Source organism: Cryptomeria japonica, chromosome 7 (genome assembly GCF_030272615.1).
Source record: "Cryptomeria japonica chromosome 7, Sugi_1.0, whole genome shotgun sequence".
Lineage (NCBI taxonomy): Eukaryota > Viridiplantae > Streptophyta > Pinopsida > Cupressales > Cupressaceae > Cryptomeria > Cryptomeria japonica.
The window spans coordinates 62,884,084-62,956,172 of NC_081411.1; the positions used below are offsets into that span (position 1 = coordinate 62,884,084).

The 72,089-nt window shown below is 36.0% G+C and overlaps 1 protein-coding gene across 1 annotated transcript; it reads right to left on the bottom strand.

Annotated features, from left to right (window-relative positions):
* Positions 1–20,296: 20,296 nt before the first annotated feature.
* LOC131035308 (disease resistance protein Roq1) lies at positions 20,297–24,607 on the bottom strand. The gene is made up of 5 exons (XM_059209437.1): positions 23,807–24,607; positions 22,620–23,709; positions 22,251–22,517; positions 20,874–22,125; positions 20,297–20,688 (listed from the first exon to the last, which is right to left on the bottom strand). Exons 1-4 carry the CDS (start codon positions 24,337–24,339, stop codon positions 20,935–20,937), a joined length of 3,081 nt encoding a protein of 1,026 aa, XP_059065420.1. The 5' UTR covers positions 24,340–24,607; the 3' UTR covers positions 20,297–20,688; positions 20,874–20,934.
* Between the last annotated feature and the right edge of the window lie 47,482 nt (positions 24,608–72,089).

A 72,089-nucleotide genomic window follows, 5' to 3' on the forward strand; every position in this document is an offset into this window, starting at 1 on the left:
TTTAGCATTTTAGATGTGAAGTTGCAGAAAGATTTTTATTACTATTATTTTATAAAGTGACAGAAAATCTCTTAACTAAGTGGACTTAACAGTCTTATTTGTAAAACCCTCTAGCAAGGTGACATTTTAATTGAGTGTTTGAAATCCTTTAACAAGGTCACTTCTAACAAGGTGAAGATCCTAACAGATCTGAGGGAAATCCCTTAACCGGGTCACATCTAGCAATATGTTTGTAATCTTTAATAGGATTTGCTTTTAACCGAGCATACTCTAGAAGAGTATATTTCTTAGTGGGTTTAAAATCCCACAATAGTTTTTCCCTATTTGGGTTTCCATGTTAAATCTGGTGTTATGAGTGTTATGATGTTTATATGCTTATGAGTTTGCATGTTTAACAGTTTTGGTTATATTGTTGAAGTATATGTTACTGAGGTTGAATCTATTGTTTTTATGGAAGATTAAGTTTGTATGATTCACCCCCCCCTCTCATCTTATTAGCTTGGCATCTGTACTTAACATTAAGTATCAGAACTATCAAGAAATAACATTCATACACATTTCACTCCATAACACAAATATTTTGGTTACGCAGAAACTCTTTGTTAGAGAGAAAAACTGCAGTAGGGATGGCACCCACAACTTCACTACTGTAATAATAAAGGTTGCTCAGTTAGAGCTATATGTTTAGCTAGTTCTAATAGCTTACCTTTTTAGGAGTATCAAGATCTTTAGATCTACCTTGCTAAAGGATTTTACAACCACTTTTACAAAATGTTGTACCTGGTTAAAGGCTTTATAATTTATAGACTTTATTAGAGTCTTTTACCTTGTTAAAGGTTTCTATTACAACTCAAATGATTCAATAAAATCTTTACAAATATCTACAACTTTACATTTGAAATGTTATAGCAGACTCTATGTACTCAATATAAAATTACCTTTCTCATAGCATACCTCGGTAATTGATAAATCAACTCGGCAAACCTTTCTGTTTACTCTGTCCCTTAAACTGTTCTCTGAAAACTTTCTCGGTGACCTCTGAATATCTCTATCAGTCTTCACTGTCACAACACAATGTGTTGTCTCATGATTTTCCTTTTAACTCATCTATTACACGTACTTCTCCTCTCTCTCTGTTTTGATCCTCATATCACTCTGTATAAATAGATCTCTGGGATGGTGATCTGTTCATGCATCGATCAAACAAACATGATTTATTGAATGAATAAACATAGGAATTAATTCATTGGATAAACTTCCTCAAATTCATACAAAATCTTGTAGTGCAATTTCCTATGTGATAACGGCTCCCTATTCCTCGATTCTTGTAACACGTTTCCACATATGTGTCCAAGTTCATTGAATCTGGTAACATGTTTCCATTTGGTTCAGATTAGTCGGTATACCTTCTTTGCTGCTCGGTAGACATAGTACTTTACTCGGTAGATAGCTCGATGTATACTTAACTCGGTGACTAGCCTTTCTTCTATAACCGATAGTCTTAGTGCTTACCGACTGAATATTTCGGTAGTACTAATCGACTAGAGTATATAGGATGACTTTGGATATAAAACTAATGACAACTTAGTATATATTAACAAACATGTTCTATATATATCTAAATTCAAATTTATTTATCTTTGTTAGAAAGAAGTCATCAATACCTGGGGCATAGATATTTTTTAGAATTTTTTTGAATTAGTTTCCTATTTTTCGTTGAACAGAGAAGTTCATGTTTTGTGAAAAACCAATATTCTATAAAATTAAAAAAACAATAACATAATAAATTCACAATGTAATAAAATTATACTCATTGAAAATATTTCTATGAGCCCTACCATCTTATATTTTTGGGTTATCAAGATTATTTCATTTGTGCCTTGAACCAAAGGTCCGAAGGCAAAAATTTCTCAGAACTCTAAAAATTTTGAGGAGAGATCTCTAAAAAGGGGGTTCGAACGAACAATGGTTCAAGTGAAGGGGGGTTTGATCGAACCCTAAGGGGACATATAGTGTCGTCAGGGGCATTTGTGGTCTTAAAAGGTCCTAAGGGGTCATGTTGTGTATAAAATAGAATGTGAAAAGGGGTCATAGAGGTTTTATTTTGTCTAATTTGTTTAAATTTGTTATCTAAGTTTTATAATATTTTTTTAAATTTAAATTTATTATTTAATTTTTCTATTGTTTTAATTTATTATATATATATATATAATATATATATATTTAATAAGTAAATAGCTGTAGAGGGGAAGCACCCTTGTATTAATCAAAATAGGAGAATACAAGGGTTGGTTCAATGAGAGTGATAGGGAGAAAGAACTAGAAAGAAAACACCGTACCCAAGCTCTATTCCTTATACAAAAAGAAACCAACAATGGAGGCTGGACAAGTACAAAACATCAATCGACAACCACTAGAAGTAGATAACTAAACCAGCCTTTAAAAAAACACAATAACTAGAAAATAGAGGAACCAGAGAAGGTGACACAATCGGAATCAATGGGAGTCTTTAGAGTCATCAACCACATGAGCACGAGCCACATCCAGGATTAAAGGGCATTCAGTGCCACAGGTCGAGTGAGCCGTTGATTCTGCCTTCTCCCTAGGGATTCGGTAGTCATTTGGGAACCACTCCTCGCCAAGCTCAAACCCCCAAACATTGCCATCAACCAAATCTCCATTCTCTAGAATACTATTACTACATCATTTTATCCTTCATGATAGGAGTAAATCCCCTTATAAATTTTTATTCGAAGTCTTTGTCTTTCTTGGAATGCCTCGGTTTAAGCCCTTAGTCCATTTGTTGGTTGTTTTTAAATTAAAGGTTGAGTTTTTAAGCTCAGTTGAACTCCTTGAACTCATTGAGTCATTTTGAACCAGGTTCATAAGGTTCATTTAGGTTCCGTAGGTTCTTAGGTGTCAAGAGGGTTTTCATACTAACATTCTTTGAAAGTGTTTTTGCAGCAATTCTTTATTTGTCTTGTGTGGTGGTGTGTTATGTCATCTCTCTCCAGGCATTGAACCCTTTGAACCTAGTTCAAAAGGTTTGGACATGTTCAACATGTTCAACACAGTTCAAATGGTCGGCAACACTTGACATAGTTAATCCTTTCATAAGAGATTTTTCCTAGGCACGATGTATGCCTTGAACTACTTGAACCTCAATGAAGTTTGTTTAGAATGTTCATGAGTGTTCAAATTTGGTGGGTCCCATGAGGTAAAATATTTTATGGTACATTTATTGTCAAGTATGAAGAAGGGTGAACCATATCTTGTGTGACGTAAGTTGTTGGAGTTTCTAGGCAAGTAATCATTTCAGGAACTGGTGGTTACTTCAAAAATGCTGCCATGCATTCAATGCATGCATGTAATGTCCAATCCACAAGCTCAACACACTTAAACTGACGATTGGAATTATTACATTTAATAAGTTTGTATCATTACTCTTGCTATAAGGTATGAAAGGACTAATTCTCTGCAAATTTGTTCCTCGCCGCTATGGAGTTATTTTTCTTGGATAGAAGGTTTGTTTGCTGGTAGTAATCTCGTTGCTCTCAACTGTGAAGGTAAGGATAAAAAGTAGCCTCACGTTAGGCACAAGTCTAATCTAGCTTTGGACTTCTCTACTCCTCGACATACCAGGTCACGAAGTGCTGCTCAGAGAAGGATGGATCAGGCTAAGGATACAGAGGTGAAGGATAAGATTCTTGATGCTAAGATTTTTGAAGTTGAAGATTTGGATAGTGACATTGCTAATGTCATGGATTCCCATGTGGTTACCATAGCCATGACACCACCCTCCAAAGCAATCGAAGGAACAACCAGTTCCAGTGCAACCCCTAAGTGGCTGACCACTTCGGTGAACAAAAGATGGAGTTCCATTCTCGTGACTATTCCCATTCAAGATATGGTAGTTAAGTACATAGAAAAGGGCCCCAAGCCAAAAAGGTTCAAAACAACTGCTCGACTAGATAGTGATGAAGGGACTGAAAAGTGGGTTACCAAGATTTCCTCATACAAGCCCAAAGATGAGGACAAGGAAGTCAGTGCAGAATATTTTGAGATCACTAAGGTGGAGCTGGGAAATATGAGTAGAGATTCAGATAACCATTTCTTCCAGGTATCTACAATGAAAATGCTCACTAGGTCAGAGAAAGACAGGTGAGAAAAGAGAGAACTAAAGTGGCATATAAGCATCCTTGCTCAGTTCATTGACAACATCGGTTGCTTCAGAGCACTTCCTATATCTTGTGCTACAGAAAAATTTGATCCTACTTCACCGGAGAATAAAAAGCTAATGAGTCAGGTTCAACAAGTGAAAAGCATTACAGAATCTATAGAAAGATGGATTGAAGGAGTAATTAAAGATGGAGAAAAGTATATCACAAACTCCCAGAAATTATGTGATGAGATGCAGAGCCTCATTGCAGAAATTCAAAACTAGATTTCACCATGGGAGAAAGAGGAACACAAATGGGAAAATGTCTTGCCTACGTTCACCAAAATAGAAGAATATGGAGCTACCATATTTTTAACAGAAAATTCAATCAAGCTGGTTACAGATGAATGTCAACTCTTCATGTTGAAGAAGACCATAATGTGGCAGGTGCTCACCTTCAAATATGTGATCTCTAAGGCCAAGACTTCTATGTATGAACTCCAAGACCTCCAATGCAGTTTAGTTAATGACAACAAGGTGGTTAATCCTGACCACGATTGGCAGTTGGGGATTTGCAGGCTGAACACATAGGATGCAATAAGGGCTTTCAAGATATACATGGAGAAAATTAAAGCCAAGGGCAATTTCACCCTTGAGGATATAACACGAGTTGCTCGGATCGAGTCCATGGCGTTTATCGATAATGATCAGTTACCGAAGCATGCTGAAAAGATGGTGAAGCACAGATGGAACAAAGAAGTGGCAAAGGAAAAACTCAATACTATGAAGGTTCCGAACCAATCAATAATCCAAGAAGTCACAACTACCCATGACGCCCAGGAAAGCAGAGAAGAAGATGATGATGGGAAAGCAACATAATGCGTTGATCAAGGCCCTATTTTTTATGTATTTTTCATGTTTATGCAAATGACTTCAGGACATCTGTCCTAATGAAACTCTGTTGGTTTTCATAACTGATTTAGAGGAGGTCGAGTTTTCAGGGAGACCTCCTCTATTCTAAAAACTATAAATTAGACTAAGATAGATGGAGGGGGGTTAGATTTTGGTTAGAATTATGTTAGTTTTTACTTAGTTTCTTTTTGGTTTGAGAAGTGTCATTTTGTTGAAGGAAGTCATTAGACTTTAAAGATCTGGAATTGAAAAGGGTTTTATACATGTATTGATTGTGTCTTTGTTACATAAGATATATATATATATATATAAAGGATCTTACTATTTTGCGAGAAAGAGAAACCTTTGAGTTTTGAATATGCGTAGTGATATATCTTTCCATATGTTGATCTAATCAAATGACAGTGATCACCTTTCCAATGCAGAATATTATTATTTTTCTGAGATTCCTTCCTATGAGTGTTTAAAAGATTCGTGTTTGAAAAGGAGATTTCTTCTCTCTTATCTATTTTTATGAATTGTAAATTTCTCATGTTGAAGCATTAAAAAAACTCATTTTTCCCAAAAATATGTGTAAATCATTAGCCACTCATCTAAGAATGAAGTTGGTAGCCTTATGTGATTTTAGGTTAAAAGCATACCAATTGAAAATAAAATAGATTATTCCCTGAATAACTAACGAAGGGAGCTACACCTATCAAAAAATTTAGAGGGAAGTAGTATATGTTACACTTACCCAATTGTATAGTGAACTTTTTCCTTTAAAGGAAGGCGACAGAGTGTAAAATTCATTAATTTAAAGAAAGGCAAAATCTATTCACTAACAAATACCAAATCCTTCTACACCCACTAACCCTTCATCACGAAGATATTTTTCCCTCCATTCTAATGTGAAGCCATTTTGAATACCTGCTGCCTTAAGCATAAATTCAATATCCCTAGTAATGGTAGGCCAAGTTTCTTGAAGAGCTTCGAAGTCTAGAGAGTCCACAATCACAAACTTTCTCACCTTCACCCCATTTCCTAAGGACATTTAGTAATTTTGGGGAAGTGGTATCCTCAGGTTGGCATCAATTTCCCCCAGCAAGTGGTGTTTGAACACCATTTGAGTTAAAAGCTTCGCTCTCTACTTGCTAGTCCCCATATATATCACCATTGCAATAAAAAAGGTTGGGATATCGGCATTGGCTGTATACCTATGATAAGCCATAAGGAATTCCTTCCCCAGTATCCTTTCAAGGTTGTGAAGAATAAGAGGGTGTTGAGAGTAGAGGACCTCCTATAGACATTTATCAGTGATTTTGCCCAGGAAAGCCATTTGTTGACAAGTAGCTTCAAGGAGAATTGGGGACTCCATAGCAAGTCACCGAGTAAAGAATGCAAATGTTTGATGGGAAAATGAGGGCATTCCATTGTTAAGTAGCAAGTCATCAAACCATTGGATACAGGTGCTAGGCAAGTAGTGCATGCCAATTGAATACACACATGTGTGAAGTGACAGTGTCCAAACAACTTCTAATCCAAAGCACGTTAACTTAATGTTGACAGTCTTTATCCATCAAGTAATTATATGCATATCCTAATAGGATCTAGTCGTAACTAGATATCAATTAAAAGTGTACACATGTCCAATTTCCATGGGGCACAAATCGACACAGACCAATAATGACGGCAAAGAGCCATGTCTCAGTGGCAAGAAGAAACCTTAACAGGTGAACAAATCAATCGGTTGACCAGTCCATTTGGAGCCACGACCATTAGATTAAGTAAAAAATATAGAGGCAACTAGGGAGGAAATGCACCGGTTTGCACCACAACTGGTAGTTCAATCGGAGAAACATCTCAACCAGAAGGAGAAATGGAGAACACAACTGGCAAGTAACTCAATCGGTGAGCACCACCATCATTGAGATAGTCAGGAGTCCATATCAACCGGTGGAGGCAATACTACCAGTTAGCACCATCACCAACAGGTTAATTGGAGAAACATATCAGTTGGAAGGAAAAGACAATCAGTTGAGACCACAACTGACAAACTCAACCGGAAAGCACCATTACTGGCAAGATAATCAAACCATATCAACCGGTGGAAGCTCATCTGGGATAACAAACCAGTCAAAAAGGCCTAATCAAAGTGCCGAGGGGGGGTTACCATCGGTAATTGCCATTTTAGAGAGTTTGTCAGCCTCTCCATTGCCTTCCCTATAGATGTGGCTAATCCAAAATTCATCAAAGGTGGCTAGCAGCACCAGAATCGGTTGAAGCCACTGGTTAAGGAACCAACTAGGGGTGTTATTACAGTGGACCGCATTAACCACATTTAGTGAGTCTCCCTCTAGATGAATTCTTTACACCCAAAGCTCCATCCCTAGCTGCAGTCCTCTTAAGGCCGCTCTAAATTTAGCTTCGTTGTTGGTGGCAACTCCAATCTTTTCAGATATTTCTTTTATACAAATACCATCGGAGTTCCTCAATATACACCCAATACCACTTTGACCCATGTTTCCTGTAGAAGCACCATCAAAGTTTACCTTAAACCACCCAGGCTTTGGCGCTTCCCATTTAACACCCAATCTTGGATTGACCTGATCCACCAGGGATCCCTTGCCAAAAAGCGGTGGAATGAGTAGATTTGGAAGTGCCAGCTTAATCTTCCAATCCCAGCCCGTATATATTTTTCTTTAATGATTTGGATTGAGCAGCCTCATTCAGGAGCTCAGTCAGATGGTTCTCAATTTTTCCACATAGAGACGTTAAGCTCATCTCTTTACCCTGGAAAATTTTGCGATTCCTTTCTTTCCAAATTTCACAAATCAGAAGAGATGGTAAAATATAAAGTAAATCAGAAAAATATAGCCTTTCCTTCTAGTTTAGGCCATTGCAAAAACCACTCATCCAACCCTGATGGGAAGGGGCCAAAAATTCTCAATTTTCCCATGAAATGCCACCAACAGTGACTGGAGAACTTGCAGTGGAGAAGTAGACGATCCGCAGTCTCTTCTTGCTCTTAACATAAAATGCATCTACTGGGTCCATTGATACCCATTGAATAGAGTCTTTCTTTAGTTAGAATCTTTCTTTGACAAGCCAACCTCACAAATGAACCTACTTTGGGTAGGAGATGTCAGTGCCAAAAGAGATTAATTGGCCAATATTTTTTGTCTATAGCCACTTCTTTCAATTTCTAACCAAAATGTACCTTGTATTCACCATTAGAGGATCCACACCACCTAATAATGTCCTTTTCAAGGGAAGGAAAAATAACCCTTTTGTTGAGAATATCGGCAAACAAATCTTTTTGATGCTAATCCAAGTCTAAGGGATCCAAGGAGTTTCATTTCCACTTAGCAATGTCATTTTCTTGGATAGGATAACCATAATCACAGATATTGTGGCCCCAGAGGTGACAAGTTTCTACCATAATAGGTTGTAGAGAAGGGTTGAGACAGACGACAGCTTCACCAGCCCAAGAATAAATCCAAAAGGAGGCATCCCTTCCATTCCTGACATCCCAGGTAACCTAATCACTTATGATTTCCCTGCTTTCCACAATAAAATTCCAGATGGCTGAACCTCTAGGGGGTTGTTTATTGTGAGAATCCTTTTTGGCTCCAGGGAGTCCAAATATTTATGCTTTAGAATCCTTACCCATTTTTATTTACCACCACTGTAAATTTCCCAAACCAATTTAGCACCCATAGCTAAATTCATAATCGAAATTTGTCAAATGCCAGCACCCCCTGTGTTTTTTGGTTGGCAACTCTTTTTCCAAGCTATAAGAGGAAATTTCCCTTTGTCATCCAAGCCATTCCAAAGGAAATTTCTCATTATAGAGATCAATTCATCTTCAATTGCCATCGGTAATCTTAGACATGCCATGGAAAAAACCGGTAGTGCAGAGAGGACTGATTTTATTATAGTGAGTTTCCCAGCAGAGGATAACCACTTGCCTTTCCAATTTGCAAGCTTGGATTTTCACTTATAAATAATATGCTTCCAATAGCAAGTTCTGTTACTGCCAATGAAGAGGGGGGTTCCAAAAAATTTCCCTAGGAAGTTTGCAACTCTGAGATTAAGAATCCTTGATAAGACACCTTGTAACTTAATCAGAGTGTTGACAAAAAACACTTTAGATTTGTTCCAATTGATATTCTGCCTAGAAGCCATATAGTAATCATCAAGGCATGATTTAATTGTCCTTGCCTCTCTCCTACAAGTGGAGCCAAACAGGACGGTATCATCGACAAATTGCAGGTGAGTCATTTTTTCAACCCCTATTGCCGCATTGACTCCAATACAATGATCATCTTATTGAAGAACACTTATTGATCGACCTAAGGCTTCAACCATTATGATAAACAAAAATGGTGACATTGGATCGCCTTGTCATATTCCTCTTGACATGGAAAAGATGCCATGAGATGATCCATTAACCAAACCAAAGAATTTGGGGGATGATAAACAACTCATGACCCATGTGATCCATTACTTGCAAAAAACAAATTTATTTAAAACATCAATTAAGAAACCCATGTCCAACATATTATAAGCTTTTAGAATATCTAGTTTTAAAATCATGTAGGAATCCTTAGTTTTCCTAGCCGTGTGAAGCGTTTCATGGGCAATGATAATGCCTTCCACAATGGATCTTCTAGGGGAAAATCCACTTTGTTCATTCGATATGATGTGCTTAAGGAGGGGCTTCAATCTATTGGCTATGATCTTTGTTACAATCTTATAGATCGTGTTGCATAAAGCAATGGGCCTAAAATCACTCATCTATTGAGGGTTTTTCGTTTTCGGGATTAAAGCCAAAAATGTGTGATTAATAGCACCTAACATAGTCATTTTCTTTCTTGATTCTTCTACTGCTAGGTGTAGATCTCGAGCGATGATATCCCAGAATTGTTGGAAGAAAGCTGTAGGGAAGCCATCAGGGCTAGGAGTCTTATCAAGATTCAACTGGAAGGTAATTTTCCTTACTTCATCAATTGAAATAGGATTAAAGAGAGCTACATTTTGACTATCAGATATTATGGATGGGATTGAGTTAAGAAGTCTCGCTCTTGCTTCATGATAATTCTGGTGACCACCATTCATTAAAGATTCAAAGAATCTTACAGCTTCCTATGCAATGTCCTCATAGTTCCTGACAATGTATCCATTTGGTCTCTTAATCTCTGATATTTTGTTTCTATTGTGAATGGCAATGGCCGATCTATGGAAGAATTTGGTTTTTATGTCTCCTTCCTTAAGCCATAACTCCCTTGATTTTTGTCACCAATGGATTTTCTCACACCGAAGGATTTCATTTAGATCAGATTTGAGGGATTTTTCTTTGTTAAAGAAATCCTCATTCATTCCTGAAGTGATAACAGAACTAGTTATTTCTTCCAAATCAGCCTTGATTCTTAATTTCTCCATATGAATATTCTTGAATTGGCTCCTATTCCATTCTTTGACCTTAACTTTAATATACTTGAGCTTCTTATTGAGTATGAATAATCTCTAATTATTCCCTAGAACTGGTTCATTCCACCAAACAGATATAAGATCATATAGCTCAGGCACTCTGAACCATATTTTCTCAAACGGAAAGGAGTACCTCCCTCCAATTGTCCCTTGGCGACCTCTAGACAGATCGGGTAGTGATTTGATCCAATAAGCGGGAGAATCGATGACTCTAATACAAGATTTTGTCCCAGCCAATCATCAGCAATAAGAAACTAGTCAAGCCATTCAGCAATATTAGTAAAACCCGATCTCCTATTTGTCCATGTGAAAATTCCATTTTTCAGAACAATGTCTATTAGGTGATTCTTCTTAACAAATTCCAAAAAATCTTTATGGGTCATACCAGTCCTCTGAATACCCCTACTTTTTCATTGCCAAAAAGGATCACATTGAAGTCCCCTGCAACCACACAACTACCTTCGATAATACTACAAATTCTGATGGCTAAAAGATCCCAGAGAGGACGTTTATCACCAGTAGAAGATGGTCTATAAACATTAAAAATATTGAAATTCTCATTCCGTCCTAGGATAGTTACCAGACAATGTTGCCAATACATATCTTCCCCAACAAGAGAGATCCTAACATTCATGGGATTCCAAATGATTCCCAAGCCACTAGAGGCTCCATCTGATTGCCTAAACAGACCATTCCACTGTTTCCAAACTCTCATTTTTGCATCAATCTCAAGCTTACTCCATTTAGTCTCTTGTAGTAGCCAAATATCTCCTTTGGTGTCATCAATCTGGCACTCAATCAAGCACCATTTATTAGGGGCATTGATGCCCCTAACATTCCAAGATAAGAGTTTCATTGCTCCTAGGGAAGGGCGTTTCCCTTCCCTAAATTATGTTTGGTTTGACCACTAGCTGCACTAGCAATTGCTAGCATTATTTTTTTTGACTTGCACCCCCACATTCCTTTTGGCTAGAAGTTTGGTTTGTCAATGGTTGAATCCGACTTCCTAGAACCTTTTTTGGAATCCTCCAATATAAGACCAGAGTCAGGTTCAAAGTCTTCTTCCCACTTCGACGAGGATGACTCAATTTCACCATCTTCCAATTCAATACCTAGCGAAGAGAAAATATTATCTCCCATCTCCCCCGGATTTCTAGTAGCCTCCTTTTCCTAAGTGTGAATTTTGCAATCTTCAAATACCAGCTGACTCCCAGTCTCAAGAGGAGAGGGTGGTAGCGAATCCGCTAGTTTAAATCCAATATCCACCTGTAAGGTTTTAGTCTTTTCCAAAAGCATGAGAAGATCTTGTTGGCTCTCACTTTGATCAGAGGAGGGAGGAGCTATGTTCAAAGGAGTTGCCTCAGTCAATGGAATATTCTCCTTTTCATGAATTTCATTAAAAAATCCTCCTCGATATCAGTGGAGATAGGAGGTTCTGGCTGAAGATTTTCTTCAATAGGAAATTGCATACATGAATAACTTCTATGCATCGTAGCCGAAACATCACAACCTAGGCCAGTGTGATCCAAGGAGAAGCATTTAGGGAAAATATGCAACTGATCTTCCCTATCAATCTTTTGGATCCAGAACTTCCCAGCACCAATAATTTTAACTTCATCAGGGATCTTGGTGATTTGATCTGTGCTAATGCATATTTTGAGGAAGCTTCCCCATATTTTGTGCTCCAAAATGTCATCAACCGATACAAATGTGCCAAGATCTTTGCATATATCCTTAATGACATCAATATGCCAGTAATCTGAGGGACAGTTGTAGAATCTTATCCATACCTTACTGTCTGGTAATACATGAGTCTGAGGATTGAAATTGGGCTACCATTAAATGATGTGAACTTCCATGCCATCCAATATATATGGACCTTTGTTTTTAGCTTTCCATTTCTCCTCATTACTCATAAATTTGATCATATAGAAGTCATTTGGGAGAATATTGATGTTAATATCCTTTCCCCATTGTGCTCTACACTAGGATTCAAAGTTGTCCTTAACTCATTTTCCACCACCCCACTTGATGAAAAAGCAAAACTCAAGCAAATTCAACCTAGCAAAATTAATTTTATTTTCATCAAAAAGATAGTAGGTCTTGAAGTTTTTCTTAATAGTTTAGGATGACAGGGATGGTGAGGGAGAAAGGTCCATCCTCAGACATCAATGTTTCCCCCTCGATCCGACCAAGGGTTCCGATTTTTAGGATGAAAGTTGGATCTCCAAAACATGGCATGGTCCGTCCTAGAGTTATATTGCCCGAATCGCCCATTCCACATTTGGAAATTACCATGAGATTTCATAGGGATCATATTGGGTTCAGAATGTGGAATGCCTCACTTGATTGCCACACCAGGGATGCTAGATTCAGGAGATGGTTGCCATTTTTGGGGGAACTTGGAAGCATGATACTTGGCCTTGCAAAACCAACCTTTGTTATTCCAAATGAAACCATTTTCCTTCCATTTATGTGGGTCAATAGGGCACTGGTTTCCACTTGAATACGGATTTCCATAATTCATCTACAGTCTAGAATATATGTCTTTATGGAACATGTCTTTTCTCCCAAAATTAGTCGGTTTCTGAGAGGGTTGCAACCTACCTGCTTCAATGGGAAAGGCAATATTTGCTTCATTGCTCCATGAACCAATCTTTGGGGTGACTTTGTTTTGATTAGGAATATTTGCGGCCTGAACGCTCAAACATTGCACATCGGCATCCTTGCTCCTGCTGCCTTCAATCGCCGCCATTTCGCCTAGTCTACACTTCAAATGGAGATCTTTTCTTTTATGATTTTGATTTATTATATTTATTTTTGTAAGATTTTTCTAATTTTTTATTTTGCTAATGTTTTTCTTAATGTTTTTCTAAGTTTTAATTTACTACCTTAGTTTTCAAATTTTTTCATAAGATTTTTTTAAAAAGTTGAAAAAAAAATACATATATAGTTATTTAATTTTAAATACGAATTGGAGTTAAATCAAAACATTAAATTAAGTTTTCTAACATTTTTCTAAGTTTTAATTTTGCTAATGTTTTTCTAAAAAATTTCAAAAGTTTTTCTAAAATGTAGAAAAGCAATAAATATATAATTATTTAATTAAAAAAATAAATTAACAAACAAATTATTTATTAATTTTTAGATAAATTTAATAAAAAAAAACATTATTAAACAAAAAAATGTTTATTTTGTGCACCTAAAATAATGTAGGTCAAAAGCTGGAAGGTGAGAAGCGTTGGCTACTGCTCACAGGGTAGGGTGGCGTGGTGCTGATGTCGGGTTCACTCTAATCCCCTCTGGACATAGAAAACTTCAAACTTGAAAATGACATTAAACTATCATTTTCGGTTTTTATAGCAATTTAAAAAAAATTAAAAAAATGGGTTCGATCGAACTCCCAAACCCAACTGGGGTTCTATCGAACCCTACGAGGGGGTTTGCTCGAACACCCCTAGTTTGTTCGAACCCCCTTCAAAAAAAATTCCCCGCCTCCGCTAATTTTCTTCATTGGCAAAAGTGGGAGCCATTATTGTGGGATAACCCAATAATATTCTTATCATTAGGTTTGGGGATTAATTCTCATGTCTTATTCTTTTCTATTTGATCTAATTCTTCTTTCATTGCATTCATCTAATTCTCATCCTTACTTGCTTCAATAAATGATTCCGACTCAATTTGAGAAATTAAACATACATTTTCAATAGCTAATCTTCTTCTAGTCATCACACCTTTCCTTTTATCTCAAATGATCTAATTTTTAGAATGATTTAGTTTCACATACCTGGCAGACTTTGAATTTTCTTGATTTATTGACTCTTTCTACTATTCAATTGTGACTATTGAATTTTTTGATGTTACCGGAGTCACTAGTTCAATGCTCTAAACTGATTCTTGCACTATCGGTTCCAGTTTGATAAATTCATCTTCTGGTCCATAGTCATATGATCTGATCTAATTATTTCCTAGCTCATCCACCTTGCATTTATGCTTTCCAATATCCTATTCTATCTTTTTTTATAACATCTATATGCTTTTCTCTTAGTGGAATAACCAAAAAATATTCCTTCATCACTTCTAGGATCAAACTTTCTTAATGTAACATCTCTTCTAATGTAGCAATTACTTCCAAAAAAATTGAAATATCTAACAATAGGAGTATGACCAAACCATAATTCATAAGGAGTCTTATCGATATCACCTTTTATGTGTACTTTGTTGAAAGTGTATACTACAGTTTTAACAGCCTCTCTTCGATAGATATTAGACAATTTATCTTTAGTCATCATTATCCTTGCAACATCCAATATGGTTATTTTCTTTATTTCCACTAATCCATTCTATTGTGGGGTTCTAGGTGCAGAAAGTTGTCTTCTGATTCCATTCTTTTCACAAAAGTTGTTGAACTCACTGAATGTAAACTCACTGCCTTGATCTGATCTTAAGCACTTTATCTTTAATCTTGTCTCAGTCTGAACCATAGCTTTAAAGACTTTGAATTTCTCAAGAGCTTCTGGTTTTTCTTTCAAAAATGCAACCCACATCATTCTAGAATAGTCATCAATAAGTAACATAAAGTATTTATCACCTTCAAAACTTTTAGTCCTTATCGGTCCACGCAGATCAATATGAATAAGACCAAGAATTTCATTAGATTTATCATGTATACTTCTCAAAGATGTTCTAACTTGCTTACCCATTTGAAGTTATCTACATACTGGATTATGAGGTTTAACAATCTTGGGTAAATCTCTTACAGCCCGTGATGAACTAATCTTCACTATGCAGTCAAAATTTACATGACACATCCTCTTATGCCATAACCAGGTTTCATCAATCTAAGCAATCAAACAATCTTTCTCACCGAAGTTCAAATAAAAAATGTTTCCTTTAGTCTGGGTTCTGAAAGAAATTTCTAATCCAGATTTATTGATGATCTTGCATTTTCCATCCTTGAATTGCAAATGAAATCCTCTATCCACCATCTGACCTATACTTAAAAGATTATCTTTTAATCCTTCAACATAGTAAACATAATCAATATTAGTTTTACCATCTGATGATATTGTTCCTTTGCCTTTGATCATGCATGCCTTGTTGTCTCCAAATCTGTCTAGTTCACCATCAAATTCTTGCAATGTTAGAAATTTTCTCTTGTCACTAGTCATATGATATGAGCAGTCACTATCTATAACCCATTCATCGTTCTATTCAATTTTAGCAGCTAAAGCCTTCTCCTCATATGAGTTGCTTCAATGACAACTTCCGAAGAATCATCCTTGATAGCAATAAAGACCCAATATTTACCAGAGCTTCCATTGCTGGAGCCATTTACAGGTTCATCATCATCATCATCATTAGTAATACCAAAATCATCATCACGGGCATAGTAACATGATTTAACCTTATTCAATCTAAATCTAGATCTGCTTTGATATTTTGGATTAGGCTTATAATTCCTCACAAATCTTTCATGATTCCTAGCATCTCTTTCAACACATCTAGAAGCAAAATGACCAATCTTATTACATAAAAAATATTTAAAAGGGATTTTTCTTTCATACTTACTTCCAGCCGGTCCTTTAGGAATTCTTCTAGCAATTAGGGCTTCTAACTCTTCAAGTTCTTTGTCTTCTCTTTCAATGTCTTCCAAATATTTAGCATACATCTCCTTCCAATCTATCTTCTTCTTACCGAAGGAAGATGCTTTTAAATGTAGTCTCTGTTTTAGTAGCACTTTGATCTCCAAGCTCCTCAAGCTCAAAAGTAGTCAATTTCCCAAGTAACGTATCTCTGGTAAGAGGGGTACTTGACAATGTGCGGAGTTCATTAATTACAGTAGCCTTCATCTTGTAAGCCAAAGGTAGAACTCTTAGAATCTTTGACACAACCTCATCCTCACTAACTGATCTGCCACAACATTTGATTCCCATGACAATCTTATTTACTCTATCCATGAAAGAATTAATCTTCTCATCTTCTTCCATCTTCAAAGTTTCATATCTTACTCGGAAGCCTTCAAGTTTTGCAATTTTTACTGCTTTGTCCCTTCATATAGAGTTTCAAGCTTTATCCAGATCTACTTTGCATTCTCCAACTCTATGACATTCAATAGTTTTGCATCAGATAGGGCACTTAGCAATGCTTCTTTTGATCTAACAACATTTTTAGCTCTCTTTTTTTCATCAGCAGGTGCCAGTTTTTCAGAATTAGGATCATGAGGTATATAGCCTTTCTCCACTATCTCCCAAACTTTAGCTCCAAGACATCTTAGATGAACCTTCATTCACTCCTTCCATATTTTTTAATTTGTACCATAAAATTTGGGACTCTCCTTCCGATAGGGATTGAATGTAGAGTTTCAAGTTGATGCCAATGCCATCGGATCTCCTCAAGTGGTTAAGCTTCTGCGGAGAGGACCTTTCTCTAATACTAATTGTTAGACAATTCAAATCCTGGGAGAAAACTAAGAGGGGGGGTGAATCAGTTTTCTACCAATATTAATAGTTAATGTAGATTATAAACTTTAAATTGGAGCACAAGGAAACTAACACAATGAAAGATAAAGCATGAAAGCACTGTACACACAACATCAATATTTTTGACATGGAAAACTCGGTAAAGGGAAAAACCATGGTGGGAAACTGTACCCACAATCAGATAATACTTTTGCAGTAGTATGTGAAATAATTACAATTGGGATTTCACTTGCAATCAGGCCAACTGCCTAGAGCTCACTGCTCATCATAAAAGAGAAGTCTCATTGACTTACAAAACATGAAACTACAATTCAGAGAAAGATGAACTATGAAAGTAGCATCCACTAATGTTTGATACAGTTCCGGTTAAGAACAAATATCTGCCTTGCTAAATGATCTAACCCTTCGCTAAATGATCTAACCTTTTTCACACATAAATCTCTTTCTGATAATGTAGACTTAAACATCGATTTCCATACCATGCCAATTACATCAATAAGTCACCTATAAATACAAATCATCAACCTTATTGATAAGGTCAGCTAAACCCTCAACCCATAACTATAGAAATTACATCACACGATGTCACCAGACCAAGTTCATGATTTACATTATATAGAATGGACCTAATTCAAGTTTCCAAACAATTACATCCACCAGAAATCTTGCTAAGACCAAAATCCAACACGCTTCACCAACCGGTAGAAACCCTCAGTGTAATAGCACAACAAGTCTAACCGGATCCAATAGGACCATCATAACAGCACAGCAGCCAATGCAAAGCCACCAAACAATTAGGACATGATCAAGAAGCACCTTCAGAATGATAGAAATAGTTCCCATAAGCTGGATCACAATCACCTAATCAAATCATCAAATATCGCTAACCGGTAAAGCTAACCAGTACTAAGAAATATCAACTAGGAATGAAAGTGATAGCTTCCACAACACCAAAACATAAACCAATAGAATATGACAAGCATATAACCATCCAAATCAAAATCATAGCCAAAACCAAGATAAACACCAATTCTAATCGGGATAGATCCAACCGGGATAGAATAATTGTATCCAACCAGGATACAGTGTTGACATCAATGACAACACTTAACCAAATCAAGCATATTGCCACCAAATTTATCATGATAATTAAGGTATTCCTTGGTGATTGTTTCCTGAAAATAGAAGATAGGTACCGCACGAATGTTGACATTGTGAATATGGTTTGAGATGGATAGATGGGACGGGGGATGCAAAAAAGTGTTGAAAGGGTCCCATGGTCTGACATGGACGTGGACAAATTTTGACCATCACGTGACCTTTGATTGGCCACATCACTATCCATGGGTGCTCACATTGCATGGGGTTGTCGTCATGTTATTTTGTATTGCCTCGAAGTCGGTTTATTTAGGGTTCATATGTTACCATTTTGATGTTTAATACAAACTTTAATGTTTTTATCGTGGTCCCTTTATTGAGCATGTGATGTTATATGACCGAACTCTCAAAATTTAATTCGAATCAATATGAATGGTTTAAATGTTTATGTGTGAACATAAACATTTATATTTTGAATGCAAAAGATACACTTTATGGTTAATTCGTGTGATTGTTGAGTGGTATTATTTATTGGTTTAATGTTGAACATGTGGTCGGACACACGTTGACATGTACTAGGTGGTTAGGAGGACACCTGTGGACCCCTAACTGCCTAAGACCTGTCACATGTTTAGGTTCCCACACACGTAATTTTATCATTGTCAAAAATCATGAATATAATTTTGTTATAATTTTGTTTTAATATTTTATTTCTTTTTTTGTCAAATTGACAAATAAAGGGAAAAGGTTTAAGAGGAATAAACAAAATAGAAAACCAATAATAGAAAACTTAATACATATTAACTAATCATCTATATTGGATAAACTTTAATTTTTTAGTCAGTTGTCTATTGATATAGGTAGATGTTAAATCTTTTTTAATCTTTACCTTAATAAATAATATTGACAATTAATTTTTAAACATTATTTCTGAAAGAAATAGACATCATCATAAATTAACTTAAATGAAAGAAAATTAAATTAATATCAATCCATATTTAGTATAATGAAGAGTAACTTTATTTAAAAAATTTAATAAAAAATTATAATTAATTTTCTAATAATTTTAAAAAATACATAATACAAAAAAATCTTATAAAAATATGCTTTCTAATATAAAATTAGTGGAAGTTACAAGTGTGACCATAATTAATACTTAGCATCAATTTCAATTTTTCTATTCTTACTAAACTTCTACTTCAAATTGTCAAATTCTCAAATACCAATGTATTTCTCCCAAATTTTATTTTATTAGTTTAACCAATCACTGTATAGAATTAAAAAATTTGAACAACAATTCTCTAGTTTTAATCAATTTTCTTATTTAATAATTTTTATATCTCTGCACTCTATATCACTTCCTCTCTCGCTCTCTATCTATTAAGCTATCGCTACCTCTCCCTCTCCCCCCTTACATCTTTTTTATACCTTGATCTCTCCATCTCTATATCTCCCCCTCCCTCCTCTATGTCTCTCCATCTTTATCTTTATCTATCTTTCTAACTCTCTATATCTATGTATCTACTTATCTCCCTTTCTTTCTCCCTCTCTCCCTCCATCTTCCTCTCTCCCCCTCTATTTCTAAACATGATTCGCTCTATCTATCAATCCATTGCTCTCTCTCCTACTCACTCTTCCTAGACCTTTATATCTATATATCTCTTTGCCCCTCTATCTCAATCCCTTCATATTTTTTCTTTAATCTCTTCTCGTATCTCTATCTCTGCATCTCTGCATCTCTCTCTATCTATCTCCATGTACTAATTCTCATTTCTATCTTTATATTCCTATCTACTCTTAACTAGCTACATTATTGGGAAGAACTTGACACATTGCATCTCTTGTTTTAAAATTGTCATTTGTTGGCTCATCTTTTAACTAAGATTAATTTTAATAAATAATTTAAGAGGTTACAAAACTTCTCACTATTTAGAAAGTTGTGAGAGTTTAACTTCAAAATGATAAATCGAAGAATCTTTGATTATTAAAAAATAAAAGTGAAATAAATTATAGACACTAATTTCATTATAAAAATAGTTCTATGAAATAATCTACATACCACATCTATGAAAACAAAATATAACAATTTAAAAAAAATGTTCAGAAATTCATTTTAGCTATTTAAAAGAGCACAAGCCTTAAACTGAACAACCAATTTTGACAAAAGCTCCATTCATAAACATTAACTATGAATAATTATACATAATACTCAAACATTTTCCCTCTTCACCTTTCTCCACTTGCACCTGAAACCCTTTCTTCCTTATTCCCTACCTCCGCATCTGAATTTTCCATATAATGACAACAACAGCAAGTCAAATTAGTACATGCTACCATTGTAATTATCCATTTTCCTCCACGCACCTTAAGCCCATAGTTGGGATAAAGTGATGTATTTATATCCTCTACAGAAGTATGGCTTCAACCACTGCTACAAAGCATCCAATAACGAAACTCAAATCCGACCACACCATCCCGTGTTAGCGTCAGAAAAAAGATATTGTTTAAAGTGGATTCCGTTCCATCCACTACTCTTACAATCATGTCTATTCTCCATGGCACACTCTGAAATAAAACACGAAGTATACGATTCATTTACACATCGCTCAAAACATTATTTACAGAAGTATAGAATTTTGTAAGAACGAATAACAAAACAAAGCTGAATATCTATAATGAAATAAATAAAACAGTTCGGTAAAAAATAATATTTCTTATTGCCTGTTAAGGAAGAGTACTGAAATCATCACCTTCAACTTATGAATGGAATTCCATATTGCTGCAGTGCTACAATATCTAAGCTGCATATGTTTAAGTGCATTCAATGCTTGGTATGTTCTGTAGATTTTCACAGGAGTCGATGGCAATTCGCTCTAAGCAGCTCAGTCTGGAAATATTTGGCAACTCCTCAAGCTCAGGACAGTCGCTAATAATCAGCTCTCTAAGCTCCATATGATCACCGATTCCTGCTATACTTTGCAAATTTTTGCAACTTTGAACAGACAGACTAATGAGTGTTTTTGGCAGCGTAATGTTCTGTATCTTCTTAAGATTCTTAACCTCAATTTTCTCCAAGCAGCACATTGTGGCAAGATCTGGCAACTCCTTGAGCTTAGGACAATCGCTGATACACAACCATCTTATCTCAAAGTTCCCTGACACACTTTCCAAATTATGACAACCATTCAATTGGAGGTATTTTAACTTCTCGCATCCATCAATTGAAATCCTCTTGAGGCAGCTTGGACCTATAAAAGCTGGGATCTCCACGAGCTCCGGACAGTCACGGATGATTAATTCTACAAGCTTTTGACAACCAAAGTTTGTTGTTTTTAAATTTTCACAATCAATCAACATAAAACATTTTAGCATTAAATTTCTATCAAATTTTATCTTCTTCAAATACGGCATGCTACTGAGACTCAAGGACTCAAACTCGAGCTTCCCACAATCAGAAATTTCTAATTTTACAAGCTGTGCAAGATTGTGAATTCCTGACACTCTTTCCAAATTTTTACAATTTGTAATCTTAACAGAACTTAATGTCTCTGCCATTGTTAATTCCACTTCCACAAGTTTTTTCATATCGTGAAGTTTGATAGATTCAAGGCTTGGATAATGCATTTCACTAATAAAGATCTTGGATACACATTCTTCGTCGCTGATCTTAAGCTTTTTAAGGCCACTCATAGGGGTCTCAACACTACAAGACAGTCCTTCGTTATTCCAATCCTCCTCATTAAATTTGAAATTAAAGATAACCAGAGATTCACACGGAATCTTCTCGTCTCTTTTAGTGGAAACCTGCTCTCCCTTTAATGTGGAAGACCTGAGACATAAACTAGAAAGATTCATATTGAGAGACTCTAGCAAAGGCAAACCTGTGATTGGGAATCCATTGGAATCTAAGAGCACATTCTCTAAAGTATTTAATATTCCTAGATCTGGGATCTCGTTCAAAAAAGTTTGAGAAATTTGCAGCTCTTTCAATTCGAAGGGCGCCTGAAATTCAAGATAAATTTGTATAAATCTCTCAATGATTAAATAAATAGCCCAGAAACAACCATACCATAATGAATTCCACAGTTCAAGGAGATTCAGTTTTTTGACTAAGAAGATCAAAATACCTGCATGCGATCCTCCCACAACGTTTTGAGTCGTCCACCTTTTATTTTTAAACACTGTAATTTTCTAAGAGGAATCCATGAAGGAATGCTCGATAGTTCTGTGGAATTGCCCTCAAGCTGCAGCCATAGTAAGGAAGCTGACGTCTCAAAGCAAGTATTTGATTGGGCTAAAAAGAATGTAACTTGAGAACCCATTGACTCGTCGAAGATGGATTGGAAACATCTGATATTGGTTTTGGTCAGTATAGTTTTGAGACCCACTTGTTCCTGCATGCACAGAGCGGCTCAAATTTCTGTGTATGTAATAAAAATATAAGATTTCGAATATCGTAATACTTAGGAGAAATTGCGAAAGGATAACAAGCATACCAAAGATTTCAGATCTTGAGGACGCCAGAGGCGTTGAGGAGGGCTGAACTCAGCTGCCATTTCTCTTCCCAAGTCTCTCAGGTGGTCATGCATTCTCAATACAGCTCCCTCATTCGAACTGAAATTTTCTGTTACCATTTGTTCCACAAGACACGTTTCTTTAAGTGTTTGCAATGCACTTTGAGATCCTTCCCATACTCTTTCGGCTATACTTTTGGGTTTCCCTTCAAAAAAGCAAGCAATATCCATGAAAACTTGTTTTTCTTCATCATCTAATGCATCAAAACTTATTGCCAAACTTTGCTTTACTTCCTGTGGCAGCATCTCTCTAACTTTAATCAATTCTGACCTCCAATGTTCATGAGACACTTTATGAAGTTGTCTCCCCAGAATCTGAAGACACAAAGGTAAGCCTCCACACAGGCCTACGAAGTCATCAACCAGTAGCTCATACCCACTACATGGATGGGCTTGGTTGAAGGAATGCCAACAGAAGAGTTCTGTTGCATCATTTTTATTCATTTCTTTTAAATTATAGCCAACAGTAATCCCTGCGTTCATAAGCACACGCAAGTCACGGGTTGTAACAATAACCAGACTATCATCAGATTCATTTAGGATATTCATGCACAGTAGAGCATTTAACTGGTCTACATGATCGATGTCATCCACAACAATCATGAAATTTAAAGTGAGGCTCCTTTCAAGACATTTTTCAATACAGCTTGTTCCTTCCTCTGTCCTTCTAAATCTGAGATCTTTGTGGAAGAGATCTTTGAGAAGCTGACTTTGCAAAGAAGGTAGTTCACTTCTCACATAAGCTGCTCGCACATTAGACAAGAAGCTTGCTTCTAAATAATATGAACGCTTTCGGTTATACAACTCTTTGGCGAGAGTTGTTTTCCCCACTCCGCCCATGCCAAAAATGCCTATAACCTTATGCTTCATTCTTTCCAGCCCGCACTGGTTTTCAAAATCTTCCACAAGATTTTGAAGCCCCACAGGATATGGAGCAACATGTAAACATGTTTTCCTTTGAACTTCTTTTCGCACAACTTCTACTATCTTTTGGCAATCCCGATCACTGAAACTGTGTAAAATAAAAGGAGGATCTCGTGAGAAAGCTGTTAAACCACAGTTTAAGGAAAACTTATACAAGGTGAAACTAGAACCTTAGGAAATATTACCTGTCACATTTTTCGCCGGCAGTATACGAAATAGAACGAAGGGCTTGCTTCCACTCGTTGAGCTTCTCGAGGTACCTGCCCTCCTCTTCATATTTACTGAATGCATCAGCGTATACTCCCTTTCCAATTTGGGTGAATTCCCATGGCTCCACTTCATAGAACACGGGAATAATTTTGGCCTGACTTTGGAGCATGAGAACCAGCTCAGCCAGGCACCAAGGGGACTCTGCATAACTTTTGGAAAAGATGGCTATGTGTACCTTAGCAGAGCGGATGGCTGTCTCGATAGTGGAAGGAAACGAATATCCTAGTTCCTTCTCTTCGGAATCAAGAAACGCCCGTATGCCTATCTCCTTAAGCGAGTTGTAAAGCTGAGTAGCAAGAGTTCGTTTGACATCGGCGCCTCTGTGGTTGATGAACACATCAAACAATATTGAAGGTTCAGAAACCTTTCTTCTTTTCCCGGCAGGTTCTATTCGAGGGAACGCATCTAATTCTTGATTTTGTTGGTGACTTGAAGAAGAAGATGCCATTGATTCCAATTCAAACGCTAACTACTCGTGAGAAATAGAAAGAAAGGGCAGACGAATAGGATCTGATGGCAGTATGCGTGATGAAAGATGAGTTTATGTAGAAGACGAAGGCTAGCGTGAATTATATAGATATTAGCGCAGGTGGGTTCTGTAATTTCGTCGTTGTTTCCTGAAACATCGAGGAAAAGAAGATTAAGGAAAATTTATACAAGCTGCTGACCTGTACAAACTATAAAGAAGCGGGCTAGATCAATCCTTTCTCGACAAATTCGAGGGCCAAAAAAAAGAGGGGTGAGGAAATTACGTAGAAATCTGGGTTGGGTCTTATCCTATAAAGATTCGAAGGTAAAAGAGAAGGAAAATGGTAAGTTGAAAGTAGGCAAACCCGTACATGAACGGAAGGGAGATTGGACTTGATTTGGCCACATTTAAAGAGGATTCTGTCGGCCACGTAACCAAAGTCTAATTGATGGTCCAAGAAACCAGTGGCTGTTGTCAATGCCGATTTAAGTGCAAATGGTTAAGCAGTCTAGTTCTAACGTTAAATATATTAGTGCTAGTACATTTTGTCATGCTAGTGTTAATATACCACGGCTAGTTAGTATATTTTTGTCGGCTGCATAGAGTTCTCTTGAGTGGAGTAAAATATCACAAGAAAAATAAGTAATTGGTACAATTTTTTTATAATTTATAAAGCGCATATATAACATTGTTCTTAGGAATTGTCTAGTGTATATATTTTCAATAATATATATATTATTAGTATTTGTATCAAAAGGAGGTATAATCTTTACACCAATAGTAAGATATAGTTTGGGTAAGGGCTAAAATTGCTAGAAATGTAAGTTGCTTTCATCCAAACAAATATATACATATTGTAGCTATTATCACGCGGGACTCTCAACCCCTCCCTTCGGACCCGTGTGGTCTCTGGCTAACCTCTCTAGTGGCGCCCTCACTAACAGTTCGAGCTTTTGGTGTAGTGGTAGCCGGTCTGTGTTAACAAACTGGCAACTCTGTAGGGGAGGGGTTCAATGCCAACCGATACTCTCTGTAGACACCTAAAAATGTCTCATTGATCGTGTACTCATTATTTCTCTAATTGATTAAATCATTTTTTAATTATTTAAATAAGTCAATTAATCTTATTCTTCTATTTCATATTTCCTCATCATCTTAATAATTATTCTATTTTAATTCTATCATTGTTTTAATCATTTTAACCATTTTCTAATGTTAATTAAATATCTATTATTTAATTAATTCTGATTAATTCCCTAATTTAAATAATCTTTATTATTTAAATAAATTCTATTTTCAATTTCTATCTCTCTAATCATTTAATCATTCAACCATTTTCTAAATATTAATTAAATATTTATTATTTAATTAATTGTGATTTTAATTCCTTTAATTTAATAATCTTTATTATTTAATAAAGTTCATTTCTAAATAATTAAATAGTTTCTTTAAATTATTTAATTAACTAACTAATTCTTCCAAAACCCCAAATTTTTCTAATTTCATTTAATTTCATATTTCTTCTAATTTCATTTAATTTCATATTTCTTCTAATTTCAATTAATTTCAAATTCTTCTAATTTCTTCCAAATTTATATATATGTGCATGATTTCAAAAAGCAAATTGAAAATCAAAGTCAAGTTCTAAATATATTCAAATACTAAATTGAATTTAAAATAAATTCAATTATTTGAATTAAATCTCATGCAAAGATTAAATTGAAAATCTAAGTCAAAGTCCAAGAACATGCTAAATTAATTAATTCAATCAATTAATTAATTAAATCATTATCTCTCCAATCTCTATTTTCATTTTTTAGTTAGCTTTGTCATCTTCTTAATTTCCTCCAATCATTCTTTTTCTTCCTTCAGTCAGCTTTTTCTCAATCAGTTAACTCATTTAATCTATTCATTCTATTCTGTTTCACCTCCAAATCAACAGTTCAACTATCAATTTTCATGTGAGCTCACCTAAGTTCCACCTCTTAATCAATTTGTTCCACCTTTCAATCAATCCTCTCCAAAAATCTATAAATTGAGCATTCAATCTCTATTTTCAACAATCACAAACTTTTAATCTTTGTGTCATTTGTAGGTTGCTAGCGCGATATTTGAAAGCCACCATACCACAAAGAGGAGAAGAAAAATGGAATTCATATGTGATCATGGAATAGGGAGTTTTGATTGAATTACTTTATAATTCCTATTTTGATTTGATTGTGTTATTTCATTGTCTATTTGTTTGAATTCTTTGATTAGATAGGGATTCATGATTTCCCTTTGAATTCTAATTGATACTTTAAAGATGAATTCTTTTACATGCAAGATTTTGGTGAACCTAACATGAACAACAGCTAATTAACCTTTTTTGTTTTATGTGTTATTTTTGCAGATCGTACGAATTTTTCCCTTTTTTGCAAGTTTGCATGGATTTCAAAAAAAGATCTCTTTGTCACGCATTCACGGTTGCATCATTATGCAATCGCATAGACAGGGCTACACAATCGACCAGACAGGGTTACACATTCATGTGGAACCCATCATGCAATCGCCCTACATCATTACATAATCGACCTTTCAGAATCATGCATTTGCTCTGCAATTATTACACATTCGTTAGGAAATTTGTTGTTTTGTTATTTTTATTCTTATTTCCTTTCTATTCTCTGATCTGTGTAATTCTGCATGAAATTGAGTAAATTTGGAAACATATTATTTTTATTGCATGGTTTTGTTATAACAGTTTATGGCACGTAAGGTACAATTCAGGATTTCAAGTGCCAAAAGGACAAAGGAGCAAAGAAGACAGGCTAGATGCTATCAGAGAATTCTCAAAGCAAAAAAGTAGATACAAGATTGGGAAGACCAACCAGCCATCGGCAGATACAACAACTTAGTTCTCTCATATCGGGTGAAATATGATTTGGTTAACATTGAATGGATGATGAGAGATCTAGCTAGAGCCATGCAATCTGTTTTACAAGTTTCTAATCAAATTTAGCTTCTATTTTTTACTTTTTATGTTATCTGCCTATGTATCATGCAATCACCTTGTTATCATCACGCAATCGACCTGTTAGGATCATGCATTCGCTCTATCAGGATCATGTAATCGATCTGACAGAATTACACAATCATGCAAGTATCATCACGCATTTGTTTCTAATAATTTTGGGTTCTCTGTTTTCAATTGATTTAATTTTACTACTAATCATTTGTTTGTAGCCTGTGGCGAATTTACAAAAGGGATCAAATTAGTATTAGATTAATTGCACACATGCTCTCACACTTCATTTTTTTGGTGCTTAAAATCAACAATGGTTAAAATTGACATGCATAACACTTCAGTTTGGGCTTAAAATCAACATTGGTTAAAATTGACATGGATGCATAACACTTCAATTCGGGCTTAAAATCAATGGTTAAAATTGACATGCATGTATAACACTTCAGTTTGGGCTTAAAATCAATAATGGTTAAAATTGACATGCATGCCTTCACATTTTAGTTTGGTGTTTAAAATTGACATGCACATGCATATTCAACACTTCAATTTGGGCTTTAAAATGAACGTGAATCAAGCTGCATATAGATTAAATCACATTTGATTTTCATAAGGGAAAGAATTTTTATCGTGTTTGGGGTGAATCTACTATTGCATTAACTAACTTTCTACCTGCCTTCGGGGTCTTGGGAGAAATGAAGGAGGTGACAATGACACTCAATTTTAATTTATTTCACTTAGAGAGGGGTATCTTTGACTCATGATTTCATCACCCCATAGAGGTACTTTCAATTGGGATGCGTTGGGGATATCATCTCTCCTAGTGTACTCTCGAGCGGGTTTTTTGAGCCGCTATATAAATATACTACTCAGGTGACTAGAATGTTGAGTGAATTCGACGTATGTGGGGGCCTTCCCTGCACCGATAAGCTCAACTAAAGTCTTAAGTTTCTTGCTTTCAGAATCCATCATTGGATCGGGACCCCTCAAAATTTTACAATAAGAACCAACTCAGTAGCCCAAAACCCTACATTCAATGATTCTGAGAGTGTAGATCATATCCAATAGATACCCTTCATGTACATTGCATTATGATATAGAAATCCCTCCATTATAAGATCTTCAGATCTTCAGGGTAAGAGAGACTGGCATGCCCAAGAAGTGTGTGCTATGGAGTAGAGCCAATGCTGCCAGACTCTCTATCTGTTCATTTTGTTTCAGTATTAAATATTGTAAGGGCCTCATTTGAATGGTTTCCATTTTCCAGCCTAAGATTGTCTTCTGTGTCTTTTTATGTATCATTGTATCAGACCAATATTGAGTCAATTAGTTGGGCTATTTCAGGCCTTATCCTCTATATCTCTAGATTTTATGAGATTGTTTGAAAACCAGTTCACTCAGCTATATTTACCTCCAAACAATTGTTCTCAAACTTGGCAAAACACAAAACTTGTCCTACACATGGAACTACTGAAAACAAAGTCCATTTTTTGAAACATCAAAACTCAAAGGTTTATACACTTGTGACCATAGGTAGTCCTTGCATAGTCCTCATTTATGTCCTTACTATCATCTATAGTCCTTGCATAGTCCTCATTTATGTCCTTACTATCATCCTAAGTCCTTACATAGTCCTCATTTGCGTCCTTACTGTCATCCGTAGTCCATGCATAGTCTTCATTTACATCCTTATTATCATCCTTAGTCCTTGCATAGTCCTCATTTACGTCCTTATTATCATACTTAGTCCTCATTATCGTCCTCATATAAGTCCTCGTCTAGACCTCATATACATCTGTCTTAGTCCATCATCATTTGCATAATCTTCCTACAAAATCATAACATGTGTCTTAATGGGTCTCTCGGGTGATGGTTTGCTCCCCTTCGAGCAACCTAATCTAGTGTCAAATAGTGGTCAATGAGAAATTATTGATGGTCTAGCTAACTTAGCCTAGGAATCAAGGAGAAATGCAACCCAGTATATAGGAGTCAAGTATGAGATAAATATCGAGTATAAAATTTCCCATAGGATTGATAAAGAAATTGTTGCAGAACGTCTAAGAGAAGAACTTGAAAAAATTGTGTTGCAAAAATCTTGAAATACTCAACAGGACTCACATCCAAATCCTCAATAGAGAGTCTAGTCTAGTCTTGCATATCACATACTTAGGTCTAGAGTCTAGTATTAGTTATCATCTTGCATAAAGTTCTGAAACCACCCTCACATAGAAGTCTTAAATGCTCGTCACAAGGTCACAAAAGGCAAAAGGTATAATGGACCCAAAAAATGACCAGTTTATAAACCCAACTTGGAATATGGATATATCAACTAGTCAATAGTCAAATTCTTAGGCAATTCCCACAATACATGAACTACAACAACATTTAACATGAGAAGAGATTGAATCAACTCAACAAAACCCACATGTTCTTATGATCTTAGATCCACTTATACATAGTGATAGGGACAAATATCTCTCATTATTATTACAAAATGGGGCGAAATTACCTAAAGATTTTGATGTCACAAAGATCTTACCACTAGGAAATACTCTAGGTCAATATAAAAGTTAAATACCACATATAACATAAATGCAAACAATGACCTCCAGTTTTCCTCAGAATGCACCTACACAAACCTACACAAACAAATGTCAATTCAAATGCAAACTCTCAGTCGAGTGCATCATCTTCAACAATAAATGTTAGCGCACCAACACAGACAATACCGATAATATCAAGTGTCTCAGTACCTATTCAAACACAGATTCCTCATACAACATGTGCAACCCAACCTTCGGTTTCCTATTTTATAGGATCAACGTATAGTCCTCAAAATGCAAATCTAGGTCTTACCAATACAACAAGTACAACTCAGCCAAACATGGGTTCACATATCACTTATTTCACAGTACCTAGTGGAATGTACAACACACAAAATTATAATCATGGGACCTTCCAAAACCCCCTAGTAATGCTACCATGAATCCTTTTGTGGGACATACACAGACACAAGGTGTACCTTTGACCCAAATAGATATTCTGACACAACAATTACAGAATTTGCAACAACAAGTGATGACTATGCAGACCGGTAACGATAAAAAGAGATACACAATGTAGGACTTACATCCTTATCCTTTTGATCACACTTTATACATGTCGCCTTTCCCACAACATTTTGAAATGCTGAAATTTGATAGATGTTGAGGGAAAGGTGATCCTAGAAACCACATCAGAGAGTTTTTTATGGCATGCATAGAGGTTGCAACGGAAGACACTTACCTAATGAGGTTGTTCCCTAAAAGTCTGGGAGGATCAACCTTAGAGTGGTTTTCACATTTACCACCAACTATGACATCATGGCAAGTATTAGCTGAACACTTCATTGCAAATTTTTCACATAACATTGAAATCCCAGTCACTTTAATGGACTTTTGTGCCATGAAACATTTGCATCCTTCATACAACCATGGAGAGCTCTCTATAGGAGGTGCAAGACTATTATTCCAGAAATAGAGCAAATGGATATGTTCATAGAAAACTTAATCCCTAAGATCAAGTACCCAATACAAATGCAATGTTTGACCACATTTAAAAAAATCACTGAAAAATCTCTAAAGTGTGAGAAGGGACTAGTGGAAAAAGGTCTCATTAAGTATGGCAACAACAACAACAATAATAAATCCAAATTTTGGTCAAAAAACAAAAATGTGAGCAATGATGGTGTTGTAGATGCCCGAACAGTAAATAGAACTCAACCAGTTTTATCTTTAGGCACGAGTCAATCATTAAATCCACATACAGGGAATAACATTGTCTCAACAAACGTAAATGCTACGCAAAACATGAAAACAAAATACCCCAAGGTAAATGCTCCAAGAAGGAATTACACACCTCTAGGGGAACCAATTTAATCGGCGCTAAAAAAGTTAATACAGACAAATATGATCACTTTGTTGGAAATAAGAGTATATGAACTAGGTCCTTTCAAACCTACATGGTGGAATGATAATGATTTATGTGATTATCATTGTACTAAAGGTCACAAAACGTCGAGTTGCTATAAGTTGAAAAACTTGGTCGAAGATATGATAGACCAAGGTGGCATCACGATCGATATGGATAAAACTTCAGCAAACACAAATCACACAATCTTTAAGGATCCATTTGTTAAACATGACAAAGGGAAGGCTACTACATCAGGAATGCAAGATAATACAACTAACTACACAAAATTCTCATACGATTATACTATTCATACCATTAGCTCATGAGATGTAGTAAAAAATGATTCACAAGAAACACTTGATAGAGATGAAAAATATCAAGAGACTCACACAGATGATAACCAAATTTGCATGCTATTAGAGGCATCGAAATACAATGAAGACAAAATTCTTTGTCTTAGAGACGGGGGCATGATGAACCATTTCATTCAGGATGGTTTGAAGATGATCTTAGAGAACAAATCATGGATGTCAAGAATACACATGAATACTATGAGGAGGGACATAACATAAACCTTGACAACACAACATATGGTATTGACAATTCCTGCAAAAGAGATGATACAGTGGCTACAATTACAATAACTCCTAGAGACAAAGACTGTGTAGTAGTTACTTGTAGATCAAAGGTAACTTTACAAGGAGTGCCACCAAATCAACCACCAGCAATAGGGACATATAATGTTGCTGAGCAGCTTAAGAAAACCCCAACACATATATCACTATTTGAACTACTGTGTATTTCACCCACTCATAAAGCCATTCTGGACAAAGTGCTTCAAGATTCAGTAGTGGACAAAGATATAGATAAAAATGCCTTCCAATCCATGGTAGGGAATTTATCACAAGGCACTCACATTGCATTCACAAAATAGGACATTCCTAGTGATAGACCACTCTATAATGACCTACTATGTCTAGAAGCTTACATACATAAAAGAATAATCCAAAGAGTACTCATAGATGGAGGAGTCAGTCTCAATATTTGTCCTTTAAAACTGGTTAAGGCACTGGGATATTCTAAACTTCACATTGATCCATCCAAGAGGATAAATATCAAGGCATATGATGATGAGGAACGTCCCTCAAAAGGTATTGTAATGCTACCAGTACAAGTGGGACCTATAACAACAAAGGTTGGTTTTCAAGTCTTGGACAAAGAACTAGGATATAACATGTTATTGGGCCACCCATGGATCCACACCATGCAAGCAGTACCATCGATATTTCATCAGTGTGTCAAATTCCCATATAATGGCATTGAAATCACCATAAAAGGTGATCCAAATCCTTTCCAACATTGCAATAACTTGAAAGAAATTATGGATAATCAGGTACCAATTAACCAAGCAACACCTCTCACTACACAAATAGATGCATTAACAATCACAGAAACAAAGAAGAAGATGCCTACAACATCTTCTTTATAGATACTCCATTTCAAATGCCTCAACTGGAAAACAATTGTCTCTATCTCCTAAGTCTTTTGGGAAACCTCAAAATGCAATACAGAAACTAGACAAAGGGAAAGATATTGTCAGATACACAGACTCATGCTTTTTCATTAGATGGGGTGACTTATAGGAAGAATCACTGAATGAAGATGTCAACCATTAAATATATAGAGAAGAGGATCACATGACAATAGCCAGGATACCTCTAGATCAGTATGGTAATGGGTTCAAAATGCTCCAGAAACATGGATATGATGGTACCACAAGCTTGGGATTATAGAAATAAGGAATATTAGAACCCATTGTTCCTAAAGACAATCCAGGGAATCAAGGGTTAGGGTATAGGCATGTACCGCATATCACGGAGGTAAGAAAACACACCCTAGATATACTAAATAGACCAATGAAACCGTCAGACTACATATCTCAAAGGGAGTTGTCCACGCATGTGCTTCCCTCTTCATCTCAAACAAGCAATCAAGTACCAACATCGCCTAGTGTGGAATTAGATGGGGAAGACATGAGACAACTCCTGCAAGAGCCTATCACTGAGTCACAAAATGATATAGTTCTTGACACAATGACACAAGCTAATGTTGCAACAGACACATGTTCAACACCAGCAGATGAACCTAATCCCTAGTTATTATCAATAATTTTCCATGGGAAATGACTCAAGCTCAACCTATAATGAATCAGATGAAGAAAGACTGCAACGACCTATACCAGGCTTAAGAAGGGTAACTACTATGCAAAGAAGACCAGCCAATCTACAACAGAATCAGAGGTAAGAACATGAGGAGATAAGTGATAATACCTTAGATGATGAAACCTACATTGAAATTGAGACAGACTCTCATGACTATGAGTTCTTGTCACTGCATGATTCTAGGCCATGAACAAGTGTCATGCTAAGGTATCAAATAAAGCCTATACAAGATGAAAATACACCAAGTCACTCAAACAATCAAGTCCTCATGCTATCAGAATCTATTATAGATGGTAGTAATGACTTACCCCTTGTGCATTCACACTTGATTGATTGGGGGCAAGAAGGAAAACCAACTCTAGATTGGTTTGAAAACGATGAAGCCATTGTAGAATTCCTCCGAGTCAGAGAGGTATTTCCACAAGGTGATCACAAAGAAGGATTTGTTATAGACCTGGATAGGACGACATACTTCGAAGAGGAAAATACCTCTATCACAGAAGATACAGATCAAAATAACCATAATGGAAAAAGCGAGCTAGGTAACCTCCCTATCGAAAGAGAAAATTCAGCATTGCTTATAGAAGAAACTGAAGAGGTAAATATAGCAGAAGGAGAGGTTGTGCATAACATCCACCTGGAAAAATCATTAAACAAAGAAGAAAAGGACAAGTTCATTCATTTTTTTAAACAACGTCCTATCAACTTTGCTTGGTCCTATGTAGATATGCTAGGCTTAGATCCTGATTTGGTGTTACATCATTTACCTTTGCTACCAAGAGTTAAAATTGAGAAAAATGCATCCACGAATTGCATTATTGGTTAAAATAGAACTCCAAAAGTTGTTGGATGTAGGTTTCATTCGACCTATCGACTATGTGGAAGGGATATCCAACCTGGTACCTGTGACTAAGCTTAGAGGAGGCATAAGAATATGTATTGATTTTTGGGATCTAAATAAAGCTTGTCCTAAGGATGATTTCCTACTACCCAATATCGATATGATAGTTGATTTAACAGCTGGGAATGAAATGCTATCATTAATGGATGGTTTCTCAGGATACAACCAAATTAAAATTGCACCAGAAGATCAACATAAAATGGCCTTTACCTACCCATGGGGAACATACTACTGGAATGTGATGCCATTTGGTCTCAAAATCACAGGAGCAACATTTCAAAGGGCCATGACAATGCTATTTCATGACATGATCTGCAACATAATGGAAGATTATGTGGATGACTTACTAGCTAAATCATAGACAAGAGAAGGTCATCTTGCGGTCCTCACATAGATATTTGATCAATTGGAGTAGTACAATGTCAGACTAAACCCAAAGAAGTGTGTGTTTGGTGTAACAACATGAAAACTATTAGGGTTTATCATGTCAAATAGAGGAATTGAATTAGACACTACAAAGGTCAAAGCAATCATAGATATGAAACCTCCGTCAACACTTAAACAATTAAGAGGGTTACAAGGAAGACTACAATCCATAAGGAGATTCATAGCATAGTTGGGAGATAAATGTCATCCATTCCAGCATTTACTCAGGAAAGGAGTTACTTTAAAATGGACAGAACAATTCCAAGAAGCTTTCCAAGCTCTGAAAGATTATTTTCTAAACACACCAGTGTTAGTACCACCTACTCCAGGAAAACCTTTGTTACTATATATATATATATATATATATATATATATATATATATATATATATATATATATATATATATATATATATATATATATATATATATATATATATATATATATATATATAAGTGACAAACTGTTAGATTCAATGACAGTCCCAAAGACATTAAGAGGGGGGGGGGTGAATCAATGTCTAACTAGTTGACAAAATATTTAAACTTATTAATAACTTTGCATCCCAAAATAGTGTACCAATAAATAAGATTTATTGCAATAAACAAAAATAATAGAGACAGTATAGAAACACACCATAACACAAGATATTTAACGAGGAAACTTTGGTGTGGGAAAAACCTTGGTGGGATTTGTGACCCACAATATTTACTCACTGGCCAATGAATAAATACTACTTACAATGAGGGGCTTGCACATGCAGGGAGGCCAAAAACCTAGAGCTCACTGCTCAATAAAGAGTCACATTGACTACAAAATGGATTATCAAATCCAATACAACGTATTGCTCAAAACATCATCTCTTATGCCAAGTTCAGTACTATTTTAACCTCAGTCAATAACCAAAACCTTCGCTTTCAACTATATCACCTTATACAAAATTCGACTATACATTCCTATTACAAATTCCTTCTTCCTTATTTTATAATGACCTATAAATCTCATACATATATGTCTTTTACAATATACCTTGTCAACTTTGCAAAAGATAATTACATTATAAAACAATTCATATAAACAAAACTTTATCCCATGTCAGCTTGAGTGTCGGTATGCTTTGTTGCCGATGAAGTGCCCATTGGTGCCGGTGTATGCTAGTGTATGAAGTTTGTGATGTCAAGCAAGTAGAAACCAATTGTCGGTGACTTTCTAGTTGGTTGACAGATGGTTGCCATCAATGACAACATCAAGTATTCTCATAATAGTGTAGAATGCCAACAATCTCCCCCTTTGGCATTGATGGCAACACTCATGAGAAAAATCAAAACTGTTATCCAAAAACTTGAAATCCAAAAAGATGTGCTCCCCCTAAGCAAGTGATCTCCTCTGTACATGCATTTTTCACTCCACTACTCCCCCTTTGACATCAATGACAAAGGATGTCATCAAAAGAGTACAAAAATGCTACCTTAATGTTTGTAACCAGTTGGTTACAATCTAAAAGATGTCCACCAAAATCATATTGAGACTCTGCATAAATTTGTTGCTATCATCTAAAGTTGCCTTAGTCTGTTGGATCATACCGGTGAGATAATACATCCATTGCTCGGGTGATCGTTCTCCTTGTACTGTTGCCTTAGACAATTCAGTTCTCCTAGTAATCAGATTATCCAGCCTTGGATCAAATTTATCTTTTAGTTCCCGGGCATGAGATTTTATCCTTGCCTTCTCTTTCTCAAGTTTTTCTAATTTCTCCTCAAAGAATGCCATTTCCTGTTCAAAAATTGATATGAGTCCGGATGAACCTATAATATTATCCTCATCAATTTCCTTTTGTGTCTTCTTGATCTCCTTATCAATGTCCTCAGTAAAATAGTGAGGTTTACATGCTTCCCTATATAGCTCCTTAAACTCCAAAATTGTAGAATTGAGTACCGATAAAAGTGTATCTACATGATCGGTACATTTCTTTATTGTGTTTTCAAAGAATGTGTTTTTCTCTTTTTCAACTCTCTCCTTTATGATATCCTCATTCACCTTGTCTATAGTTATAACATTATCAGAAATGAATTTGGACAATGTGTCCAATTTACCTAAAGAATCCTTAATGTGATCGATGTTATAATTTAGTGCAATCATCTTAAGAATAGGTAAAGTGTTATCAATTGCCTTTAAGGCCAATGCATAGCAATCAATTATCCTCTTTGTAGAATCCAAAAGTACCTCTATGATATTGGTAGGTCTGAATTCACATATAGATGTACTCAGTTCAGCTATTGATTTCATCTCAACAGATGTTTGGCCAATCACCTTCAGTATCTCATCTTTATTTCGATCAGATGTATCCATTTTGCTTTTATTTTCCTTTGGTGGATCTGCTTGTGTTTGCATCTCAACCTTTAATGGTTTCTCATATTGTTTCAGTGTCTCAGTGACTGTTGATTTTTCAGTCTCAACATGAACCTCTGCCTCTGTTTGTTTCTTTGAAAGTTCTACTACTGAATGCTCAAATTTTGTTGGCTCTATGCTAGTACCTTTGTCTTCTGTAGGTTTCTCAGTCTCTTTTGGTTTCTCTATTTGGGTTGGTATCTCAGTTTCCTGAGAGTCAATTGTTTGTGCCGGTTTCTCTAAAATATTGCTATTATCAACACTTTCTGCCTTAACCTGTGAATTATCTTTATCCACAACAATTTTTACCTCTTGAGTATCCACATTGATTGTAAAGAGTATCTTAGACTCAGGGTTAGTATTATCATGTGTAATACCTTTAGTATCAGTAACTGGTGGATTTTTTAGTGTACCGGTGGTGTATCCAAAGGAGGTAGTGGAAGGTTATCTGTAACCTTTATGTTTGGAATACCACCAACTTTGCCTTTACCCTTGTCCTTGTCTTTCTGATATACTATGAATGTCTTTTTAGGTATGCTCATTTCCTCTTGCTTTTCCTTCTCTACAAAGAATATATCCCATTTATCTGCAGTCTCATCTGCAATCTCTTTTACCCTTCCAATCATCAGGCTTACTTGTTGGTGTCCACTAACAAATACAGATCGGTTAGCTTCAGAGATAAGTTCATCAATTTCTTCCTTGGAGTTTACCAGATGAACATTCAAGAGTGCTTCAACTTTCAATTTCTTATCCAATTCCATCACTGATAGCCTTTTTGCTTCTAGTCTCATGTAGAGATCATTTGGTAGCTCATCAATCACTTCTATCAAAACTTTCTTGTATATATCCAAGTGTAAGACAATGCTTTCCTCAATGGTGTTTCTGTCGGTATCATTTGAAGTGTTATACCATTTTCTTACATTAGTCAAATTACCTTCCTCTGTTATCTCATCTAGTAAATCATCCAATGTGGGGGTAACTGGTATCTGTTTCTTCTTAGGTGTAAGTTTCTTCTTCGGTTCCCTAACTGCCTGTTGTTTCTTTCTTAGTGTCCTGGTTTTCTTAGGTGAAGGAGAGGATACTGGTGAGGGTTTTCTCTTCCTTTCTACTCTTTTAAACTCAACAGCCTTACCCCTGTCAGTGTCAAAAGATGTTACGACTGGTGAAACATGTGCTTCAGGTTGTAGTCCTTCAAGTTCGCTTGCAAATATACCACTGAAGTTCATGACACTTTCTTTGATTTCCTTTACCTTCTTGGAGGCATCCCTAATGAATTTTTCTCTTTTCTTAGTCCTTTTTCGCATAGATACATTGCTCTCTATGGTTTCTGCATTTCCAAAGAATTTCTCAGACAGCTCTCTTGGTGCATCAAGTAGAGCTTTAGCATAAGTTTCCAAAATAGATGAGTCTACCTCATATCCCATCTCCGTAACCCAAATAGTTCTAGGTCTTACTGCTTCCATCCAAGTTTCATCTCTCTTAATAACAAAGTAGATTTCCTTGTCATATTTTTCAACTATGCTCTGTGGTAGTCTCTCTCTTACTCTCATCTTAGATTGGAATGTTTTGAAATAGTCTGAAATGTTTTTAACACTATCAGTGTCCATACCGGTGAAATCATCTTGTATTTGTTTTCCTACTGGAATTTCATAACCAAAGTCCTTGTAACCTATGTCGGGTATCTCCTTGGTAAAGTACAACATCAGACATACCAGAAGGTTTCCAAAATGGAAAGTACCTTTCTTGTCTCCCTTAATCTTTTTCAGGTTGTCAATTAATTCATTCTTAAGCCATTCACACACATCAATCTTAGCATTATTGTGTACCATCTCATATGCACTGTGAATACATAGGCTATAAATAGAATTTAGTCTATTTGCATGAGTAGCTTTGTAACCTAGTACCATACTCACATATCTTGCATTGATATCCTTAACATCATTTACTATAAGTGACCTGTTATCAGATGTTGCTCTGGTTAAATCCATAACTCCTTTGTTAGGAATCTTCTTGGTTTTATCAGGCCTACTACTAGTTGAAGGTAAACCAGTAACTCCCTTAATTGCTTCCTTGGCTATTTTTCAAACTGACTCTAACCACATGAATTCTCCATGGACTCTGCTCAATATAAATCTGACAACTTCCTTAGGAAATTCAGGAATGTTTAGAATCTCTACAAAACCTAAATTTTCCACAATCTTATGTTCAGGTTTGATTACTCCATTTTCATCAAAAATGACCTCATTAAACATTTTCTTCAACTCCTCAGTCCCTGGGTTTTCTATGTTGCAATGTATGTAAATTCTAGGGTCTTCTGCAAATGCTACACCCTTAGGGATTTTTGAAAAAGCTCCTATAGAATCATCTTGTTTTGTAATCTCGGGGATAATCTTGAATATGGGTCTAGGGCATTTAACATTCTCCACAATGGTAGGGTTTGAAATAAACTCTCGAACAAAAGATGTGGATGCCATTTCAAAGATAAATACCTCTAAATCAAAATTCTGAATGCTTGAAAGTCACTTTGCAACTTTGCCTTAGAATGCCTTGCTCAATTTCATATTCTCTGATCATTTGAATACTCGGTGAGTTTGAAATGAGGGTTTCCCGGTGCTTTATAGCCAAAAAGTTCTTTAAAACAACATTAAATGCTCGTCTGTTAAGTGAAAAATTAACACATTCGTTGGTAAAGAAGAAATGTATCTTCTCACCATCAACCAAGGGTAGAATGCGTGATCTTCAACTTGTTGCAATACCCCCTAAGGATTGTTCCTCAGTTAGATGAAGAATCTCCTATCGATGGAGGACTAATATGTTCTACCGGTGAAGATATCATTTCATCAGTTCTTTGATCACTCTTCTTAATCCATTGTTTTGAAAATTCTTGTGTAACTTCATCTACCTTTTCTTTTCCCTTCAAGCTAGATCCTTTGTTGTTTGTCGGTGCATTCTTGCTTCTACAAAATTTAGCAATATCTCCAATCTTGTTACAAGCATAACAAGTTACATTTTTCCTCTGAATAGCCTTTCCATATCCTTGATCGTTTTGTGATCTTCATTGATTAGATAAATGTCCAAATCTTCCACAAACATAGCATTTCACATTCATTCTGCAATTTTCTGAATTATGACCAACTTTGTTACCTTTGGAACATTGACCGGTGGGTGAGTTTGTATTCTGATTATTTCTAAATCTACATTGACTTTCTTTGTGACCATATTTATTTCAATTGAAAAATTTCCCATTAAATTTATAAGCATTAGGTTGTCTTACGAGTTTGTTCTGATCTTGATTGTTTACAATACCAGAACTTTCTCCATGTTCAAATCCAAGTCCATTAGTATCTCCATTAAGTTTCTATTTTTTAAGCATGTCATCAAGTTCTTCTGAACTTTTCTTGAATTTGTCTTTGTGTTTATTTGTAGTAGCCAACTCATTTTCTAGAATTCCAACTTGTTTCGTAAGCTCATCTTTATCATGTTGCATGTGAATCAAGTTTGTCTTTAACATATCATTTTCATGACCAAGTCTCAGATTTTCATTTCCAGCATCATTAAGTCTCCTAGTCAAGTCTTCATTATTCTTCCTGTCTTCAATATCCTTACATAACCTCATAGTCATATCTTGCATTTCATTCTTCATATTGTTGTTCTCTTGTCTCAACTTGTTTGCAATATCTCTAAGAGTTTCTTTTACATCATCATCATTCTGCATCTTCTCATGAAGTTATTTTCTTTTATTTTGTGCTATAGCAAAGTTCTCCTGAAGTCCTCTAATGAGTTCATGTACAATCCTTAGATCATCTTCAAGTTTGATATTCTTTAATTTTTGTGCATCAAAATCTTCAAGGGCTCCTTTCAACTGTTTTCTTAAGTTCTCCATCTATACCGGTGTCAGAATCTTCGTCAAGTTGTTAGGCTTTTGAAAATAGAGGACCAAACTCTGATACCAATTGTTAGATTCAATGATAGTCCCAAAGACACTGAGAGGGGGGGGTGAATCAATGTCTAACTGGTTGACAAAATATTTAAACTTATTAATAACTTTGCATCCCAAAATAGTGTACCGATAAATAAGAATTATTGCAATAAACAGAAATAATAGACACAACATAGAAACACAGCATAACACAAGATATTTAATGAGGAAAACCAGTGTGGGAAAAACCTCGGTGGTATTTTTGACCCACAATATATACTCACTGGCCAATGAATAAATACTACGTACAATGAAATGGCTTGCACATGCAGGGAGGCCAATAGCCTAGAGCTCATTGCTCAATAAATAGTCACACTGACTACAAAATGGATTATTAAATCCAATACAATGTACTACTCAAAATAGCATCTCTTATGCCAGGTTCAGAACCGGTTTAAGCTTAGTCAATAACCAAAACCTTCTTGTCAACTATATCACCTTATACAAAATTCACCTATACATTCCTATTACAAATTCCTTCTTCCTTATTTTATAATGACCTGTAAGATCTCATACATATATGAGTCTTTTACAATATACCATGTTAGCTTTACAAAAGATAATTACATTACAAAACAATTCATATAAACAAAACTTTATCCCATGTCAGCTTGAGTGTTAGTATTCTTTGTTGCCAATGTAATCTGAATGCCGATGAAGTGCCTGTTGGTGTTGGTGTATGCTGGTATATGAAGTTTGTGATGTCGGGCATGTAGAAACCAATTGTCAGTGACTTTCCAGTTGGTTTCTAGATGGTCGCCATCAATGACAATATCAACTATTCTCATAAGAGTGTAGAATGTCAACACAAACTCAGCTCTAGGAGCTTTGTTGGCCCAACATGATGAACAAGGAAAAGAAAGAGTTGTCTTCTATATAAGTAGAACCTTGATTGGTTATGAGCTTAATTACACTCCTATAGAATGAGCATGTTTAGTCATAATCTTCGCATCTCAAATTCTTAGATATTACATGTTGAGGCATAAGGTACAACTCATTGCATGTTGTGATCCACTCAAATATCTATTAAGCAGAGCAACATTGATGGGGAGATTGGCTAAATGGGTCATGATCTTGAGTGAGTTTGATATAGAGTACATAGAGAGAAAGGCCATCAAAGGACAAATTATAGCAGATCAGTTAGCAGAGGCTCCTTTACAAGACAGTCACCCATTGCTCATAGACTTTCCAGACGAATCAGTATTTACATTGACAACATCTATAATGTGGAAATTATACTTTGATGGGTCATATACAAATCATGGATCTGGAGCTAGGATTATTTTCATCACCCCTCAGGATGATTCTATCCCTAAGTCATTTAGGATAAATTTTCCATGTACAAACAATATAGCCGAATATGAAGCTCTCCTTGTAGGACTTCGTACAGGTGTGCAATGGAGAATAAAAGAGTTACAAGTCTATGGTGACTCACAACTGATTGTAAATCAAGTCAATGATGACTACAACACTAAAGATGATAAGATACTACCTTATAAACAAATGGTAGAAAATTACAAAGAGCATTTCAGTAAAATCACTTTCGAACAGATTCCAAGGACACAGAACAAGGCAAATAACACCATGGCTAGAGTGGGGTCTCTTTTAAATATGTCTAATAATAAAACTCAGTTTGAGTTTATTATAGAATAATTGATGATACCGACATATGATATTTCCTCAACAGAATATGTATGTGCAATTGTGGGTCCAGAATCCCCATGGTACAATGAGATATACTCATATTTACACACTCAGTACATATCTCCGGATTTGTCTAGAAATCAAAAGAAGACTCTTATTCATTAGGCATCTAGACACACTATTATTGCTAATACATTGTATAGAAAGGGCTTCGATGGAACTCTTCTTCGGTGTCTTGATGAAAATGAAGCACAAATTTCTCTAAAGGAAGTCCATGATGGAATTTGTGGGGCACATCAAAGTGGTCCACAATTGTCAAAGAAATTGCTAAGAACGGGTTATTATTGGCCAACTATGGAAAAAGATGCCTATAAATATGTGCAAAAATGCAAACAATGTCAAATGCATGGAGATCTCATTCATGCACTAGCACAAGATCTTCAAGCTATTACACATCATCGTAGCCATTTTCACAATGGGGATTAGATCTAGTGGGTAAAATCAATCCTACTTGTTCCAACGCGCACAAATTCATATTAACAGCTACTGAGTACTTTACTAAATGGGTCGAGGCAATTCTTCTTACATACATCACTAGAAAGAAAATAGAAAAATTCATGCTCAATCACATTATCTGTAGATATGGGATTCCAATGTGCTTCATGAAAGATAATGGATGTCCATTTAAAAATCAGGAAGTGAAAGAATTATGTGACAAATTTTAAATACAACAGAGATTTGCCATGCCATATTACCCACAAATCAATGGACAAGCAGTGGAAATAAATAAAACAATATAGAAGATCCTTAAGAAATTTATCACTGACATAGGATGGGACTGGCATCTCCAGTTAAATCTTGCTCTTTGGGCTTACAAAATAGGAGTACGCACCCCTATAGGAGAAATACTCCCCATTGAAATAGAAATACCATCCCTAAGAGTCTCCTTACAAAACATCATATCAGAGGAAGACTAATGGGTAGCAAGATTACAAGAGCTAGAAATGCTTGATGAAAAGAGACAAAATGCTTTCAATCATCTGCAAGGTTATCAAAACAAACTAAGATGGAGTTGTAATAAATGAGTCCACCCAAGAAATTTTGAAGTGGGAGATCTAGTTCTCAAAGAGAACCAAAGGAATCTGGTGGAGTGAGAAAAGCTAGGGAAATTTGAACCTAACTGGCTAGGTCCTTTCATCATAACAAGGGTTATAGGCAATGGAGCATATAATTTGGCTACCATGGAGGGAGATCCACTCTCTAACCCTATGAACAACATGCACCTTAAACGATATTATACCTAAGGTCTAGGTTAGTTTAGGTTTTACTTTCTATATTGCATATCATTTTATTCAAAGCACTGCATTACACATAGTTTCTTTCTAAGCACATCATATTGAATTTCATATAGCAACATCAATAAAATAAGACAACTCTCCAAGTTTGTCACTCAGTTGCATTTAAGAGAAACAAGGGTCATCTCCTTTCTTAGATATTCGGACATGAAGTCTTTGAGGTCCTAAGGTCATTCATTTTCAACATTACCCTGTGATGACGCTTTACTTATGGTTGGGTAGTGATTTCACTATTTGAGACATGTTAACCCAAAATCTATCAATTGCTATATCTCAAACATATTAAGAAAATCTCTAATTCATTCTAGACACCTAGTTGATCATATGACTAGTGAAAATCTAAAATTCTACTTCAATGCCATTGTAATTGTCACACCCAAGTAGGTTTCATTACTTACAAGTCAAGGCAAGAAAATCAAAAGAAAAAGAGAAATGCCAAATATTCATCTTAAGGAAAAAGAAAAATGATATATAACTGAAATATCACGCATACAAAGTGCGAAAAAAATCTTGACTATGGGAACATGCAAGTAACTCCATCAAGGATATGAATGTCTGCTGGAAATGGAGCAATATTTGAGAAATTACAGTCTATAACCTCATCAGAGCTCTAAACGTTTGCTGGTAGTGAGCTCTATTCGAGATGCTTTTGAAGTTAGGATAATCCACGTCGCTAGACATATAGGATGCTAAGGATCTTTAGCAAATACAAGAGAGGGAATTAACTCATATTCACACACATGGGCAAAAGAAGATCGAAGTTTCAAGAATCAATGGGGAAGTTTATCACGTCTCCATTTGTAAATCCTAGTCACTAAGTGTGTTAATTTGGATGTTCCAAGGGACCTTAGGGATTGATTGATTGCTTATCTACTAAATGTTTTGTACCTCCATTTTCAACTGGTGTATTACAAAATGCCAAACAAACAGTGTCATCCTTGTTCGAATAGGAAAGGCATCTTCATCATACATATTGCATTCATATAGGTCATGCCAAAAATTCATTGTCTCCACATGCATTCTGCAGATCATCATGTCATATAGGTCTACACACTAGGGGCATAAGTGAAAAAATTCCAAGCAAAATCATAAAAAATTCCTGGAAAAATTCGAAAAATCATAAAAATTCCTCAAAAAGTTCTAAACATCATAAAAATTTCTAAAAAACTTAAAAATCCAAAAACAGTGAAAAACTTAAAAATCCAAAAACATAGGAAAACATAAAATTCAAAACAGTGGAAAACATAAAAATCTAAAAATAGTGGAAAACATAAATTCCAAAAATATTGGAAAATCCTTCAAAAAATCCAAAACATTCGGAAAGAGTAGTGAAAATACCAAAAACATTCATATAATGTCCTTTGAGAAAAATAAAAAACATCTGGAAAATGTCCTGAAGAAAAAATCAATCAAAAAAATTCAAATATCAATCCACATAATCCAAAAACATCAAAAAAGATCTTGGAAAAGAACTTAACAATCAAAAATCAATCAATCAAAAAACTTGCAATAAAATGTCTCGCAAGATTCAAATACCCTAGCAAATATCCAGCAAACACTTCACACGAAGTTAATAAAGGACACATCTATCTAGTCAAACATCTGCAATCAACTGATCAAACTGTCTTATCAATCGTATCATATCCATATCAAGTGATAATTATCTTGTCTTAAACAGAAGAGGATACACTCGAAATCAGACAGGTCAATCTTAAACGGGGTCCGCAACTTTTTGAGATTAGACATTATCAACCATCACATCAAGCAACTAAGAATGAAGGCACAAGGTCAGTATAGCTGCTGAATTTTATCAGAGTTAGTCTTTATCTTTATCATTTGGTGACAGATTATGTTCCTATGCTACTCAAGGATGTCTACAAGTGACTAGAGGAGCCATGATGGGCATTATCTTTTTCTTTGTTTGTTGTTTGTGGTGTGAACCGATGAAGTTCTAGGGAAATTTCTCTAGTGGGTGTCTATGATAGGAGCATTCAGCTATTGAATGCCACACATACCTCGACCCCTAGTGTATTTCCCAGAATGGAGGGGTTCACTCCTTGTTTGCTACGTGTTTGTTTCTTCAATGAGATATCTTTACATCTTGGTTCCTTATACCCTGATGTGCTAAGCTTCATTGTTCAATAATAAGGCTCAGTGATGAATATATATTGTGCAATAAAATAAATGACATAGGTTCATGATTCATTCAATTTCATTCTCATCTCATATGTTTCTTGATAGTTAGTTGATTTTCCATTTTCTTTCTAAATCATATTCTTTTCTCACATTATTCTTTCATTCTCATCTCATCTTTCCTTTCATCTTACTAACATTTCTTCAAAGTGCATCTTGTTACTACTTATCAGATTGCCATTAGTTTTATGTCAAAGTTATACTATATACTCTAGTCGGTTACTATTACCGAGATATTCAGTCGGTATACACAGTCTAGCCGGTTACAGAAGAAAGCAGTCACAGAACGCAGTATACACCGAGCTATCTAGCAAGTATCCTTACATGTCTACCGAGTAGCAAAGATGACACACCGAGTTGATTTACACTGAGTGAAACATGTTACCAGATTCATTGAACCTGGACATGCATATGAAAACGTGTTCCAAGATCAAGGCACATCTAACCATTATGACATTGGAAATTGCACTTGAAGATTGTGTATGATTTTGAGGTCATCTAACCAATGAAATATTTTGTATGGTTATTCATTTGATAAATCATGTTTGTAAGATCAAAGCAATGAATCAGATCATCGTCATAAGAGATCTATTTATATAACATGAATTGAGATTAGAAATATACATGTAGCATGACAAAAAGGAAGATACATAGATATATGAAGCCAGACATGTGAAAGCACAAAGTGTTATGACTATTATAGAGACACAAAGGTCACCAAGAAGGTTTTCAGAGAACAGTCAAAGAACAGAGTAAATAGAAGGGTTTACCAAGTTACTATATGGGTTACTGAGGTATGCTATAAGCAAAGTAATCTTATTCTGAGCACATAGAATCTGCTATAACATTCCAGATGTAAAGTTGCAAATATTTGTAATAATTTTATTGTAATATTTTGAAGTTGTAAGAGAAACCTTTAACAAGGTAAAAGACTCTAATCAAGTCTATAAATTGTAAAGCCTCTAACCAGGTGCAACATTTAGATGAAGTGTTGTAAAATCCTTTAGCAAGGTAGATCTAATAGATCTTGTTACTCCTAACAGGGTATGCTATCAGAAATAGCAAAACATGTAGCTCTAACTAAGCACTCTTTATTATTGTAGTAATGAAGTTGTGGGTGCCATTTCCACTGCAGTTTTTCTCTCTAACCAAGAGTTTCTACGTAACCAAAATATATGTGTTATGGAGTGAATCATGTATGATTGTTATCTATTTGTTTTATCTTTATATTATGTTACTGCACTATTCGGTTTATGCATAACAGTAAAGTTATTGTTGAAGAAATGTTTTGAAGTACTGATTCACCCCTCCCCTCTCAGTACATTCACTTTCCATATTGGGCCTAACAATTGGTATCAGAGCTTGAATCTTGGAAAAGGGTTTAACTACCTAAAGAGAAAGATCTTATCAATGGAAGGCTATAAACAATCTTGGAGGATTCTGTATCTACAAGAAGAGCTAGATCATGCTAATCAAGTGATTGCAGACATGCAAAGGCAAATGCAAAAATCTCTGAAAGTGAGAAGAAGATTATCTGATGATTTGTAGGACTCTCAAGAGTTAGTGGAACAAATTGAGACATCATCTGAGAACAGTATATCTAAATAAACTGAAGAAATGATTGGAGTATTGAAAGAAAAGAACAAAGCACTAGCTGATCAACTGAAAGCAATGAAAAGAGAACATGAACATTTCAGCACATAGATGACTAAAAATCTTGATGCATTGAGGACAGCTGATGATCAATCAAGAGATCTATAGAGAGAGAAACAACAACTTGAAGTCTTAGTATTTGATAAGAATGATGAAATCACAAGGTTAATTGGAATTCAACAAAACCTATCAGATCAACTAGGTTATGCACATCATGAAGCAAATCTGAAAGATGATGAGAATCAAGCATTGAAACTTGAAGTATCAAGGTTAACTGATGAACTTGAAACATAGAAGAAATCTAAAGAAACAGTGAAGAAGAGTTATGAAGCATCAAAGATGTTGGATGAGCAACTGAATACAAGACGACCCAGCAAAGATGCAGGACTCAGTTACAAAGGAAAAGACTCTACCAAGAAAGGAATTCATACTACCGAGAGAGGAGAATCATCAAAGCAAGCTAGAAATAGGAATAACATGAAAAGAAAGAAGCCTATTTGCAACTACTGTGGAAATCAACGTCACACTGCCAACATATGCCAAATCAGAAAAGGTAAGCAACCAAATGTCACTAAGTCCAATGGTTATTGTTACAATTGCAATAAATATGGTCACACATCTAATCAGTGTAGGACAAAGTCTGTTAACAATTATTAGAAGGCAAAATTCAAAGGGTTTTGTAAAAACTGCAATAGATATGGACATAGTTCCGAGAAGTGTTGGTTTAAGCAAAAGAATTATATGTGGTATGCACACCGAGCAAATGCTAGAGGTTACCGAACTCACACAGATCCTTACCGATAGTATTCTGCAGTACCATGGGATTACAATACAAGGATATGGTGTGAATGTTGTGGAAGATATGGACATATAAGTGCCAACTATTTTATAAGGTTTGGAATGAACAACCAAAGATCATGGAGAAATCCTAGTATGGCATGTTTTCATTGTCACAAAGTAGGACACTTAGCTGGAGATTGCAGAGATCAACCTAGAAAATACACTGAAGAAATAAAAGAAAAATTAAAGATGATTTGGAAAAAGAAGGAAATTGTGTCAAATGAAGAAACTACCTTACCTACCAAGTTAGGTGCTCCTATTCCAAATTAATCGGTAAAGGTATGAAGGGACTGCATTCTCTGAAGGTTAAAATCTTAACAGTTCCTATTATATTATGTACTTAATTCAAAATCTACATAATTAAGATGTATTAGTAAGTTTGAATTTCTATCAAAGTCTTTTGAAGCACTTTACAGGAAACTTGTCAAGTCAGTGAATATAGGAAACCTGTCTAGTCGGTGAATGAAAGAAGTTTGGTTACTCGATCAAAATGGAATAAGGAGAGTAAATCGGTTAAAGAGGAACTGAGTGCATTTAATGTTTTTGACCTAACCCACACGGAGCCCGATAAGGTATTTTGTGTACTTAAAAGCATTTTCGGGGTCATTTTCACTTACCAAGTTTTTGAGAGAGAAAAGCAAGTGAATCTAAGGTGATCAAACCTCCTAGAAAGAAAATTCAAGGTATTTACATCAATCTCAACACATCGTTAAGCTGGTTTACCGATCTTATCTAGTTGCCATTATCCGCTAAGTATAAAGCGTCTGTCATTTCAAATCTTGAAACCCTAAGGACTCTTTGCTAGTTTTTATCTAAAATCTACAATGGTGCCCAAGATCCAAGATCCCATAGTTGTCAAGAATGTAGAGAAGCCCTCACTAAAATACTCTTTGACTCCCAAAGTCGCTTCTAAACTGAATGAAAAAACCGCCTTTTCACTCATCCCAAACAGAGTGTTACTAGTCAAAGATGTGAGATTCTTCACCAAATGTCATGTTGAAGAACTCGGTCATGTTGAAATCAAAGACACCTATGATGAGTTGTGTACTGATGGTAAATTGAATAGCAAGTATGAGCACATCAAAATCAAGGGATTAACTGAAGCCCTAACCTATCCCTATGTGTTCAAACCCCAGTGGGTCAAGTTTGTTATGAGCAGAGTTCACAATGATTTCATGTGGCTAGAAGAGAAACCATTTAAGATTACTAAGGAAATCATTCATCTAATTACCGGTTACCCTATCTATGATCATGCCTGAGCCCAAAAAATGATATCACAGAAGGAATTGATTAGTTTAACCAGAGTGGAATCTGATTGCAGAGGATTGAAACTGAATAATGTCACTGATGAACAACTAAAATTTGCCATTAGAGTAATGGGCTACTGTTTCTTCCAATCGGCAAGGGAAAACAGTGTTCCTTGTGCAGCAGTAGACCTGGCATACAAAATTGTGAAAAAGGGAATGAAAATTGACCTATGTGAGGTATTGCTAAAGAACCTATTTGAAAATTTGAACACCATCAAGAAGCTGAAGAAGAACAACTCGGCTAATACTCTAAAGTTTGGATCATTACTGGTATGCATGTTTTTCTACTTTGAAAAAGTCTTTCCATCAGTCGGTAAAGTTGTTTGGGAGCTACACCGACCAATCACCCATCAGATTAATGACTTCATTAAGAAGTTAGGAGATAATTTCAATGATATCATGGATGATTACTTTAGTAAATTTCAAGAGAAAATGCATAACAGATATAGGATTCCACCCCAGCTAGTAGAGAAATACAAAAATGATATATGTTTTGAAGTTGACACCGATTACTGTTATGTGAATGTTGTGGAACTAAGGACTCAATCTTTGTCACTGATGGGCTATGAGATTGATTTTGACATCACAAAATAACAAATTGATGCATTTCTTACATTGCCTAGACATGCTACCGAGCTGAGGTATGGTACCTATGAGGAAGTAAAGGAAAAGGTAAAAATGAGTATTGTAGTACCCAAAGCTACAAGAAAGGCATCAAAAATGATAAAGGCATTGTCAAAGAAATTCAGAGAAGAATCTTCCTCTACACCTGTCAAAGGCACCATTGCCATTACTGAAGAGGAATCTGAAGCCCAAGAGGCAACTATAACACTGAGCACTGAATTGCCTAAGGGTAAAGTGTTGAAGAGAAAGAAACAGGACACATCAAAGGCCTCACCAACTCCACCTCCAGTAAAGCGACCTAACACTAGAGCATCTACAGCCTCACCGAGTAAGAAAAAAAAAGGTGTTACTATTCCCAAGGTAACAAAGACATACATGAAATCTACTCAGAGACTCATTTTGGCAAAAGAGTCTAGTGATACCGAATCAGAAGATGCAAGTGAATTTCAGATTGTTAAGAGCAAGAAGGTAAATATACATAGTGTTGAAAACTTCTATGCTAATCTAAAAGAATATGGTGGATTTGGAGGATTTAGATATGTCAAATATGAAACTAGGAACAATGATGAGAAGAGACAAATTGAAGAAGCTATCATTTGCACACTTCTAAAGTTCTGGTTAGCTCCATTGGAACTAGCTAAGTCACATCCAAATGAACTGTATTTGCATATTGATAATAGGTGGAAGTATGCAATGGACTCAGAGAAACAAATCAGAGAGAGAAGTTTGGTTCATTTATTTCCTGATATGTCAGTAGCTGAAATAAAGGAACATCTGACAACCTACAACTCAAAGTTTCTTGTCAAACAAAGAGCCTTAAAACTGATGAATGGGCTATATATTGAAGTTGAAAAGGAGACTAAAGCAAAGTGGTAGGAAATCTTCAAAATCAAGGATGTCGGTGAGCAAGCTACAGTTGAAATCATTGATGTCACCGAGCATGATCTTGATGTCACCAAGCAAGGTCCTGATGCTATCGAACAAGACCCTGCTGACACCATTCAAATAGATGAAGATGTCATGGATTCAGAGGCACCAGAATAGGAAATGATAGAAGGCACTACATATGCAAAAATTGTATCTAGTAAATCAGTCTTGGAACAAGTTCAGCCTTATCCACCGGTCAAGCAACCTGTCTCAACTGAAACCCCTTAGGATACGGATCAAGGCACTAAAGGTCACAAGTCTACAATAGGAGAAGGTACTACTCAAGAACAGACATCTCAAGCACCTTCTAACACTGAGACTATTTCAATTGAGACACCAAGTACCGAGACACCGAAGGATTCTACAGAGGCTAAAGGAACCAATCAAAGTGTTGCCTCTACTAAGCAACCTACCAAGGGTCATCAAGCCTCACAAGCCATTGTCTTAGTTCCATCAGTGAAAGGTAAAGAAAAGAAAGTGAAGAAGCATAGTTTTAAAATTGATTTGTCAAAACCAATAGTGTTGCCCAATGTAGACATAGAAAAATTAAAGGGGCAAGCACTCATTGATTTTGGTGAACTGTGCAAAGAAAAGGCCAAACAAGAGAAGCAAATGGCCATTCAAAAGAAAAATAAAGTACTTCAGAAGGTAAAAGCACTCCTAATAGATATGCTACCTGAAGCTACAGTATCAATTGATGCAGCCATCCACATTCAACTGGATGAACTCCTAACAAAGATAGAGACATCTGGAGTAGATGCATCGGGGTATTTGAGCAAGCTGAAAGACAAAGAGCTCACTGCCAAAATGATAGAAGAGGTACAAAAAGCTATAGCTATTGGCAAAGTTAAACTTGTCAAATTTATTGCTGAGTTAACTCCTCAACTCAAGCACATTCATTATTTATTTCAGAAACTTTGTACATTTTCTTTATTCATTAAAGACATTAAGAATAAAATAGAGGCAATTGAGAAAGAGATCACCAATCTCTCAAGCAAGTTGACCATAGAGCCAAATTCAGTTCAAAATTTTTACACAAAGCTACAACAACTCATGGCTCAACAATTGGACTTAAGAAATGAAGAACACAAGATCAGGATGGACATAATGACCCTTCAGACATTATTCCTTCCACATCTTTCGTCAGTCCAAGAATAGATCAACCGAGCCACATACTTATCTACTACTTAAGAGGGAAGCACTCTAGATGGCTTAAAATCACTATTGGCTGATATTCAAGCACATAATTCTTTAATGGACAGTGTAAAGGATGCACTCTCTGTCGCTCTCACCGATGTCTGGACCAAGTTCAAATCCATTTTTGATCAGTTACCACCCCTGAATGGTAATTAAGTTTTTGATGTTTGTCAAAAAAGGGGGAGTGATACCATATATTTGGGGAGTAATATGTTACAGTACTAGGGGAGTGATACAGTTTTGATACAGTATTGAGAGAATGATATAGTATTCGGAGTATAGTATACAGGGGGAGTATACCAAGCAAAGTAAGCAGAGCAATGTACAGGACAGTAAGCAAAGTATAGAATAGAGCTCCGAGCATGCATAATCAGAGTTTTGTATAGTATATTGATAAGGGGAGTATATCTAATATATTATATTATTAACTATTGTATATATTGTCAGTATAGTCAAAATTTTGCAGGTATATAGATTTTTGAGTTATAACTTTGAAAGTAGTTTTTGTCAAACATCTCAACTAATGTCAAAAGGGGAGATTATTACTACTTATCAGATTGCCATTAGTTTTATGTCAAAGTTATACTATATACTCTAGTTAGTTACTATTACTGAGATATTCAGTCGATATGCATAGTCTAGTTGGTTACAGAAGAAAGCAGTCATAGAATGTAGTATACACCAAGCTGTCTATCGAGTATCTTTACATGTCTACCAATCAGCAAAGATGACACACCGAGTTGATTTACACTGAGTGAAACATGTTACAAGATTCATTGAACTTGGACATGCATATGAAAACGTGTTACAAGATCGAGGCACATCTAACCATTATCAAATTGGAAATTGCACTTGAAGATTGTGTATGATTTTGAGGTCATCTAACCAATGAAATATTTTGTATGGTTATTCATTCAATAAATCGTGTTTGTAAGATCAAAGCAATGAATCAGATCACTGTCATAAGAGATCTATTTATGCAACATGAATTGAGATCATAAATATACATGTAGCATGACAAAAAGGAAGATACAGAGATATATGAAGCAATACATGTGAAAGCACGAAGTGTTATGACTATTATAGAGACACAGAGGTCACCAAGAAGGTTTTCAGAGAACAGTCGAAGAACAGAGTAAACAGAAGGGTTTACTGAGTTACTATATGGGTTATCGAGGTATGCTATAAGCAAGGTAATCTTATTCTGAGCACATAGAATCTACTATAACATTCCAGATGTAAAGTTGCAGATACTTGTAATAATTTTATTGTAATATTTTGAAGTTGTAAGAGAAACCTTTAATAGGGTAAAAGACTCTAATCAAGTCTATAAATTGTAAAGCCTCTAACCAGGTGCAACATTTAGATGAAGTGTTGTAAAATCCTTTAGCAAGGTAGATCTAACAGATCTTGTTACTCCTAACAGGGTATGCTATCAAAAATAGCAAAACATGTAGCTCTAACCGAGCACTCTTTATTATTGCAGTAGTGAAGTTGTGGGTGCCATCCCCACCGCAGTTTTTCTCTCTAACTAAGAGTTTTTACATAACCAAAATATATGTGTTATGGAGTGAATCATGTATGATTGTTATATATTTGTTTTAGCTTTATATTATGTTACTACACTATTCAGTTTATGCATAATAGTAAAGTTATTGTTGAAGAAATGTTTTTAAGTACTGATTCATCTCTCCCCTCTCAGTACATTAGCTTTCCATATTGGGCCTAACACATCTGAATTCAACATTTTTTCTAGCATTGTCATACAAAAATAAATCATGTAAAAATAATTGCATTCATCAACATCATTTATGCATACATGAAAAAACAAAAGTGCATCCATATAATTCAAAAATGAATCCATATAGTTTCAAATTGCATTAAACCATGGCATTCATAACATCATTCATAATTCATATAGAATCATATAGAAACCATTGCATTCAAAAACATTCATGAATCATATAGAATCATATAAACATACATCACATAACTCATAGCATCATTTAACATACATAGAAAGTAAAGCATAATAGATCACCGCCAAAAAACTACATATCATATATATAACTCAAAAATGATAATGTGTGTGAATACAATAAACAAGCCCGAAGGCTCAAATAACATGATCAATATGTCTCAACTAACATTGCGTCTGTCAGTAGGTGGATCCTATCCACTAGCTCATGTCCCAGGATGTCAAGGTGGTCCCATAATGCCACCACTTCTGGTCCTCAGTGTGGAAGTCCTACTAGAACCGAAATGACCTCTAACAACACTAAAACTAGGAGATCTTTGTCCCTTAGGTATAGTGTCATAATAAAGCCATCGGTAATAAAAAGCCTCCGGTGCAGCATAGTAAACTTTGCTAGACTAACTTCGTGCATCAGTGCTCAAAGAAAAGTGCTGATCATAGGTAGCCTGAATCATCTGTGACCGTCTACCTGCCTAATCTCTCTCCCTCTAGAGATGATCCCTCTCAGCCTCTAATATACTGTAGTCCCTATGATAAGCCTCTCGCTTGACATCTTGTCTAGAAACCTCATCCTCTAGACTCTGAATCTATGCTCTGAGAATCTATGGATCATCACCATCCCTATCACCCACCTGCCCTCCTCCACCCTCTGCAGCAGGGATGTCCTCAACCTTTGGCATATCCTCATCATCATCATCACCATCCTCACTACTCGATGACCCTGAAGAATCATCGTCATCTCCTCTACTAGTAGACTCGATGTCTCCACCAATATTTATGTCCTCATCTCCTCCCCCCTCTGCTCCTCCACCTCCCTCATCTCCCCCCTTAGCTCCTCCACCACCCTCCACTCCTCCACCACCCTCTCCTCCTCCAACTCTCTCTCCCATGTCTATCCTCAAGCGTTGTCTAGGATGTTGAATCTATTGTGCTATAATCAGAACAATAGGATCAGTAAGTGGAATAGACCTATGTCTGGCCCACCATGCATCATACTCCAACATAGTCCCTGGATCTACTGCACCTCTACCCCAACCTCAAAGTAATGGCTGAAGAGCATCAAACTTAGTAGAAGCAACATGTGGTTGTATACAAACACCCCAATCAGATACCTCACGCGATACATGAGAAAAATATGCAGTAACCACTGGTATAACCTGTACCTCTCCAAACTATCTTAGTACCCATCCTAGAAGATACATGTCAATGATCCACTGAGTCTCGAATGTCCTACCAATAAGACATCTTTGTTGTCGGCAGAAAGGCTGTTAGGTCTTGGAGACAACTGAGATGGGGGGTTAATCAGTTGTCAATAAATTCAAACCAAAATTAACTTAACTAGAACTTAATGCATAATATTGGTGAACCAAACTTTATGCTGGTAGATAGTTTATTAGTTAATTGCAGTACCGGTAAAGATTAATGCATGAAATGGAAAGATAATAACATCCACAACACATAACACCAATGTTTGTACGTGGAAACCTTGTAAGGGGAAAAACCATGGTGGGAAACCTTACCCACAATCAGATGATGCTACTGCAGATAATATGTGTATACAAATGGTGTCTGCACATGTAGAAAGGCCAAGCACCTAGAGCTCACTGCTCAAACACAAATAGGAGCCACACTGACTACAATTGGATGGTTAGATCCAATAAAAATGTACTGCTCAAAATAACATCTTCATATGCTAGATTCAGTATCGGTTTAGCTCTGATATGCCTTCACAAAAACCTTCCTTCACCTTCAAATGATGTCTGCATGTATAGCTCTACTTATTCTCTCATATACATTATTTTAGCTTCCTTACATTCACCCATTGATCTTACAAATAAGATCTTACATATATACCGAAGCCTAGGACCAAAATGTGTAGGTCGGCTTTACAAAAGATATTACAATAAAAACAATTTACAAGTAAAACAATAACTGATGCAATATCTAATTCAACATGTTGGCTTAATGAATTTACAATAATACTAAATCATCTCCAAAGCGTGTCGTGCTGATTTGGAATAGATAAGCCTGTCGGTGCTTAACCTGGACCTATTTGTCGGTAACAACAAATATGCAAACTCAAATATACCAATGGACAAATCTCCAAGACAAAGTTTCCAAAAGATGCCTTCAATATAACCAAGTGTCAGTGAACAATATATCCTGCTGGTGAACCAGATATCGGTGACTGTGCATAAGTCGCTTGCTAGTGAACATTGCCAATTCTCCAAGTGCCAGAGTTGATAAGTGTTGACATCAATGACAAAACCATATCAACATATCCAAAATACCAACAATATCCCCCTTTGGAATTGATGGCAACATAAGATGGAAAAACCATCAAAGTGCCAAAACAAAAATGCCAAATACCAAAAACCAACAATCTCCCAAAAGAGATCATAACCAAAAATCAAATTCAAATACAGAGAGCAATCAATTTCTCCCAAAATAACAATCTCTCCAAAGGATAAAGTCTCTCCCCCTAGGAGTAACATGTGTTTTTCCATATCAATCTCTCGCCCTTTGACATCAAATGCCAAAGTAATACAAAAAATAGGTTCAAAATACAAAATACCAACTCATTCAGTATACTAACTACTCCCCCTGAGAAGTAGCTTCCTCATCAAAGATTGGAATAAAATATTTCTCTGTTAGTTCTGCTGATTGATGACAAACATCAACTATCTAAGTCTCTACCAGTGGGGGTATGAACCCAAGTTGATCTCTGAGATATTCAAAAGTCTCCTTAGGCAAAGGCTTAGTGAAAATATCTGCAATCTGTTCTTTAGTATTCACATAAACCAGTTTTACTTCTTTTGCTTCAACATTCTCTTTCAAAAAATTTAATTTGATAGAAACATGTTTAGTTTTGGAATGTAGTATGAGATTCTTAGATATATCAATTGTTTTTGTGTTATCACAATAGATAGTTATGGGTTCCTTGCATTTTACCTTTATGTCCTTCAACATTTTCTTTAACCATAATACTTGTGTGCAATTAGTTGTTGCTACAACATATTCTGATTCAGCTATTGATAAAGATGTGCAACTTTGTTTCTTACTCAACCAAGAAATTAATCTATTTCCAAGAAAAAATGCTCCTCTGGTGGTGCTTATTCTATCATCCACATCTCCTACCCAATTTGCATCTGTGTATGCGCATAGTTCAAAGTTTTCATCTCTAGGATACCATAAGCCAAGATTTGTAGTGCCTTGTAAGTACCGGAATATCCTTTTTACTATTGATTCATGATTTTCTTTAGGATTACCCTAAAATCTTGAAACAATACATACTGCATTCATAATATCAGGTCTTGTTTGTGTCAAATATAGTAGTCCTCCTATCATAGATTTGTACCTAGTCAGATTAACAGGTTCTGATTCATCCTTCAAAGATAATTTATCAGTTGTAGTCATAGGCGTGCTTATCGGTTTAGAGTTTTCAATACCAAATTTCTTTATTAACTCCTTCAAGTACTTAGATTGACTCAAGAATATATCTTTATCAATCTGTGAAATCTGCAATCCTAAATCAAATTTTATCTCTCTAATCATAGACATTTCAAATTCTTGTTGCATTTCATTAGAAAAGTCTTTACATAATCCATCTTCTCCTCCAAAGATTATATCATCAACAAAAACTTCTATAACCAAGATGTCATCATTAGTTACTTTATAGTATAAATTGTTGTCAGCATTACCTTTAGAAAAACTAATCTTCAAAAGATATTTATCCAATCTAGCATACCAAGCTCTTGGAGCTTGCTTCAACCCATACAAAGCTTTCCTTAATCTACAAACCATATCTTTGTTATCTGTCAAAGAAAATCCATCAGGTTGTTCAATATAAGCTTCTTCTTCAAGATCTCCATTCAAAAATGCACATTTAATATCCATTTTATATACTTTGTAGTTCTTGTATGCTGCAAAAGCCAAGAATAATTTGTCTGCCTCAATTCTAGCTACCGGTGCAAAGGTTTCATTGTAATCAATTCCTTCTTTCTATGAATATCCCTTACACACTATTCTTGCTTTATTTCTGATCACTTTACCATCTTCATTAAGTTTGTTTCTAAATACCCATTTAGTTCCAATTACATTTTTATCTTTAGGCCAGGGAACTAATGTCCATGTGTTATTCTTTTCAATTTGTTCTAGTTCTTCTTTCATAGCTTTAATCTAGTGCTTATCTTCACATGCCTCATTAATTGATGATGGTTAAATTTGAGAAATAAGACATACCTCTTCATTTGCCAGTCTTCCTCTAGTCATAAGTCCTTGATACTTGTTCCCAATTATCTAATCTTCAGAGTGGTTCAATCTTACATACCGAGATGTCTTAGTTCATTGTTATTCTTCTGTTACTGTGGAATTTTTAGATGATGCCGATGTAACTGGATCTTCATTCTGTACTGGTGTGTTCAATGTAGGTTCATTTGTTAGTATCTCTATTGTCAGTTTAGAGTCTATATACCTTTAAGTTCCTCTAATTGTTCATCAATTTTCACATTTGTACTCTCAACAATTTTCTGCAATCTCTTTTTAAAACATATATATACTTTTCTCTTATATGAATAACCAAGAAATATTCTTTCATCACTTCTAAGATCAATTTGCCAATATACTCATTGTAGACACCTAAAAATGGTCAACGCTTGCGAGGTCATACTTCAACATTTGTGCATTCCTCATTTTAGGTTTTTGCGTCATATTAACATTTCTCCTATGTCACGCATGTGGTCTTTATCATTTGTGAGCATCGAGTCATTCTTCTACATTCTTCAATCATCTCGTATTCGAATTTGGTCTTGTCGACAACATTATCCAGTCATGATTTCGATCGATTTTATCCTATCGCATCAATGTGCATGCTCATTTTGGACATCATCAATCCTAATTAGGGTTTTGTCCTCCTATCAATCTTGTGATCGATTTGTCATCAATCGTTGCTCTCTTATCAATCTTATCATTTTGGACATCATCAATCCTAATTAGGGTTTTGTCCTCTTTTCAATCTTGTCATCATGTGATCGATTTGTCATCGGTCGTTGTCATTGTTCGATCTTGTCATTTTTGCAATCGATTTGTCATCAATCATGGTCATTTTCAATCTTGTCATTTTGCAATCCATTTTGTCATCGATCCTTGTCCTCTTGTCGATCTTGTCATTTTGCGATCATTTCGCTATCGATTGTTGTCTGTCTCAATTATGTCAATTTGGATCAATTTGTCATTGTTCCTCGTCAATTGGCGCATTTATCAAGCAAATAATTTATCACATTGGTCATTTATCAATTCAAAATCATGATCAAATCAAATCGACATTAATTATCTTTCATCAAGACCTAATTCATCTTCTAGGGTTTCGTGATTTAATCATTTAACCCTGTTTGTCATTTTTCTCTCTAGGATTAATAAATTATTTATTTATCCTAAGTCTTCTCATTACAATTAAATATTCATTTAATTGGCTAATTATTCCTCTTTGTGAATGAATTAATTAATAAATGAAAAATTATTGATTAATTCACTAATTTCTAATTTCCATCAATTTCTTAATTCCTAAATTCTTAATTCTCTAATTTCCTAATTTCTTAATTCCTAATTTCAATTTCCTCCTATTTCTCTCCTAAATTCATGGGAATGACATAGAAATTTGTCATAATTTGTCATAATTGACAATCAATCAATTCTTGACATAGAAATTTGTTATGGAATTTGTCACAAAATTGTCATAAATCCTTGCATAGCAATTTGTCATAAACATGTCATAATTTTGCTATTCTTGATTTGAATTTCCATTCAAATCACTATTATGCTAATTTGTCCATTTCTCCAATTTCTCTATAAATTGGATGATTTTCTTCAATCAAATCCCCTTAATTTTCCTAATCTCTAATCAGGCTATTGAATTTATGCTTCTAGTACTCTTGATCAATCATCAATGTCAATCTTGCTTTCACTTGTGTGTGTGCACTTGTAGGTGAGATCCACAATCCAACCATTTGAAGAGGAAAGAAGAACAATGGAGCCGCATGAAGGAGCATTTGAATCTCTTCTATGGTTTGCATAATTCTAGTTTTGAATGCTTTCATTTCATGTCTCTATTGAATGTGTTTAGGATTAGATCATTGCAATGTGTGTTTGTGATTGAGCTAATAATGTCTAATGTTTTTGATATATACTCATTTGTGATGATTTCCTATTTCCTAACCTACATTAATTGGTGAACCCGACGTGAACACTAACCTTCTAACCCTTTAACTATGTTTTGGAGTGCTTCTATGTTGATTTTGCAGGCCAAAAACCCCAAAACAGGGTCGTGCAGGGTTTTCTGGGGACTTCTGCGCCTGTGTAAGACAACTTGCGCTTGTGTTGAGAATTTTGCACTTGTGTAGGGGACATTCTGTGCTTGTGTCATGACTTCTGCGCCTGTGTCATGACTTCTGCGCCTGTGTAATGTCTAGAACATAGGTAAAAATGCAGTGTTTTACTTGAAAATTGTCTTGTTTTTGCATTCTATTTTCTGTGTTTTGGTTTTTGGTACTAATTATCTGTGCAAAACCTTGGTATACACATGGAAAAGACAATAAATCAAACTACTAACACGCTTTGTGCAGATTCAAAAGTCAAAGAATAAGCGTATCAAACTTCTAACTTGGGTTTTTTGCAGGTTGCCTTGGAGAAACAACCAAATCTTGTGTTTGCAATTAATTTTTAGGCACCTAGTGATTTCTAAATAGGTTGGAATGAACATTTGTTTTCTTTGATTTTTGAGTATGACATTGGAGTAGGAGAGTATGCTCTCATCCTTCTTAGGGTGATCAGAAATCCAGATCTTCGATACCATGCTTGTGTTGTTGATTGTGTGTCACATTTAGAGGGCCTGCCTTCCCGACCATTTGCTTTTGCAAGAAAGTGATAATCGTGAGAAGGTAATGACCCAAAGTGAGTACGGCTAGAATTCCTTGGCATTCTAACTCACTATAAAAAAATACCCAATGAGCGAAAGCTTTGAAGGAAGTGTTACGTGGGAATTGCAGTTACTTGGGAAGTGATGACCCTTGAACTCTTTCTCATATCAATATCTAAGTAGGGCCTCTTGGTCTAAATCGTGCTTGTGCGACTACATTTTTTTGGTATCTTGATGGGCTTAATGTCTCAATCACGCTTGCATGACATCAAGGAGTAACGCTTAACAGAAATCCTTACTACATACCTTGTTTTTAGAGGCCAAAAACCCTTCTAGTTGCTTGAGAAGGACAAATTCGGATACTTGGAAGAGATACTAAGTTCGCCATGGGGAGATTTCCATGGGGACTAATGCTTGGCTGCCCTGAGAAGTGAGTGTCATGGAGGGGAGCCCGTGGGGTCAAGCATCTATGTATTATCCTTGAATCCCATAATGAGTCTACCTCTCAAGTACCTAATGTCTTTGCCTACCATAAGAAATGTGGAAATGAGCATGATTGTCTTGAGTCTAAGTTGTAATATCTTGTACTCTTTTCTTGTCAAAAGTTGAATTGCATCCCATTTCAAAAAGCAAAACAAATTGATCCAACATAAGATTAAACACGAGACATTCATCCAACAAACGTTCAACAAGGTTCAAAACACACCTTCAAACATGATGAGCAAACATTGTTCCAAATCTTGTCTTAACATTCATGTCACTTACATTTAGGTTCATCCTAGGTTGCATTTTGCAAAGTCATTGTCAAGTATCAAGATTAAGTTTCATTTAGGTCATACTCCTTTACGTATCAATAAGGGTCATCCACTTGCATATGTCCTCTTGCATTAAAGTCATACCATTATCATACATTCATATTTGCATACCCTAAGTCTCTTCATTAAGCTTAGGTCATTATCATATCATAGCAATTGTTCCTTTGCATATAGTGTCAAAACTAGGTTTTGTCATACCTAAGTAATCAAAATCTTTGATAAACCCTGAGTCATTATTAGGAGGTCTAGACCATATCAAATCTTTTGTCCTTTTGTCATCAATGTCATTTCATCAAACCTAGCTTAGTATCCAAGCATATAGGGGAGACATTGTCATTTTGTCCTTTTATCACTTGGTCCTTTTGTCCTTTGAGGTCTAGATATCATTTCAATTTCCTAAGGGTCCCCCTCTTATATTTGCATTCATAAGTTAGTCAAAATATTTAAAACAACCAAAAACATAGATTGCATTTTCATTTATTTAGTTTGCATTTAGTGGCATATCATACATTATTCTTGAAAAATTCCAAAATATTGCATTTGCATAGTGACATGTCTATTGAAACAAGGTTCCAAGCACCAATGATGCAACAAAGTTTGACATATCAACCGACAATGCAATCACAATTCTATCCAACCCGACAACAAGGCAATATCGATCAAACTTTTTATGATGAAACAAGTCTCCAAATACAAAAGTTAGAGGAGAAGCTAGCTCAAGAACAAGAAATTTTGGAACAAAGAGTGAAAAACATTGAGAAGAATAGATCACAAATGTCCAAAATGTTTCAAAAATTTCTAGGTCGAAATCCAAAGACTGAGCCAATTGATGTAAGATCTCTTCTTGAACAATCAGACATACCGGCTCTCCTCTCCCAAATAGAGATGATGAAACAATTTCAAGAAAAGAGACAACAACATTATATGCCTCCACATCAAGAACAAGAAGGTGTTTACTATCAGTCAGATTTTCAACCATCACAATCAATGGTTCAACCAATGGTCCAATTTCAACAATATGTCCAACCAAATATACAATGTCAACAAATAGTTCAACCAATGGTGGAATATCAACAAGTTCAATCAACATATCAATATCAACAACCAAAACCAAACATTCAAAAACAAAGGTTGCAACCCACACCAAGCCAAGTTTCAAACATGTCAGAACAATTGAACCAAGTCCAATATCAAAACATGACATCAAACCAAAAACAAGTTCAAACTTCAGATACAACCATGTCAAAACCTCGAAAGAAAGGTGGCTTTATTGCAAGGCTCTTAAGGAACCTACCAAGTGAGTTCTTTGAGGAAGATCAAGATAATACAGTTATGTCTAGCAATGCCTCATCCCCCCACAAACAAATTGACTCTCCAGTGGCATCTATCCCTACACCTTTAGAAGTTTCACAAGAACCTTCCATATTGTCCTCGTCAAACAATACACCTAAGGATGAAACTATCCAAGAGCTATCCATAATTGATTGCCAAGATAATCCAATTCATGATGCACATCCTTGTCATGTTTCAAAAATACAAGACCCAATGCCACCATGCACTTTATTGTCATTACCTATTTTAGAGGACCCCATTCAAAGTCCCTCTTCCTCATGTTCAAGCATTGATTCCTTACCAGAATCCATCACAAATGTTCAAAGTGCATTTCCTTCATGCCAAAGCATTGATTCCTTGTCAGAATACTCCATGCATATCCAAAGTCCAACCTCATGTCAAGAGGATAATTTAGAGCATGAAGAAACGTGTCTTAAAATAGATCAAGATCAAACCTTATCATCCCATCCAATTGTTGACCAGGACCCCATCTTCCCAGACACTCGTGACGATTCCCCTATTCTTGTCCATCATATCCAAAATCCCATTGACATTCCACTTCCTCAAAAAGATCAAGATATCCCTTCCATTCTTTCCGATGATCCCATTGAAAGTCAAGAGAAAAGCACCTTTAAAGAGGATTCCAATGATCTTCCTCCTTGTCAAGATCAAATTATTCCTTTAAATCCTCCACAAGATCCTTTTGTTCCTCCATCTCCTTGTCTTAATGCTCCATATACACTCCAAGATCACATTTCTTTTGATGATCCCATTATTTCTCCCATTCCATCTCTTGAAGAGCCTGTCATTGAACCATGTCCACTACACAATCCTAGTCCCCCTCATGATCCTAATCCCCCTCATGATTATAATGTGTCAGTGCAAGATGTTCATGAACCCTCGACATGCATAATGGGTTCTTCCACTTTGGTGCAATCCGATCCACTTCAAGATCTAATTATTTCTCTCATATCATATCCACCTCATAATGGACTCACGTCTTCTTCCCAAAGCAAAGAGTATCCTATTAGTCAAAATATTGATAAAGGCAAAGGGGTAGACCTTCACAAGCAAGAACCCCTTCATATCAAAGAGTATACTAATGGTCATGGCTACAGAGCTCACACTCAAGTCGTTGGTATCCCTTCAAAGTCAAAATCCAAATGTCCACCTTCCCCATCATCGCTTCCATCCATTCTAGGTCCCTATATCCGTCCATCTCCTATGCAACATCAGCAAAGGCACACATCTTGGAGAACGTTCCATCCATCCCACATGCCTCCATATCATTCCCATCCACACCAACATTCATTCCCTCCTCCAAGCAATTTGGATGCCAAGTATAAGCTTCATAAGTCTAGCAATCCACATGTATTCAAGGATCAACATGTCCAATATAATCGACATGTCAAAACAAAGAACAATATGATTTATAAAGAAAAAAATATATCCAAAAGGCCACAAAGGCCCATTGAGAAAAATAAAGCAAAGTCAAAGTATATATGGGTTCCTAAATCCCTTGTGCAAGCAGTGCACTCCAAGGAACCACAAAAGCATGAAAAATCAAAAACCATGTGGGTTCCTAAGTGGCTCCTTGAAGCACAAAATCCTAAAGAAACATCCAACTTGGCATCCAAAGTTGCTATTCCTCCATCCAAACCTCTCAAATTTGTTCCTCCATCACCTTCTTCATCCATTTTGGGCCCTTATGTCCCAAAATCCCAAGCTATTCCTCCATCCAAATCTCACAATCTGAGATACGTCTTTCCTCCATCAGTCCATCACCCCTCAAGTTGTGTGCCAATATCGATCTTGCCTTCATTTCCATCCAGTGAATCCCAATTCTTCCAATACCCTATCCATTATCCAATCCATATTTTCCATCCTTCGATCCCTTTGATCCAATCCTTTGCGTAAATCCTTGCCTTAGTTTCATCTTATTTTCCATGTCCTTATCCTACCAACGTCTTTGAGCATACTTTTACAGGTCATGGTCCATTTTTTTCAAGGCTACTATCCAAAAAAAAAGATGCTTGAGTCCTTCCATCCCCTATCATGTGTCCATCTTCTATTGAAAAAGTCAAAAAAAAAAAAAAAAAAGAGTGAAAAAAGAAAAAGAAAAAAGTAAAGAAAAAAATAATTCGTCCACTGGTGAAAACCTGGTAAACAGGCACCTTGGGCAAGTACCGTGATGAAAACCTGGCAAATAGGCATCATGCGTAATTTATGAACTTCTTGCACACCACACTTGGGGTTAGATCTCTTCCTTCATATCCTATTGCCCTTCATTATTCTATCATACCATGTCATTACCCTTCATATCCTATCATCCCTCATGACCATTTTCCTCTTTCCACCTTTGATCTTGACAAGGCTGAGGATCGTCATGAGCATCCTGCATCTTGTTTGCAGCTTTTAGTCCATCATAGCTTTTGGTCTTTATCCATTTTCTTTTTACAACCTTTCATCCATATTCCCTAGCTTATTGCAACTTTCTGCCACTATCTCGTATCCAATCCCGACCTTCAGTCCATGTCCCTTATCCATTCTTGGTCTTGCTTATCCTATTCATATCTTATCACTATCCATACATTCTTTTTCATTCCTTGATCTTGATCTGACATAAGGACGCCAAATTTAAACATGGTTTCAAACACCTCTTGACATGTCCCTCATGCCATGTTCATGCTTTACATTGTCATATCCAGTCTCTTGTCCCATCACGCAATAGCCCTTGGAAATTGCATCCGTATTGTCTCCATGATAAAAGACCTTTGTCTTCCCTCTATCCACCATCATTTTAGCAAGCCCATTTATTCACCTGTCATATTCCTTACCTTGCTAGACACTGGGGGCAAAATCCAAAAAAATTGAAAAATGTCTTGAAATTTTTTTTCTAAAAATCAAATAATGTCCTAAAAAAATTCATAAAAATCAAATAATGTCCTGAAAAAAATTCATAAAAATCAAATAATGTCCTGAAAAAAGTCATAAAAATTGAAAAATGTCCTGAAAAAATCCCTAAAAATCAAATAAAGTCCTGAAAAAATGAACACAAAAAAATTGTAAAAACTCGAAAAGCAAAATTCCAAAAACAAAAACACGCATTTTATAATAAACCATCCCTTTGAGCATAAGACAAATCACTGAGCAATCATCCAACGACTCACAATCAAACATTGTGCTTTAATGAAATCATGCATTAACAGATGAACTTTTTCAATCAAAACCAAACATTCAAATTGATCTAAAATTGTCATATCAATCGAACTTCAGCATTACAAATCATTTGTCCTTGTTTCTACTATCATGGGTCTTATACAGGGTGTGGTATACTCGAAACCAGACTGTGTCCTGTCTTAGACGAGGTACCACGTCCTGAAACCAGACAACATGATCATTTTCTCTGCACGTTCAACTTTTGACAATGAAGATCAAGATGTTTGTTTGATTTGTTTGAATTTGTGCATCTTATCTTTTTATTGATTTATCTTTGATCATGTTCCTATGTTGCTCGATGATGTCACTGAGTGATTTAGAGTGACCAAGATGGCTCATGGTCCCTTTCTTTTTTTTTCGATTGTGATTGTTGTTTGTCTGTAATGTGTCTGTCTTTTGCAAAAAAGGGTTGCATTTCAGCTCTGGCCTTCAATGCCATGATGCTACGCATCCATTTTGCTACATAAAAATAAATGTTCTCACCTACAAAGTGCATTACTGAAAGCAAATTTTTCTTCATCTCTAATTGTCCTCTGTCTCATTTCTTCTTACTAACGTTTCTTCCGTCAGTTTGGATAGTCTGTTCAGTCTAGTGCTCTGATCTCCACACACACATGCTGCATCCTGCATCCATTTGGTTAGTACATTTGCATTGCATCAAGCATTACATCAAGCATTTTATCCATTTCATATTATAAATGCATCAAAAATACATCAAAATGTATCCATACATGTTTTACAATCAACAGTGCATAAGTCATCCATACATGAAAAATAACTACATATCATAAGGGTGAACTCACAATATTGGTTGCCACTTTTTGACCAACTTTGACACTTAGATGAACATTTTGCAAAAAACCTTCACTTTCCGACCCCTATAACTTTTAAATCATTAAGAATTTAAAGATGATGTAAACTAGTGATTTGTAACATCTTTTTTGTAGATTCTAAATATAGTATTTAAAAAAAAAATTAAATAAAATTTTATTGATTTTTCCATCTCCCTCAAAAGTAGTTTTTTTACAGCAAACAACATTTTTTAAGAGTGATGTGCATCCCGAAACGTATAACTTTTTTTCTATAAATGATAAAAACTTATCTCTTTTAAATTTTGGTTTGTAACATCAATACCCAAGGCATGCCGTTGGTTTGATAGTGATATGTTGAATATTTTTTATTTTATTAAGTTTTGAAGTCCGACTAATTATAATTTAGATATAGGTATACGTTTGAACACGTAACTTGTTCTATATATATCAAAATTCACTTTTATTTTTTTTGTTAGAAAGAAGACATCAATACCTAGTGCATAGATATTTTTCAAAATTTTTTTGAATTAGTTTACTATTTTTGCCAATGCATTGAACAAAGAAGTTCATGTTCAGTGAAAAACCTAAATTCATAAAAAATAAAATAAAAATATATTAATGAAATTAAATATATTAAAAATTATACTATTTGGAAAGCTTATAATAAGGACTAAATCCTTAAGAAAACAAACCTTATAAATGAATTCGTTTGACCCCTCAAAAGCTAATGTAATATTGGTTTTTTATCAGCATTTGATAGATGCAAAGGAGACTCCATTGCAAGTATGAATTAGAAGTAGAGAGGTTCTATCCAAGAAATTTTGATCTAAGAGCCTTTGATCTAACTGTCTTCAATTAATTACTTCAAATGGGACCTCTTAAAGCTTAAATAATTATATTTTCTAAAAAATGTATGATTTCAACAAAAAATCAGGATGTACCAAAAAGTGGGAACCAACTTTGTGAGTTCACCCATAACATATTGCATCCCATCATATCGATGCATATCATATCACATATCATAATAATGTCAGATTACAAAATTGGACTGTCTGTCCTAAGTATGGCCCGCAGGCTGACTACATAATGTCCAAGCTACATAGGTCATCTGTCTGTCATAAAGGAGTATGTGCCTCTGTCACTGGGTGCTCCCTCTGTCCTCCTCATCCCTGCCATGTCTCGCGGATGATGTCCCTCCTGGTCCTGGCTGTGGTGGTCTCATCGGTCCACTCACCCCCATGCTACTCAATGACCTTCAAGAGCGTGCCCGATATGAAGGTGCTCTCTGCTCTGGTGGAACTGCACTCTCATATAGTGTCCTCCAATGGCGTATCTCCTCTCCGGTCTCTATCAGCATCTGTCCTAGCTCCCATACACTGGCATCCCTAATCAACCCAATGAACTCAGTGACTCTCTGTCCCTCTCGCTGTGCCTGAGCTATTGTTGTATCTTGTTCTGTCCTCAAGATGGCATTCTGTCTCTCCAATGTTGCAATATAATCCTGCTGACTCACTATGGTAGCCCTACACAAATCCATCTCCTCTATCCTAGCTGTCCTTGGCTCTATAGTAATATCCTACAATGTCTCCTGATCAGCTGAGTCTGGCTCATCATCGTCCTCCCCACCATCATCTCCATCCTCGTCCTTCCCACCATCATCTCCCTCATCCCCATCCCCCTCCTCCTCATCAACCTCATCATCCCCCTCGTCCTCATCATCTCCTGTGAATGGGAAGTCCTCCTATCTCCTTGGTAATGGAATATCAGGATTAGTCAAAGGCACTGGCCGTCGTCGTGCAAACCATATCTCATACTCCTCTATCATCCCAGCATCTACCACATCTGACCTCCAATCCCACTGTCTCTGCTATAGCTGTGCAAAGTTGGTATATGCTATGTGTGGCTGAATCATACTCCCCCACTGACTCGTCTCTCTGTGAGATCGGGCAAACTAAGCCATCCTTCTGGATATATCCTGTCGCTCTCCAAACTGTCGTCTGACCCTCTCTCGTAGGTACATCTCAATCACTCTCTAGCGATTCACTGGTCGCCCAATCAGGTGCCTCTCCTATCTGCAATATGGTAACTCATCACTATCATTTGACCATCCGAGGCAATCTCGATATGGCCTCCATATGAACTCTCTCAATCTGTCTAGCTCATGTCGCCAGTATAATATGTATCCAAACGGACCCTGTCTCAGTGCTCCACCATAGAAATATACATATGGTCGGTGTGGTACTACCTATCTATCTATAATTGATCGACATATGGCAATATGCTCGAATGCCCATACCTGAAGCAATGTGACTCCACAGCTCAGAGTCTGAACTCCCTGATACACTATCTGATGCAGTTGAAAATAGAGCATAGCTAGTACACATGGTCCCCATGCGTACACCATCCCCTCTATCACCATCCATTCCAGTGCTCTTCCCCATCCAATAGGGCATCCATGTCCTCATCTGTCACTTGCTAGAAGACATGCTATCACAACTGCTATCACCACACATCACTGATCATACTCTCCTGCCATAGTCTCCCAGCAGATCTCCCTCTCGATGATGTCCAGATCATCTGTGTTGCACTCAAACAGTCTACATAATGCATCTCTCCTTGTCACTGGGTCATACTCTATCATATCCCCATGTATCGGAATGCGGAGGATGCGCCATACATCCTCTAATGTCACCGTCGCCTCTCCAGTCACCAAATGGAATGAGGAGGTCTCCGGATGCCATCGCTCTGCCAATGTGGTAAACAATCCTATGTTTGCCCTAATCTTGGGCATGAATGTGATGTAGTATATCCCCAGTCCTGCTAAGATGTCTCTATCGGTGCTCCTGAGTCTATGTCGTAGCATGAAGCAGTCAGGTCGATTCTCCCGCGTGATCAATGGATACTGTCGACTCTGCATCACAATTGGGGCATCTTTTTGTCAGTTTTAGGGTTTTCTCTTATGAGTTGCATTTCCTCATTTTCATGTCCAATCAGGGTGTTTTTCATCTCATTTGTCCTATCCTACCCTTCTACCCCCTTTTCCGGTCATTTGCATGCAGTTTTGAGTCAAAATTGAGTCATTTATACACAACTGCGCCTGTGTCTTAAAACCTGCGCCTGTGTCAGGTGACCTATACTTGTGTCTTCCTACACAAGTGCAGAACACCCTACACAAGCGCAAAATTAGACTACACAAGCGTAGAAGTCCTCTTTTGCATCCCTTGTGGGCCTCGCAATGTCCCGCAAGCATTTAAAATTCATGAAATTGAAAACATGGGTTTTTGAGATCCATACCACTGCTCCCACATTGTTTATTCGTTTGTACATGCATGCATGTTCTCCAAGGTGATCTGCCATTGGAATGTTCACCATCTCTCTGCAAGTGTCCTTTTCCAGAGCAACAAATCCTCTTCTTGGGCTAGTGCAAATGAGCAAATTTCACCCTCTTGGTCTCATTTATAGATCTTTGTCAGTGCATAGATGGACGTGCACTCTCTCCATCTCATGTTGGTCATGGTATTTTGTGTTGTTAATTGCTTTTCCTTCATGCGTTCGATCTCCGATTGTCAGTCCGTTCGATCCTATCATTCTTAACGATCAATTGGCCTCTTTTTCGCATGTTTCTGGCCAATTCCTCGAGGGGGCATGCATATGTCATTATCATTGTCTGGGGTATTTTCAGTATCATTCTTTGAAACAAGACTTAAAATTGCATTGTCTCAAAGAGGGGCAAAATGTAGACACCTAAAAATGGTCAATGCTTGCGAGGTCATACTTTAACATTTGCGCATTGCCTCATTTTAGGTTTTTGCGTCGCATTAACATTTCTCCTATGTCACGCACGTGGTCTTTATCATTTGCGAGCATCGAGTCATTATTCTACATTCTTCAATCATCTTGTATTCGAATTTGGTCTTGTCGACAACATTATCCAGTCATGATTTTGATCGATTTTATCCTATCGCATCAATGTGCATGCTCATTTTGGACATCGTCAATCCTAATTAGGGTTTTTTCCTCCTATCAATCTTGCGATCGATTTGTCATCAATC

Coding starts and splice junctions, on each gene's coding strand:
- LOC131035308 (XM_059209437.1), bottom strand. CDS start 24,339: ATGGCATCTTCTTCTTCAAGTCACCAACAAAATCAAGAATTAGATGCG. Junction 22,518..22,619: donor CTCAAGATCTGAAATCTTTG/GTATGCTTGTTA, acceptor CTGTGCATGCAG/GAACAAGTGGGTCTCAAAAC. Junction 22,126..22,250: donor TGTGGGAGGATCGCATGCAG/GTATTTTGATCT, acceptor CTTGAATTTCAG/GCGCCCTTCGAATTGAAAGA.